The sequence below is a fragment of the Gadus chalcogrammus genome, chromosome 11 (assembly GCF_026213295.1).
Source record: "Gadus chalcogrammus isolate NIFS_2021 chromosome 11, NIFS_Gcha_1.0, whole genome shotgun sequence".
Lineage (NCBI taxonomy): Eukaryota > Metazoa > Chordata > Actinopteri > Gadiformes > Gadidae > Gadus > Gadus chalcogrammus.
Window position 1 is genome coordinate 16,910,111 of NC_079422.1, and position 65,283 is coordinate 16,975,393.

Sequence of the window (65,283 nt, forward strand, 5' to 3'; positions counted from 1 at the left end):
GATAATTGGCTTCAGTATTAACCTTTCCGTCTCCTGATTCTTAGGATAAATCCATATAGCCAGATTATAGATAAAATGATTATCATTTATATCTGCCATCTGCATTTTTTTGCATCAGGTCTCCACTTTTTTGCATTTTCAGCTACTGTTGAGGTAATGGAAGTATGAACAGGAAACACCACTCTGCTGAACAGGAAGTACCACTCAGCTGAACAGGAAGAAGGGTTCAGTTGGAGAAGAGGGTTGGAGATTGAACGATGAGGTAAGCCGGGCAGTGGCGGTTCTAGGATTTTTCTGAAACAGGGGCCACATGCTACATTCAGGGGCTTGCGCTGAGTTCTTGACGGGGGGGGGGGGGGGGGGGGGGACCTCTGCAGGTCTGCTTCTTCTCCTAAGTTGCATTGACACATTACTGCCGCCAATAGTTTGGGTGTGGGAGTGCACCTGTGATCGTTGAATTCTCCGGTAGTTCAGCCCGTCAATTGTTTGACGGAACAGGGGCACGTCAGGGGCCAATCAGATTTCAGCAGGGGCCAGGGCCCCTGTGGCCCCACCCCTTGAACCACCACTGAAGCCGGGGCAAACACACCCACGCACACGCACACAAACACACACACACACACACACACACACACACACACACACACACACACACACACACACACACATGCAAACACACACAGGAGGCAAGGTCTGGATTATTCCTATCTGCCTTTGATGAGGTCGTGCAGCAGGAGAAATCAAACCTATGCACATAACCTCGAGGCCTGCCAATGTGTGTGTGTGTGTGTGTGTGTGTGTGTGTGTGTGTGTGTGTGTGTGTGTGTGTGTGTGTGTGTGTGTGTGTGTGTGTGTGTGTGTGTGTGTGTGTGTGTGTGTGGGTGGGTGGGTGGGTGGGTGTGTGTATGGGTGTGTGTGTGTGTGTTTGTGTTTGTTTATGAGACTTCGTACACAAGTTCACACCAGCTGGCATCTCCCCAGACAGTTATAAACCAGCCGAATGGAATAGAACCACATTACAGGCAGCCGAAAGAAACGCACTCTCTCATAAAAACACACACAAATCAATTATAAAGATGGCTCTCGGATTTGGGTCTTGTAGATGGTATGGTTAGGCCGGGTAAGGCGTCCATGTGCGTTGTGCACTTGCATGTCAGGGCCTCACCATACCACAGTGCAGTGGATTCAGATGATGTACCACCACACACACAGACACACTGGGTGTGTTATCATAGCTTGAGAAAATATGACACAAAAAGTTTGATTGCATGCGACGCGCCATGGGTAATGACGGAGAGATGTCTCTGCTTTTATGGCCTACCATTTCCTTTGCTAACCTGAGGTTTAACTTCATGTTGAAATCATGAGGTCTAGCTTCATGTTGCTCACCTGAGACTTAGCTTCATATTGCTAACCTGAGGCCTAGCTTCATGTTGCTAACCTGAGGTCTAGCCTCATGTTGCTTATTTGAGGTTTAGCTTCATGTTGATAACCTGAGGTTTAGCTTCATGTTGCTAACCTGAGGTTTAGCTTCATGTTGCTAAACCGATCATTAGCTACATGTTGCTAGCCTGAGTTTCATGTCAGTTGGGTGGGAAGATGGCAGAATGATGCTACTAGGGGTTAGGAGACTAGGGGTGAGGAGAGGTTAGGAGACCGTAGGGGTGAGGAGACTACAGCTCCCCATAAACATCCTGTTCACAGCTGCATGACCATATAAAATGATTGATATAACATACACAGCTGTAACTTTAACATAAGTTTCTAAATACAACTCTAAAATAAAATTCAGACAGGCAGGCACAAACACACACACACACACACACACACACACACACACACACACACACACGCACACGCGCAGACACACGCACACACAAAGATGCAATAGTTTGTTTTTTCTGCCACTCCATATCTGGCTGCAGGCCACACATTATTTTGTTGCGACTCAGTGATGATTTTTGTACGTGTCCGTGTGTGTCTGTGTGTGTACGTGTCTGCCTGTCTGAGTTTTTTTAAAAGCGAGTGTTAAAGTTACAGCTGTGTCGGTTATATAAATCCTGGTATATTTTGTTCAGGTTTTTTTTTTTTTTTTGTGGTGAGCTATACAGGGGATCCACCCCCTGCTGCAGAGGAAGAGGAGAGAGTAGGAGGAAGAAAGAGAGGAGGAGGAGAGGAGGAAAAGAGGAGGAATGGGAGAGGAGATGAGGAAGAAGGAGAGGGAGTAGGAAGAAGTAGATGGAGGAGGGAGAGGAGGAGGAGGAGGAGGAGGAGCAGGAGGGGAGGAGGAGAAGTGGTGGGGGGCCGGAGATCTCTGATATCTCCCTCATTTGAAGTGTTGATAGGCTAACAGTCAGGGGGAAAAAAGCTGAGCTAATAAGCAATTTAGGGCTTTAAACCCAGGCCTGCGATGAAAGTTTAATGATATCAGCAACGAATTTGCCTTGCATAATCTCTTCATTTAATCATGTTCTACTGTCAGCGCCTGGCTAACAAAATAACAAGACTAATCCCGTGATTGGCATCTCCCAGCCAATCGGCATGCATGCCTTCACTGGGATGGAGCCATGCAGACCAGACGCAGTGGGGACATTTCATCCAGAGGTCATGTTAAGGTCATGTGTGCTATCGGAGGGGGATGGTGATGACAACGATGAATAATTACAGATTTTCACAACACTGGAATCAACATCGTGATATTCCAAACTTTGTTCAACATTGACAGTGTATTTGAAATAACCCTGCTGTTTCTAATCTTATGTCGCCTCCTAGTGGCTCTTAAAGGTTGATTCCACCACTGTAAATCAGACATTACTATCATACACACACATATATATATATATATGAATAATAAACAAACGTAACAAAACTGGTTAAAGAAGGCAGCCAGAAACAGTGTTATTCAAGCAAAAATTACAAAAGATTATACCACTTAGTTTCAGCCTAATGTGTGTCTCGTTTGCAGTTAAATACTTATCTCATAGAAACACAAAGCATATTGTTGTGTCTCGAATTTTTTTGTATTATTATTTCTATGTATGTTATTGTTCACAACAAGTGTCCCGTTTGGGATCCCCTATTTTATCTAATCTCATAGAGCTGTTATACGTGCATAAAACACTTGGGGGAAGCAGGATTCTTTAGCAAGATTGCGAGCCGTTGAAAATGTCCACTTTTGGCGTTTAAATCCATGTAAAGGCCATGAAAACCTGAAAATATAGCCTATATGTTGACATATTCCAGACAATGACACAACAATGAAATTATTTGTACATCAATGATTGCTCTTGCTGGAGATTTTCATGATATTTGGCTCACAGAATAAGTATGCCAATTTGAATGGACCTTTTTTTATTGCCAGATGAATTGTGTCGGCCGATGTCTCTCACAATGACAGTGCAGCAAATTGCATCCATCAAATACAAAAATTGGTACAAACTACATAGTATTTTAATCAAATCGATCAATGTAGCACTTTATTGTTTCTCAGATGCAAAAAAAATCTCCCAGTTGAGCATACCCCCCAAAACGTCGAAAAGGTAGGCCCAGTGTAGAGGTCTATATAGCCTATCTCCCAAAAATCTGGTTAACTCTGAAGATATATCATTCCATATGCCGTATTTATGCATAATCCATACAAAGAAAAGGCGATCATAATCTTCTGAATTAATTCACACAAATCACTATTGCCAACCCCAGAAAATGGCTACGCCCCTATTGATGTTCTTTTAGTTATTTTGTTTTAGTTTAGCTCATGTACTAAACATAAATTGTGTGTGTGTGTGTGTGTGTGTGTGTGTGTGTGTGTGTGTGTGTGTGTGTGTGTGTGTGTGTGTGTGTGTGTGTGTGTGTGTGTGTGAAGGACGGTGAGGAAATTGATGTTATGTTTTATATATTTTGAAAGTTCACATAAATAAAATAAAAACGCTTTTTTTATTAACAGTATTTTTTACTTGTACTTTTACTTTCAATACTTAAGTACATATAATATCAGAAAATTACCTTTAATAGTTAAGTACAATTAATATCAGGCAAGACTTTTATTAAAGTCGTATTCTACTGGGTGACTTTTAACTTTACCGGGGTCATTTTCTGGGAAGATACCTACTTTTACTCAGGTATGGCTTTCAGGTTCTTCTTCCACCACCTGCTGTTGTTTGTGTGTGCGCACGCTCACACATGTGTGTGTCTGCCACCAAGTATAAAAATACGTATACAGACACAAGAGGACGAAGATTTGGGCAAACATATTTTTATTTGATTTTATATACATGAATTGTCAGTTGGGCCCAGGTGAATAGAAACAAAGTGTGTACGTCCGGATGGACCCGACCAAGTCCACATCGATGTGACATCACACTGGAGGGAAACCGCAGCTTGGTCCAAGCGCAGATGAATTTAAACAAGGCATTACACACCTCAGTGTGATGTAACACCGATGAGGACTTGGTTGAGTCCCATCAGATGTTTCACTACTTTGTTTAAATTCTCCCGGGCTAAGACAAGTTTTGGGTTTCACTCCTGTGTGATGTCACCTGGACGACGACGGCGGTAACGTCGACGACGACGCCTCCCTGGACGACGTCTTCGGTGACTCGGCGTCCGGTTTTTCCCGCTCCCGGGTTACAACCGCCACCGTCGTCCAACGCGAGAAACCGCGCCGGATGGCCGATCTCTTCGGGGAGATCATGGGTGAGGCGGCGGCGGCCATCAAGGGGATTCCCATGCCTGCCCCGCCTTCCAATGCGGTCAAGCCAGCCGACCCATCGAGAACGACAGTCAAGCCAGCCGACCCAGCCTTTTGCTGTACCTGTATACTAGCCATTACGGTAATGGCGCCTCAGAACTCGCCCCCGTATCTGACGATATGCAGGGCGAGTGCTTTCAGACTTTGGCTGTAGCAGTCATTCCACAGGTAAGTTATTACAGTTCTGTTTTAAATGTGATAATGTACAAGTCTGCATGTATTTTGACGCAAGATATGTTACTGTTCATAAGTTAATTTAATGTTAGAATTAAGCCACATGGGTCCGTGCTGGGCTGTAAGTGGGCGGAGGGCTGCAGTTTTCCCCCGATTAAAATAACTAAAGTTAGGATACTAAAAAAAATAACCATGTTTTTGTTCTCTGTAAATCTTTTGGTGGCGACACTGAAGAAAGTTAGCGTGGCTGTAGGTGCAGTACGCTATAACTAATTTTATCAGTCACATGCGGTCTAGCCGATTTTGTGTCCAGTGTTGAAGGACAATTCCGGTATTTCGAACATTAAGCCCCCTTTCTGGGTGTTTAGGATGAAATAGAGTATTTAACACCGACATTTTGAATATTGGTCCTGTCGCGAGTAGGCTAATTTCGAATCGCCCCTGGCTGCTTCACAATGGTTGTCTATCTGGGCGTACAAAATACCCCTAAACGTTCGTTTTTCAGCTGTGAAACTCATCGAGTGGTTAGTGGTGTTCGTTGATGCTCCTTATCAAGTATTGTAGCGAAATACGGTTTCTGTCGTGTTTTATTTGGCATTTTGTAAATGAAACGGAAACTGGACCGAAACCGGAAGCCTTGTAGTCTTTTCGCTCGGTTCTAGCCCTAATTTTGATACGGAGAACCGAGCGACAAGGCTGTGTCCCAATTCAGGGGACGCATCCTACGAAGGTGTGGCCTACCTAGACCGTGTAGGCCGAATCGAAGGCCGAACGAGCGTTATTAAAATGACGTGCCGTGTTCCAATACCCGTACTTCCATGAGTATAGTTAAAGGAAGTATACTATCCGTACTATCTACTACGTTAATTTTTCAGATGCGAGGAGTTGGGTCTGTAGTACAAGCCTCCTAGTACAAGTTACGCCTCCTCCTACAAGTTACGCCTCCGTCTTGCAGGACGCAGACAGATACTATTGGATGCGAGTGCTGTTCCAAATCGAGTACTCCGTGGTGCACTAACCGGAAATTACGATCACGACTGCCGCCGTGGCTCCTCCCCCGCAATAAACATCCCGCTTTGAACCGTGAACTCTTTACGCCTAGCAGCTAAAAAAAGCTATAAAAACTACAAAATGACTCTATTAATGCAGGCTATGTGGAAAATGCGCCGACTTTGGCTCAGCCTGGCTCCGCCTCTTCCGCTACGTAGCTAAGATGGCTGCCGTTGAGTACGGAAAGTGTCCTTCGATCCACACTTCACGATTAGCCTGTTTTGAGTATGACATCCGGGTCCTTGAAGTATACTTCTTTTCGCCAGATCTGAATTGGAAACATGATTTTGTGTTTTATTTTATCTTCTTCATCATTTTCACCAACACATTTTCAAAGTATTTTTTTTTTCACAAACATGTTTTCAAAGTTCAAACAATTTCACCAGCGCATTTGCAGAGTTTCAAATCTGGCACTGTTCTAACAGTGTATTTCATTGTTTCCCGGTTTTGAAACCTTGCAAATGGGATTCTGCAAACAGGTATTCATACATTGAGAAATAAGTTTTGAAAGGTTGAATATGTACTTACAATGTTTAGTCAGTTAATCATTTACATATTTATGTTACACAATTATTACTATTTACATTTTTACATATTTAACACAGTCAGGATATTCTGTTGAATCTGCATCTGATTCCCTCACGTTTACCTCAGTCTAAATTCTAGCTTCTGATTGGTTAGTTCAGTCACGTGATGGGTCCGAACAAGGAAGTGTTACAAAATAGATTTTTAAAAACTTGTAAAGGTGTACGTTTACGCCATCGCAATGTATTTTTTCAGAACTGACTTTTCAGCACTGACTTTTCAGAGATTTGACCACACAGGCTCAAGCTTTGAGTCGCGTGAATATTGGCAGTGTTCTGTCGCGCATTCGTTTTGAAGCTCCTGACAGTCAAAGTCTGAAGAAAAAAAAAAACGTTCCTGGGGGCGGGACCATTTAGCTCTAAACCTAATGGTTGCTCTCGGCTGACGTACATTCCAATCACATTCTTGTCATCAGCAGAGCACTGTGATTGGAATGTACGTCAGCCGAGAGCAACCAATAGGTTTAGAGCTAAATGGTCCCGCCCCCAGGAACGCAGCCGTTAACGCCGATAACGGCCCACCCCTAATAAATATATATATATATTACCATTTCAGGTCATAACAGCATGTGCTCCCCAATGTACCTGGTGAGCTGGCTGCATTGTTGTGTTTACCTGCTTGTTTGTGTGTCTACCTGCTTTTGTGTGTGTTTAGCTGCTTGAGTGTGTGTGTGTTTACCTGCTTGTGTGTGTGTTTACCAGACGGTCCCCCCACAAAGGAGCTAGCCCAGGTCATGGGGAACCTGAAATTCCAGGTGAAGGGACTCAAAAAGCTGAAGGTTGAACCAGCAACCACCTCCCGGCTTGAAGAGCAGAAGCCTTTGGGCCGCCCTTCAGGCTGGAACCCCTTCCCTGGCCAGACCGCCCCGGACCGAGGCCAGACCGCCCCGGACCGAGGCCAGACCGCCCCGGACCGGGGCCAGACCGCCCCGGACCGAGGCCAGACCGCCCCGGACCGAGGCCAGACCGCCCCGGACCAAGGCCAGACCCCCGATGAGCCTGGTGTGTGTGTGTGTGTGTGAGAGATAGTGTGCTTCTGGTTTGCATTTATCTTTTGAGTTTTATACGTCAGCATAATCCGGAAACATTGACTGACCGACTCTCACATTAACCGTCACTAAAATAGAACCCATAGCAGCAACAAACACACAACAGCCATATGGTCATGACTGAATACAGTTTTTTAAATTTCTGACAGAACCCCAACACCAGGGAGAAGACTCAGGCTCCTTAGTGGCCTGGCTGCCTCCGACAGCAGACCAGCCCCCCAGGAAGGACCTGGCCCAGGTCATTGGGAACGTGAGGGTCCGGGTGAAGGGACTCAAAAAGTAGAGGGTGGAACCAGCAACCACCTCCCGGCTTGAAGAGGAGAAGCCTTCGGGCCGCCCTTAAGGCCGGAGCCCCTTCCCTGCCCCGGACCCAAGCCAGATCCCTGATGGTGTGTGTGTGTGTGTGTGTGTGTGTGTGTGTGTGTGTGTGTGTGTGTGTGTGTGTGTGTGTGTGTGTGTGTGTGTGTGTGTGTGTGTGTGTGTGTGTGTGTGTGTGTGTGTGTGTGTGTTCTTTTCAGTTTTTGGTGTCACCATATTCACGAAACATTGACTGAGCGGCTCTCTCACCGTCTCTGACAGCAGACAGGCCCCCCAAGAAAGGGCCGGGTCCGGTTGAGGGGACTCAGAAAACAGAGGGTTGAACACTTACCACCGCCCTGCCGGATCTGGAGGAGGTGAAGCCTTTGGACCGCCTTTCACGCCGGAACCCCTTCAGACGAATTAAGATGGCCTGGGCAGAAACCAAGACTGGCATCGCCACGACGCCCCTCCAAACACCCCTGAACAGCAAGATCTCAGCATTGAGGCTGAGGAGGAAGGGGAAGCCACACAGCATGCTGAGGGGAAGGGCGTCAGGCCTCGGTTCAACCAGTGGCTGAACCTCAGGATGAAGGACCTGTCAACGTTTGCTGCCCGATTCCAGTGAGGGGTGTTTGTCCTGTAAAAAGAAAAATAATTTAAAAAAAATAACAGCACCATAAAATGTATTACGGCACCATTGTACAGACAACGTATGTACGTCAAACATCTGATGGCACCCGACCAAGTCCAAATCGATGTGACATCACACAGGAGTGAAACCCCAGCTTTGTCTGAGCCCGGGTGAATTTAAACAAAGTAGGCAAACATCTGATGGGACTCAACCAAGTCCTCATCGGTGTTACATCACACTGAGTTGTGTAATGCTTTGTTTGAATTCACCTGACCAAGCTGTGGTGTCACTCCAGTGTGATGTCACATCGATGTGGACTTGCTCGGGTCCCATCCAATGTTGGACCTACATACTTTGTCTCAATACACCTGGGCCCAACTGACAATTCATGTAAATAACATAAAATAAAAATGTTTGCCGAAATCTTCGTCCTCTTACGTCTGTTTATAGATGTGTCAGTATCTATACTTAATGGCAGACATAGACTCTATGACACACCTGTTTGTGTGCGTGCGCACACACAAACAATACCAGGTGGTGGAAGAAGAACCTGAATGCCATACTTGAGTAAAAGTAGAAAAGGGCCCTGGTAAAAGGCTAGAATAGAATACGACTTGAGTAAAAGTCTTCCACTATCTGATATTAATTTGGGATTTTTCTGATATTATATGTACTTGTATTGCAAGTAAAGTACATGTAAATAATAAAAGCAAATCAAAAATTGTATTCCAATTTTAGATTTATTTGAACTTTCAAAATATATAAACCATAACATCAATTTCCTTACCTTCCTTCACACACACGCACACAAACACAATGTATGTTTAGTACATGAACTAAAATAAAACAACCCTCAAAATTATCATGCATGAAATTATCTTACATTTATGGAGAATTTACTCAAAAGAACATAGTGTGATATTGTGGGGGGGCGTGCCTTGTCTGGCCAGTAGGGGGAGTATGGGCATGTTGGGAGTGCACTGGATCGGGTCTGATTGCGAGCACCTGCTCGCAATCGGACCAATCAGGAATGTGTATTTACATGCCTGCTTTGTCTCGTAGAGAGAAAGGGGGGAGCGGAGATAGAGAGGCGATCTCTACCCGATGTCGCCAGAAACGCACCCTGTGATCGCTGGGAGCGGAGTAGCATGTACGTTGACGACCTGTGGTTTGCTGGACGGCCGGGTGATCGCACCAGAGATCGCCCGGCTGTCCAGCAGTGACTCTTCTTACAGTGGCTTCAAACGTGGGGCTGAGCGCAGAAAATGGATCAGTTACCACTTGTGAGCGTGCTCGGGCATCTGGCCCAGATGTCCGAGCGACAGAGCCAGGTGCAACACGCACAGAACGAGGTGCTCAAGGAGCTGGCCCAGTCCTTGACGGCAGATCGGGCTGTTCTCCGTGAGCTCCTCGCCTCCGGAGGAAGTGTTTGTGAACCCAGAGGGGCAGGAGCCGTGGCCCACATCCATGTCCTGAAGATTGGGGAGGCGGACGATGCTGAGGCCTTCCTCGAGACCTTCCAGGGAGTGGCCGAGGTCTCGAGATGGTCTCGTTGGGAGTGGGCTCACCGTCTCCTGCCACTCCTGACGGGGGAGGCCCAGCTCGCAGCCCACAGTCTGCCAGCCGGGGCCCAACGGGACTTCGACACCGTCGCCAAGGCCATCCGGGACCGGCTTGGCCTAAACCCCGAAGAACATCGACGCCGGTTCCGCGCGTTGACGTTCACCGAGGGGGACAGACTCTTCGCCTATGCCCAGCAGCTGCGGGACCAAGCGAGGAGTTGGCTGGTCCCATACCAGAACACGCCGGAGGAGGTTGTGGAACAGGTGACCCTAGAGAGGTTTATCGAGGGGCTTCCCGCCAGAACCTCTGCCTGGGTCCGGTACCACCGGCCCGAGGGCCTTGTTGCGGCGGTTGACCTAGCGGAGAGCCACCTGGCCCCCCCTTCGACGGCCTAGCGACTACCAACACCGGTGCAGCCGCCCTGCAGCGGGACAACTAACCCCGGCGCCGAGGGCAAAATGGGGGGCCTCCGGTTCAGAGCAGGAACGTGAATCGCCATCACCCGCCTCTCTGCAAATGGGCGCTCAGACGGCAGGGGAGGGGTGTTGGCGGTACGGACGGCCTGGCCACTTTCGGCGGGAGTGCCCTATGATGGAGGTGGGTCAGGTCGTCCGCGTCACCGGTGCCCCGTCTCCTCCCCACGGTCCTGGCGAGGCATACAGTATCCCGGTGAGGATATAACGGAGTACGTACCAGGCGCTGTCTTATTCGGGCTGCATGCAGACCATGATCAATCAGTGCCTGGTGCGATCCGAGGCATTGGTGGAGGCATAGAGCGTTCTAGTGAGGTGTATACACGGGGATGTTCACGAGTATCCCTTGGTCCCCATCGAAATTTGTTATGGGGGGAAAAAGCATCGAGTCAAGGCGGCGGTTAGTTCAAGCCTCACGCATCCCCTGATTCTAGGGTTGGATTGGACTGGGTTTCCACAGGCTGTTAGGGGGACTACGGGGGTGCGGACACGACAGGTAGGGACATGTAAGTCGGGTGCTGGGTTCTGTGCCGATGCAGGGGCGTCCGACGCTGTTCAGGGACCGGGGGCGGCGGGGGATCCTCAACCTGAAGTCCCAGCGCCGAGAATTTCCCCCTCGAGCAGTCTCGTGACGCTCCCCTATGCTCAGCCTACGACCAGGTGATAGCCGTTAATGGTACTCGGGTACAGCCAGACGCAGTGCTGACTTACCCATACTTTGTGGTAGTTAGGGATACGCTTTATCGGGAGGGTCGTGACTCGTGACACCCAGAGTGAGGAGATTGTCACCCGATTGCTGGTACCGAGGAGCCGCCGGGAAATGGTTTTACAGGCGGCGCATTATAACCCAATGGCGGACCATTTGGGGTACGATAAAACACTCAACCGGATATTGGCTCGGTTCTATTGGCTAGGGATACGGGCGGAGGTGCGCAGGTGGTGCACCTCCTGTCCCGAGTGTCAGTTGGTGAATCCCCCTGCCGTCCCCAGGGCTCACTTGCGGCCCCTCCCACTGTTGGAAGCCCCCTTCGACAGCATTGGCATGGACATTATTGGGCCATTCGAACGTTCCGCACAGGGGTATCGATTTGTGTTAGTCCTGATCGACTACGCAACCCGATACCCCGAAGCAATTCCGTTGCACGACATCTCCGCGAAGAGTGTTGCGCAGGCGTTGTTTCATGTCATATCGCGGGTGGGAATCCCGAAAGAGATTCTCACTAACCAAGGAACCAATTTCATGTCACGCACGATTAGGGAGCTCTACGGGTTATTGAAGGTCAAGGCCATCCGCACGAGCGTCTATCACCCAGTCATGGAAGGCTTGTGTGAGAGGTTTAACCAGACGTTAAGGTCCATGATCCGTAAATTCGTACATGAGGATGCTCGAAATTGGCATCAATGGCTAGACCCTCTGTTGTTTGCAGTGCGGGAAGTGCCTCAGGCTTCCACAGGGTTCTCCCCATTTGAGTTGCTCTATGGGCGCAAGCCCAGGGGCGTCCTGGACCTCATTAAAGATAACTGGGAGGAGGGGTCCAGTGACAGCAAAAACGAAGTACAGTACGTCATGGACTTGAGAGCAAAGCTTCACTCACTAGGGGTATTGTCACGTGAGCACTTGTACCGAGCCCAGGAAAGTCAGAGACGCCTGTACGACAGAGGGACTAGATTACGCAATCTCACACCGGGGGACAAGGTCCGGCTTGTACAGCTGCCCACCTCTAGCATCAAATTACTCGCGAAGTGGCAAGGACCCTGTGTGGTCATACGGCGAGTCGGGGACGTGGATTACGAGGTAGCGCGGTCAGACAGGGGCGAAAACAAACAGATATACCACATCAATCTCCTTAAGAGTTGGAACGATGCGGTCCCTGACGCGTTCACGACGACGCTACCGGAGAGAGAGGAGCTCGGTCCGGAAGTCCCTGCTCCAGGCCCCACCACTCCGGCCGGTCGATGGGAGGATCTCTCGGTGAGTCAGGTGGAGGACGTTGCCAGGCTGCAACGCCAGTTCGCCGACGGGTTTTCGCCTCTGCCCGGTCGCACCCCGTTAATCACTCATGACATCGGGACGCAACCCGGGTTAACGATGCGTACACCCCCCTACAGGTTGCCCGTCCTCAAGCAAGACGTGGTGCGCCGCGAATTGGCCACAATGTTAGAGTTGGGCGTTGTCGAGGAGTCCCACAGTGACTGGTGCAGCCCAGCCGTACTTGTGGGGAAGCCGGACGGGTCTGTCCGGTTCTGTGTGGATTACCATAGGGTGAACGCGGTGTCGAAGTTTGATGCCTACCCAATGCCTCGGATCGACAAGCTGGTGGACCGGCTTGGCATGGCCACCTACTATACGACTCTGGACTGCACAAAGGGCTACTGGCAAATTCCGTTATCTCCAGCAGCCCGGGAAAAAACGGCCTTCTCCACTCCGCTCGGTCTGTATCAGTTCAAGGTGCTTCCGTTGTTGTTCGGGGCCCCGGCCACGTTGTTCGGGGCCCCGGCCACGTTGTTCGGGGCCCCGGCAGCGTTTCAGCGGCTGATGGACCGGGTGTTACGGCCCCACGCTGCGTACGCTGCCGCCTACATCGATGACATCGTCATATGTGGGGGCAGCATATGCAGCGGTTGGCGGCCGTCCTTCAGTCGCTGAGACGGGCGGGGTTCACGGCCAACCCGAGGAAATGCGTGATCGGGCGGAGGGAGATTCAGTATCTGGGGTACCACCTGGGGGGGGGGGAAGGTCCAGCAGCAGGTCGGTAAGACCGCGGCGGTCACCGCCTCCCCTCGGCCCAGGACCAAGAAGGAGGTGAGGCGGTAGGTCGCATTGGTCGCTGTGTTGGTCGCTTGTCTTGCTGCTTTCAGTCGCTGTGGTCGCTGGCTGGCTTGGTTGCTCAAAGTCTATGGGCGGTCGTTAATCAGTTAATCTGCATGTTGTTAACGTTTTTTTTGCGACGGTTGAAGTACCAAAAAGCCATGCTCTCTGGCGAAAGCTACCTACAGCTCTTTATTGCTAATATTATTTTTATATTGAAGTGCAGTTTAAAATGATGAAATCGTTGGTCTATCAGTATCAATAAAATATATTATTTGTAATTTGGGGCGTTTTCAGATAATGTATTTGTTAGGGTTAGGGTTTTTTGTTTTTGTTTTGTTAAATGTCATTAAGCCTAATAAGGTATATTATGTACATAGTTCTTCGTTATAGAGTGATATATTAGTTGTAATTTGGGGCGTATTCAAATAATGTATTTTAGATATTATATATAGCCTATTTGTTTTGTTAAATGTCTATAAGACTCGTCCTAGATGCGCAATAATGACGCACTTCCTGTAAACGCTGTCTTTTTCATTCATTCCCATGTTATTCCCAAATATTAACGATATCCTTTTGTTTTCTAATCTATGAATAATAATCTAATGTACAAAGGTTGATCAGATAATATTTGTGGCTTTAGATTGATGGCTAACGTGAGCTAATAAACCTTAGGGGTGGGGGTGGGGGCTTTCATCAATCTAGGATTTGTTTTGTAGGTGATAATTACTTTAACATATGTGAAAATAAAAATATATGTGTAACCGAGCGTTTTATTGTTACCTATACTTAATAATATATAAAAGAAGAATCGGTTAACTCCATTCACTGAACGGGGCGATCCACTTTAAATCCAGCGCTCACAACACAGAGTAAAAACAGCTACCCACACGCAGACACTTCCGTTCTGCTCCTTCAGAACAAGAGTCGCTAACAGGAACTGGGTTGCATATGCATTCATCAGTGCTTTTAGACGTGTTTCCAATGGCTTTGTTTGTGCGAAAGAACGGGCTGCGTTCAGAACAAAAACGGATTGAGCCTTCTTTTTATGTCCATGATTGAGCCCCGTTGATAAACAACACTTCCGGGTTTTGTCCGTTGGCCTGTGTCCCATATAACTCCAGCCAGCCTACAAATGATGTAACGGATTTTCCGAAGTATATCTGATAGAAACGCGTGTCTTTCTATACTTCATACTTGTGGCTTGATGTACACGTGAGTTTCCTCTTTTTCTTTATCGTTTTCACTGATAATTAATTACTCATAAGTACTCTCTTGAATACTTTTAACTACTTGTGGATCAAAGATCAAATTAACTACGCCTGTGCGGAACGTGTCGGACGCTGCATCTATCCTGGACTTCGTCCTACATTTATTTCCAAAGGACTATTTTGAACGCATAGACTCCTGACTCCTGTTGTGACTGCTGAATTGGTAAGATGCCCTTTACAGATATATCCATCCCATGTGAATTATGCTATAGGTATTAGTTTGGAAGTTGCGTACTGTAGGGGCACACAGCAGGTGGAAATGACACCGGCTTGCTAGAAAAAAGCACTAACGTTACTTTTAGTGTATGACACTTTAGTTATTAGTAATAACGTTAAACTTTTGATTTTCCTCTTTATTTTAACATTTCGGTCTCATGCGAAGTTTTGAAATGTATACTGTGTGTGTCCAACTTCCCTTTTCCTTGAGTAGATCAACGTTACTCCTCTCAAAAACATGTTGAAGTATTATTTCGTTATAAACCTTTTTTTGCATGGCTTTTGCATTTTATGTATTTTTTTTGTGTCTTATTAGATTAAAGTCAACTGGTTATTGAAAAGCTGCACTCGCACACACAGGAAACAAATCTTCAAGAAAACATGAAATATAATTCTGAACTTACTGCTTTACATATACCAGAGAAGTAACAGGAGAAAACAAAGGAGTGAGATGATTTGTCCATTTTAACCAATGGAGGCTAGGTTCCCATTGAATCTCTCAGTCCTTGTCTGGCTATTACAACGTGGATGCATTGAGTTGCATGTTCAGTGTGGCAATAATGCATTGCCTTAGCTATCTGACCGGAGACCCAATACAATCATTAATTACAAGCTGCTGAGTAATGTGGTTACTATACTGAAGTCTTCACCCCCTTCCATCCCTGAGGACGAATTTGGTCCACAATATTGTGTTCTGTGTTGTTTATCCAGAATTTCTACAAACATGCTCTTGGATGTACTCTGTATTGGGATATTGACTCATAGCTTTTGGATAGAGTACCCCCTTTGGCATGGTGAACGATTTAGGAGTGCATATGTCAACCTATTATTTGGTGCCAGCAGACCAATCCACTCTAGGATTCATTGTGTGGGGGAAAAATGACTTGACACTAACTTAATCTGTCAAATTGGCAATCTCTCATGTTTAAATGTCTTTAAGCAATCCAACGATTCATTGGCAATCATCTGTTTTTTAGGCCTTTAGAGGGGAGGACTCGTAGTCTAAATTATGTCAAGATTACGTTACTACTATTATGTTATGGCTGAACTTCTGGGCCGAGTGCCTGCATCTAACCTGGGTCGGAAACCAACAATTGCAAACTAATTAGGATTAGATAAACAACATTGTTCAAAATAGATATGAATCTAAAGAAAGTGAAACACCCAGTTCACCCAGATTTGAGCTTGTCTGCCATTAGACTAAATATATGAATGTAAAGTCTGACTTGTGAGATTAATGAAGCATTTACTTGTCAATAGAGAATCCATAGTTCAAAGGGCACTCCATCCCTTGAGATCACACAAAGGCTTTTAACCCATCACGGCTGCCTCCTATCCTTGACCTCTCCTATCCGGTTACCACTCTCTATCCCATCATCGTCACATCCTCTTCAGCCTATCTTTTACTCTGAAATTGTATTCATGTTTTTCATTCAAAAATGCTAGAGTATGTTAATAAGCCGTCAATTAGTCAATGCATTTCAAACTGTAATTCGATTACTACAAATATATGTAATCTATCCTTTGACAAATCAAAATGAGGAGTCCTCTCTGAATCCTAAACTAAAGTATTTAGGATACCTAGGCTAATTCTGATAGATGATTTGAGTCAGTAGTTCCCTCTTCAATGTTTTTACCTAGCCTACTTAGGCCATGTTTCTGCTGAGTGCACGGCACGTTATTGATCCTATATTGATCGCATACGTACTTGAAATTAACAGGATATTGAGAGACTCATTAGATCAATTGTACATTAATAAATTTTGTCTGACCTTCCTCTACTTGGTACTAATATAAAAGCATGATAATGGGAAGATACAGGCAGCGATTTAACAAGCATATAGCCAATGTTACAATGGGTGTACATGACTCTTAGCGGAAACTTTCACATCATCGGCAGTATAAACAAAGGAACCAAATTGAGGGGAAGTGACCATCGTGGAGATTTTAGGATTGGCCATGGCTGAAGTCAGCCATGGCAAGAGACACCAAATTAATTTGTTATACCTTACGGGTGAAGTTGTCATGTCTGCAAGGCTGCAAGCAAGGCTGCAAGGCAGTTATAGGTATCTACACAACAAGGAATTCAGTACGATTACTATTTCCACGAAACTAGGGTAAGGAAAGGTACAACACACTGATTCATCTAAACCAATTATCTGTGTTCAAAGTTCAGATTCCTGAAAGTGAAAGACTATTCGAGATAATGTTAACCTCATAAAACCTCATAGAACCTGCCAAAGTTAGATTTTGGGCTAGATTGTTCTTGGTGTGAAGGAAATGCTGGTAATGAATGCCTTTGCGTTTTGTTCTTAATTGTTTCTGTTATTCCCAGTAACAACAACTGTTTTAGACATACTTTACAGTGTGCTAACTCCTATGGTCGTGAGAGACTGTCTTGGATAACACTGGTTTTAAAACATTCTTGGTTTTGTCTCTATATACAATATGACAACATGTTGTGGTCATATTCAGTCACTCTGAAATAACTCACTCAACGTACCAACAAATACTCCATTAGCCTCTCTCACTCGCACGCACACACACACACACACACACACACACACACACACACACACACACACACACACACACACACACACACACACACACACACACACACACACACACACACACACACACACAGAATGCCAGGAAGCCCTTCCTTGACATTGAATGCACTTATTTTTTGATAAACACAATGGATCGTTGGATCAGGGTTTTTCAACTTGCATGAGGGTACTGTAGGTGGTACCTGGGATTTTATTCTGCCTTGTGGTTTCCGTCCTAAATTTTCCACTGGTATGTTTTTGATTTCTGTTTTGTGTTGCTTTGTGTTTGCTAAATAAACACACTTGGACCATAAACAGCATTTTCCACTAATTCTGTCTTCTAGCAAGTCTTGGGGACTGTCACTCTTTGCTCAGTCACTGTATGTGTATTTATCTATTTTTACTGTTTGAGGTGGTCCATTAAAGGTCTAGATGACAATATAATGGTCCACCTCATGTCAAAGGTTCAAAACCAGTGAGTTAGATAATAGCAAACTCTATAATGACCAACGTTCCAGGAAGCATATTCATATTCATTTTTCAAAAAGTCCTCTGTAAATTATCAAAACACATTTGCTCACCTATCCCATCCTGTACTTGTGAGAGCATTGTAATAATTGTGTTTGTTGGCGATGGTGGTGGTGTTGTAAAATGGTGTAGTAAACCCTAGTCTACATGGCACTGGTGTATAATGTCTCAAGAATGATTTGGTACCGGCTGCTATAATGCAATGGTAAAGGTAAAGGTTATACTGTTTCATCAAATCATAAGCTTTGGGGGGCTGACACTACTTTTGGCCCACGACCAACTAAATATTTGATGCCCAATAAGCATTACATCTCCTTACAATGTCAAAAAATATTATTGTTTTTCTAGGGGTGCTGTTCATGGTTACAGTATTCCCCTTTTCAGCCTTCAAATATGCAATTGAAGTGTATTGTGGCCATGATCCCGTGAGTGACCCACTGTGTCCCCCTACGACCCGCAGTTTGTAGTTTGTTGACCACAGCTTGTCATGTGGGCATGGATCAAACCATACAGTAGGACATGACACGTGTTAGTGTTTAACAAGTGACTGATCATTCACTAGACTTCTTTTCCTCTTTTCAGATGTGTGACTTCTGGACGAGTGACTTCTGGAACAGCTTCTTGTTCCAAGAAGGATATAACGGTAAACACTCACTGACCCTCTGACTTTCATAAATGGCTAGTCCTGCTGTCGATCAGTGACCAATCGGTGCCAAGCTGGACCTGCACGCTCCGCCTCAACCCACCTGGTCTGGCTCATCGACCCCGCCCCCTGAGCGGTTCTGCAAACACAGGCTCTGGCTCTCTAGTCCAGGGCTCAGCACGGCCAGCTGCGAAGAGCAGTATGTCGCTGAGGCCACGCCCCCGGAGTGCACAGCCCAGTACAGAGACGCTGAAACGATTACAGGTAAGGTCAAACACTGTCTCCTTGTTCACCGACACCCAGCTTGTGTATTACGGTTCTGATATTCGGGCGAGGTTGTCAGTGAATCAATTAATTAATTGCGTTAAGTTGATTGGTGCGTTGAACAACATTAAAATTAGGGGGGTGTTATTCCTAATGTTATTGCATGGAATGTGCCGAGACATATTCCTTTCCCAGACACAGTATACGACTGTTGTGTGGACAGTAGACACACACCCCCAAACCACACACGCATGTGTGTGTGTTTGTGTGTGTGTGTGTGTGTGTGTGTTGTGAGAAACTGACCTTTCCCTGTGACCCCATTTATATTTACTTCCTCTCCCGAGAGTTCTTGGCAGAACTCTTGGGAACATCCCACATCATCCACATTGGATACAAATGTACATTTTGTTTTCAATGCACATAGGATACAAGTCTTCCTAGGGTTCTCTTTTTTCTCCTTTTTTCTCAAATGTAATTCCCTCTACCTCAAGATTTGGCTGGAGATGGCCTTCAATTATTGTTTTGTTTATTGTTATTTTTATTATAAGGGTGCCTTTAAACTCTCAATTGTGGTTTAGTATATTATAATTCGTAAATTTACAACACTTTTAGATGGTCAGCGTATATTCTGGGCATTCCTGTAATGAAGGCTTATTTGACAAGACATGGATAGCGTAACATAAGTTACTGATATGTTATTAAGTAATTAGTGCCATCTGCTGGTATCTATTTTGTTCCTACAACAGTAAAATTTAATTTATACTGTGGAGATAATTTCCCTTACCGCTCGCTACAATACTATATTCGTCAGACTCTCTCATCTTTGTCTTTGCGAGTGCATATGTGTTTGTGCGTTCTGAAAAGTTGAATGGATCAATTCTGATATGAATGATGATAGGGGGTTGGGGGGAAATTTGCTGTGGTTCTACCATTCAGTGGTAAAATAAAGAATTGGGTCAGTAGTACAGTTGGGAAAGAAGAGTTCTAATAAATGCAACACAGTGTGTGTGTGTGTGTGTGTGTGTGTGTGTGTGTGTGTGTGTGTGTGTGTGTGTGTGTGTGTGTGTGTGTGTGTGTGTGTGTGTGTGTGTGTGTGTGTGTGTGTGTGTGTGTGTGTGTGCGTGTGTGCTTGGGGAAGACTTTCTTTGTTTTTTTGCAGAGAATTTCATGCAATTGTTTTGACATTATTTTGTCCTAGATCAGTATAGTACAGGTACAGGCCTTCAGTGTTATTGGCAGAAATTCAGATTGAGTCAGAGTTTGAATTACCTAATCAGCCTTTCTGTCTTTTACTCATTCCCTAATGTCTCATGCAACTTGCATTATACATTAACATAACCCGCGAAACAGGGAACCCTAGCCCTCAGCCTAACCTGACTGAATGGCCTAATGTTACCCTGTAGTGGACATATGGCACAATAAATGCATAAGTGTGCTGCATTGCCGCCGCATAATCTTGTATCTCTGCTGAACTCAGGATGAGCATAGGTAATATTGACAAAAGGAGTGAATCTCACTCCATGGCCACTTAAATGGGTACACCTGCCTGCTGTGTTGTGGCTTCAACTCAGTACATAAAGCATGCAGACCTGGTGAAGACATCGTTCAACCAAACTGACTCTTCCACAGTGGAATGATTATTTGTCAAGATGGTTTCAGCGTCTAAGAAAATAATGATGTCTCTTTGGATTTCCGCACAGCAAAGTCTCGAGAGTTTCCAAAGAAGCGCATGAATACGGGGCAAGGATAGTCTAGTGTTTGACTTCCCATCTGAAATCCTTTGGAGGGTACTTGTGCACATCCTTGTGATCCTACCTGTCGTATTCAATGCTTTTTTTTTTTTAAAAGCGTCTACTAAATTATTAAACAACACAAATTGTGTAGTTTAAATGCTGATGTAAGGGATGGCATATTTGTGGATCGACTCAGCCATCCAGGCTGATCGCCATAGTGTTTATTCAAGGCTCCTCATACCAAGTCACAGTCATTAGAATGCCAAAGAGCAGCAGAGTATGATTGAAGTCTCTATGTGTGCATACATTTATGGCCATGGTCTTTCCGTTTCCCAATGTCTACTGGAAAATTCCATGCATCATCGCCTCGATATGGCATTTGTTGCACCAGTGTACCTTGAAGGCCGTTAAAGCCACCATATATCATCACCTGTTGCTCTTGCAGTCGCCAACAGGCATTTCTACATGTAGAACTGGATCTAAAATTGAACTTGGCATAACCTGAGGTATGAATATCCAAGATGCCACACCTGATATTGTTTAATGTGCTGATTGAGGGTTTCCTTTTGTGGCAGTTTCCTTTAAAACACATATGGCACTTTACAATGTCCAAACAGTTGGGTATCATTGTGTTGCGTGGCACAAGTTATCTTAAATCACTTGTTTTTGGGAGAATGCAACAGGAAGTTTAAGTGGCTGGATCGGAGGCTCTTTTTCAAGTACTTCCAGTTCTTGAAAGGCGGATTATGAAACAGTTAACTGTGCCTTCGGGCCAGCCGTTACTTGTGTTTAGACAACCGTAGAGAACAGGGAGATGGCTGGAAGAAGAGGGAGGGAGAGAGAGGGGGAGAGAGGGAGAGAGAACAGTAAAGTTTGTGTAGCTGTGTTGGGAGAGTTCCAGCTGTGAGTATGTGTGTATATGTGTGTGTGTCTGTGTGGATGTAAGAAAGGGAGAGAGAAAGAGAGAGGGGGGTTGGGGGGGGGGTGGCCAAACTGGGCGGCCCATGTGAGTATCGTCATCGGCATGTCAGGCATGGCCAACTAGTTTGGCCTGGGTCTCTTCTCCTACTCTTTCTCTCGCTGTGTCAGTGTCTCAGCCGCTCTAAGGCTCCAGCTGCCTTGTATGTTAACCGATACATTTAGCTGTATGCCTCTTTCTACATTTTCCTGCCATGTTATGAGCAACTTTGCTTCTTCTCTGGAGCAAATGAAAATGTAACTGGAAGACTGGCGAGGCTGTTGCTTTGTCTGGGCAGAAGCCACAATGAGTGAGTATGGAACTTAGCATGGAGGTTTGTTAGCTTGGCGCTAGTATACACATGGGATTATAAATGCTCTGCATGTGCCTCTTTTGTGTCTCTCTGTCTCAGCTATGACCTTTTAACAAACTATCGTGGGTGGTTGATGAGGTCATTCTGTAGTTCAAATAAGCTCTTGGAAAGGTTGAAAACTGTTCTCCAGAGACTACAGTGTCACGGTTGGCAAACGTTAAATTAGTCTCATGATCTATTGCTGAAGTTGATCAATGTTACTCTTAGTCTACTTGTATGATTATTATTATTAGTTATATTGGGTCTTTAATGGTTCTGATGGAGGTTCCAATAAGAGGGCGTATACTTAGGTATAAACCCAGGTCATGACCTCTGCTCTGTCTATGTATTCCTTTTCGACTCAATCTAGCACAAAAACATGTTTTTGGGAGAATGTGGTCTTTGAGCCCACGTGGATGATCACGATAAACCGTATGCATAACAAACTACCTCGAAGGCACACAGACTTGGCCTAGTGGACCACCGGTCTAGCTAGGTCTTGTACCAAACGTTTGTTCCAGTCTATAATTACACTTGATCTTGAACTTGTCCTACTCATAAGGTTTACTGCTTTAAAAGCTGATCAGCGTCGTGCATCTGTCTTTATACCTCTCAGTTATTTAATTGGTGCTTAACTTTAACTTTCATGAGACGGTCTGAGTTTGTAGTTGTTTTTTGTTTGGGAAAAGATTGAGGTCATTTGAGGATTGTTTGGTTAAGTCCAAAACAGCTGACATTGTACATGTGTTCTGTTTGTTTATCCTTATTCAGATTGTCTTGATCTTCTAGTTTTGTTCAAATCCAGATACACATACACACAGTGCAAAGTAACCTACTCAGGATTGAGTCATTTCCCATTTTGCTAGAATGTTTTTATCTGCTGCTGGAAATATCTTTTCTTACTTGCCTTCCCTTGTCATGTAGATACAATAGAAGGGAAGTGAAGGAAGCATGTATTGCCTTGGGAACTTTAATTTCTTGAGTGACTGCACCCTTATGTATAAGCAACAACACAGTTACTATTAGCAACTAATGCTTCTTTTAAGATCTAGAGTAGGACAGTGTTTCTCCATGCCTTAGCGTTTCTCCATGCCTTAACCCATCTGATTGGAAGAATCAATAATTATTTACCGTATTTGCGATCCAACCTCGTAGACGAAATGTGCTCCAACCTGGATTGAAGTGTAATCAAAATACTCTTCGGGGAAAGACCACATATTACCCACCCGCGTTCTTGCTCTCATTTTTTCTAAGAAGCCTTTACCTAGAATAAGGGTTAGCTCCATTAGACTTTTAACATTTGGGTGTGCCAATGGGCATGTGCTGTTCTCGGTCAGTAGAAACGAAACTCACAATTATGTAAACATACATGCACTTAACAATCGTAGTGCTATGCAAAATCTGGACGGGTTCACCCAGTTTCCCCCACTGCCTTTTCCAAACACCGGCCTCTAACCAAAATCTGGACTCAGCTACCTAATCACCCTGTTGTTACAGTGGCGTTTAAAAAGACGCTGTTGAAAAGTAATCTTCCTGAGTATTTGCTGTCGTAGACATTATATTCTTCTCCTCGAATACTTAGTAGTCTGTGTGTGTGTGTGTGTGTGTGTGTGTGTGTGTGTGTGTGTGTGTGTGTGTGTGTGTGTGTGTGTGTGTGTGTGTGTGTGTGTGTGTGTGTGTGTGTGTGTACATTCGCATGTCTTTGTGTGTGCATGCATTTCCCTATCTCAGCACAGTCAGTCATTGGGTCCGGATTTAGATCAGTATGAGAGACAGCATTGTTAGAGACAGATAGACGGAACAGATGGACCAACAGAGGGAAAGGGGCAGGGATAGAGACGGGGGCAGAGAGAGACACATACAAGTATAATCTCGCTTTGTGTGTCTGCTAACGCCGCCCAACTAAGGAAGTGGCATGTGTAGCCTAGCGTGCTAGCTAACAACTTTAAAAACAACGCTTTTTTTTAAAAGAACTTCATTGAAACCAAGCTTGAGTATGTGATTGATGAGGGGGTTTGCGAAGAAAGAACATTTTTGTCTCGCAATCTTGCATGCAGTGCGGCAACAAGTGGTGAACATCTACCGGCAGACGGTGTTATGAACTAGATAAGGGACTTTTATTCATCGAGTAAAGGCTATATGGGAGCAGGGAGCATCGCTTTTGAAGGTACTACACAGATGAGTGTCACAGGGAGGTTCTCATGGCTGAAGAGTTGGGTAAGAGGATGACTTCATTTTCCACCACACTGCTTGAGTCACGGCACTCCTAGCTTTTATCCCAACTCCACAGTTTTAGTGGAACCCTTTTAAAGAGTTCCCAGGAGAAACAGCGGTTTAGGTCGGAAAGGTGGTTTCCATAGAAACCTTTTTTTATTTGTTGTAGCTTGTAGCTGGTTTTGTTTCGCATGGTAAGGATTGTACTAACCTTGTGCTTCACACAGTGGGTCTGGTATGATTTATATTACAAAAGATTTGAAGGAATACATATTCTACTATATATATATATAGTTTAGTTATGACTACAGCATGATTATATTGTACATAATACAATGGTGTTAATTATAAGCTTTAAAAGGAAAATACATGTGTAGTTCTCCCATGCTCCACCTGGGGGTGTCTTGTACCATAGTCTGCCCCAAAGCAACACGCCTTCTGGCTCTCCAATAGGAGACGATTCAGGTCTTCCCAGTGAAATGTGTTTGATTGACGTGTTGTACAATGTGGGATGACTATGATGAAGCTGATGAGTAGAGCCAAAAAATTATGGAACATTTTGTTCAAGCTTACAAGGGGAAAGAGAATGATCACAGACAATATTAACAGAACAATTAATTATAGAGCAACGTCAATTACTTCTTCAGTTGGCACAACAAAGTAAAAACTGAAACTGTTTTACGCCTAATTGGTGTTTTAATGCAAGCAGTTAAAGACTATTTCACTGACCCACCCGATTTTTCTTCTTTTCTTTTTTTCAGATGTGTGTAACAATACTGACTTGCCCGAGCTCGAGATCATCAGCCTATTGGAGGAGCAGCTGCCAGTCTACCGGCTGAGGGCGGACACCATCTTCGGCTATGAACAAGATGATTGGCTGCACACGCCGCTCACCACCCCTGACACCGCCCTGCCACTCACTACCGAACAGATAGAGGAAACCCTCAAGTACTTCTGTAAGTGACTTTACGTTTTAAACACCTGTGCTCCGTACAAAGCCATACTGCTGGGTTTAAACCGATGCTACATACTGATTCTGCCCTCGGAAGACCTGAAAATCCAAACCGGCTCTAGATGCTTGATTGATTGAGAACTATATCACGGACTGGCCACTCACATAGCGGAGCGGTCAGGGTTTTAAAAGGGGACTGGGTTCAATCTCTAATGTCCTTTGCACCCAAGTGTCTGCTTGATGACTAAAAAGTTTGGTAAATGACCGAACAGTGAACATTATTGTTTCTGTCATACAAGCATGGACTTTAACTAGGTGAAATAGTTGAGGATTAAAGGTGAGTGGGCTACAATTACAAGAATGACACTCACCTTGAGACGGTGAAGGTGTAGGGTAACGGTGAGAGGGAGAGATAGTCCACATCACGTGGCAGCCGCCCACAGTTGCCACAGCAAACACTGCTGTGAGTGAGCGAGAGACCTTCTAGGTCCCTCTCTGTCTCTCTCTGTCTCACTCTCTCTCACTCACATCTCACTCTGTATCACATTCTTTATCACATTAACTTGTGTTCTATGCCAGTTGGCAAGATGAAGCTTCTGTGTGGTATATTGGTTTATGTAGGTGAGCGAGTGTCTGTCTGTTTGTGCTTGCAATTCAAATGCATGTGTGTTCTTGTCCTCAACCTCATGAGCTGTCCGCTCACTTGTCCTTACATGAGGTGATGGTATATAAACATGCTGTAAAACAGATGCACACACACAAGAATGTGAAAAAACTGTTTGTCCGAGTAATTATTCAGCTCTGAGTGCATTCCAAGATCTGCTTGCACAGGGTAAGGAAAAAAGGTGAGAAAACAGTTTCTGCTATAACTAAGTCTAAATATAGCTTTTAGTTGGGGGAAGTATGTTGACCTCAACGACCCTATTGTCAACATCACACATGCCTTCAGCAAATGCAAAGGCCACGACACAAAACTAGACAATGTGTACTGTACAGTGAGTTGTTCAGTCAACAATAACAATGAATCTCTCAGCTTCCTTTTGGGCCAGTACATGTACTCACGCAGAATTTTTTTTCCACTCTGTGGTAATTTGTACTCTTGGTACAATTCACATTTTGTGTAACTGTTATGATTTTTTTGATTTGATAAATGACACTTTAATTTACACTGGGAGCTGGCCTACGATATGAAACTTAGGTCGAGAATCACTCAGTATCTTGCGTTGATGCTTTGTTCTGATGAGGTCCTATTTGAGAGCTATGGTGGTGTCACATGCAAGAAAGGTTAGATGTCCTCATTTTGAGGTATAAGTCTCAACATTTGTGTAAACTACCATATTTATTTTAACCCATACACATGTGTCCCACTAAACACAAAATCCCTTGGGTCAACTAGGGCAGTGTGAATAGTGCCTAATGGACACGGGTTGATTTATGTTGAGGAAGAGTGGTCGGACATCTCGAGGTCAGGTGACAACGTGAGCCTCACTGTAAAGCGAACTACTGGAAAAACCCATGTGACTGGTCTCTGATATTAGATACGACGAAAGCTACGTGTGAACCGTGAAGTGAACAAGCACCTTGACTCTTTAAATATCTCCACATTTGGCAGTGTCCCCTAAGGTTTCTTGAAAGAGACAAGGGTATCATATAGGCTACACACATGCATGAACGCACGTACGCTCACACACTGTACGTATGACACACACGTACAGTATATAAATCATTCACAACGTACACACACCCAATATCAATGGCATCAGGGAACAGATAGAAGGGAGAGGGAGACAAGAGGAGAGTCAAGCAAACCAATCAGAGAGCAGCATTTTATCCATGTAGCGTGTTGTGATGATGTCACGGCCACATGGCAGGGCGTGTCAGCATACGGAACAGAAGAGTATAGTACTAATATTACAAAATGTATATATATATATTTTTGTTTTTTGTGTATTGTAATCATGTTGAATACCAATACTGCTTACCGCTCCCTAAATCTATTTTTGAATGTGATGTTGAAATTGTGGTTAATGCAGTCAAGGAGTTGCACAAGCTGTTTCCAAACCCAGGCTTTACTGCTTCTGTTGTAAGTGGCGGAAAACTTAAATGGGCAGTGTATCCTTAGTTAGTATCAGCCATTATCGCTTCATGGCTTATAAAACAACATATGTATAAAATATGCATTTCAATTTGTTAAATACATTTTCAATCATATAGGCCTGCCGGACATCTTTAAAGTATGCACAACCCAGGGCTTGGCTGCAGCTAGATTATTAGCTTTTGCTGGCTAGTGGTAGCCATAGTTCTCCTTTAATGGGCTATTCAGCACATTTTACCTTTTCAAGCCAATAACATACATAACTGCAATTAACAAATTCTCTTATGAACTAAAGACATTTTCCAGCCATATAGGATGCACTGCATGCATGCCTTTGATCATGTGCCTGTTAGGGAAGTGAACGTGAGTGCAATCCTGTGTTGCATCACTTCTGCCAACGCAACCTTTTGTGTGCTGGCAACGGCTTTCAGCCATGCTGGAGTCAGAGCCTATCGCCATAGCAACCATGCACAAGGACGAGGTAGGGGAGTTAAAAGGGGGAGGGGTTTGTGAAGCAAACATGCGAAAGGAAGGCAGAGCCAGACTGTCACCGGTCAGACCCACAGCCAACTCCTATTGGCTGTGTGTGCTTTCTAAACCCGCCCACCCCTCTTAGTCATGAACAGCATCATTTCTACTGCAAAACCCGTGACTGCTGAACCCACCCACCCCCCTCTCTCTCTCTCTCTCTCTCTCTCTCTGACTCTCTACAGTTATTGAGTCACTGTTAGGGATGCGACGGTCCATGTGTGAGGCACTGTGCAGGGTGTTATGAAAGAGCTCACAGCCCTTGATAGCTCAACTGATGTACCGATTGCAACCTCAGAGGAGAGGATTCACTGCTGGGGAAAAAGAAAAGCTGGACCACAATATGAATCACAGACGGATGTAAGGACTGATGAGTTGGACCAACACATTCTTCTGAAGAGCAGAGAAAACACTGGAATGGTTAATGTAACAGCGGCTGATGTTGTCTGAGGCCAGCTTGCGTCTGAAGAGGGGAAGGCAAGTGGACAGGTGAACCGACTGTGAGGTTATCGAGGATATCTGCGCCCTGTGACAGCCCATAATGACCTCAATTACCGCGCCGAGTGTGGACGTAGCAGCATTCGTATGTTACCGGGATTAATATGCAGCGTTCACTGCCGTCCAAAGGGTGCCTCGCAAAAGAAGGGCATACGCTATGATGGCACCGTTGCACAGTGATGCATGTGGGACGGACCCCGCGTCTACCAGCTGGTAGCTGCAAAGCATGTTGGGATTGGTGAGGTTCCCACGAAGGATCAGCTGGCTAATTGGCGCCACCAGAAGGACGGAGCCCCAGAGACGTCCGGTGGAAGGGGAGGGGGATGTTCCGACTGCAGCAGGCAGGGATACTGCTGAGTGCCATGTTGGAGCTGGAACCAGCATAGTGCCCATCCAAACCAGTGACCATGAACAGGCGGGGTCAGGCGCATGGGCAGCGGTTCGCCAAGGCGGATTACTACGAGTGTGACTGGTACTATGAGGAGTCCACTGATGGTAAGGGCAAAGAAAATGGTTCTTCTTCAGGAGGTGAAACTCCAACCAGGTGTTTGCCTGGTGGAAACGAACTGCAAGGTGTTTAGAGTCTAACTGGAATGATGTGACTCTGCCGGGGTAGTTGATTGTCATGTAGCTCTGTAGGAATGATACTTGCATGTATATGCTGGCGATTACGACCTCATCAAGTCATCGATGGGACATATACTGACATTGGCATTCCTGTTGTCAATATGTTCACAAGACCTGAGCTTATTGTTCTTGTGACATTGCTATTTTCAAACTTTTTGTACTCTCAGTTGTACTCTTAATTTACCAGAGCAAGATATACCAAACTTTGCTTCAACACTGGTGTATGAATGTGTCTGATAGATCTATGAAATCAAATGAATACAGCATGCATACGAAACATTGCACATTGCAAACATACAGCAGATCAGACTCGCGTATTGTGTATGTGATGCTGGATCTTCCAAAACATGGTCGTTACCACACTAAGTTACAACACAGTTATACACCTTGCTATAGGATTTCCCTGCAAGCATAATTGGTTCCGATCAAACCTTTCTAGGAATGGGGCGTCCGACACTTCAGTTGTTTGGTTATAGTGTTTGTTCTGCGCATCAGGGACCTTTGTAGTTGGATAGATGAGGCTTCATGACCAGTAGTATGTTAAATCATAGTGGGCGCTTTATAAGGTTTGTGGTTAATCATCACGTCATTGGCCCAGGAGCTGGAGGGGAATGTCTGGAGAACGGTTGCTTGTTAAAAGCTTTGAGGTGTCCCTGAGTAATACACCTTTCCCAAACTGCTCCAGAGGACCTGGCTATCGCCCTGTGTGTTTGACACCACTTGTTTTAGTCCTAGAGTTCACTCAACATCATATTGCTATGTAGTTGTTTGCTTGGTCTTCATTATAGTCAGTCATAACTTTTTATTAATGACTAACACAGAGTATTTTTTGAGTTTTTACGTAAATTAATGTCATGTCAACATCACCCCCCGGCTGGCCAACTTCTTAACTCTATTGGTGCTGTTCATCTTCCCTGTCCCCCATCTCTCTTCTGCTCAGTGAGTAGGATAAAGGTTTTAGGCGCTGCAACTTTCCCTAATTTGCTCTTAATTTCTTTAATTTTTTCAAATTTATATCATCAGGTGTGTATTGTTTTATATCATAGTCATCATCAAATAAATTTGGCCATTTATTAAATTGATTGTCGGATGGATGGAAATAAGTTTCGGGAATTATTTTTAAAGTTATCAATAATATATAATATAATGTTCTCCATTATGTATTGGAAGTGTTCAACGGATGAATGATGGATGACTCGGTTACCGGCATGTTGCTTTGACTTTACCAATGATGACGTTACACAATTTTCACTGAGCTATAGAGGAGAGCTCTGGAAGAGGAGAGGTGCATTCCTGACCACAGGAGGGAGTTTCATTGGTTGGCTTAATGTTGACATAATCCAACATCTGTCCTGGCCGGGGGCTGCGTTTCCTCTGGGCATCACGTGGATGCCCTCGTGGAGGACAGAGAGGGGAATAGCAGGCAGCTGCTGGCTGCTGTTATTTTGGGATGATAGGAGATGTGGGAGGGGCAGGGGGGCGTTGGAACTAGGTTGTCATATATTTAGCCCATTGATTTGCATGCTCCTCTAACCCTGCTCTTGTCCATAGCGTGTCCACTATTTGTGTATGTGTTTTAACTTGTCTACTAAGGAATGTATAACGATGGTACTAAGAATGATATTGTTTGCTGTTCTTATGGTGTTATTTTCAAGGAGAGGGGGAGGGGCTTTCCAGTGTCCACATGGCCGCTATCAGGAAGCTTAGCTTTCGGCTTAAAAGTAATCCAGAGAAGCCAAAGTAAAGGCACTGACGGGCACTATGGCAATGTTTTAATGGGTCTTTAATTACTCCCTTCACTGGGCAGCGTAGGAAGTCAAAGGGACTGATGTGTAAAGCAATGGCTGAGGGGTTGGGTCACTGTGTCTTGCTTTGTTTGAAGTGTAACCACAACACCATGGCAGGAAAGTCCCTAGTTGGCATCAGTTTTTTTCCAACCAATTACATGAATTGTGTATCGGCTATTGTTGAGGTGTATTATTAGCCCTGCCTGATCCCATGTGACTGGGTCCTACATAAACAGTAAAGATGTACAGCATACCATATCGCCTTTGCAAACAGGCATTTCTGTTTCAATCAAACTTTTTGGTGACTTACTAACATCATTAAGAGTAACTTCAAGCTAGCCCACTTCTGGACCACCTAAAGACATTACAGTATCTCTCTGCCATAAGGAGTTTTGAACTTTTACCTTTAGCTAGCAACACATGCTCACTGGTCAAACGTTACCGTTATGCTTCATATGCACAGCTTTGAGCTTAAACACACATGGCTACATTGAATCTGTGGTTTTATTGACACAGTAATGTGATGTTGAACAATAAAGAGAACCACGAATAGGAAATATAATCACTGTAGCAAGACACAGCACACATCGCTCACCGAACGACAACAGACTAAGAACCATACACCACAATACTCCATTGTCCCGGGCTATGCTTCACCTTTGTCCCCCTCCATGCAGTGCATGCTCCTTCCTTCTCTTTGAATACAACAGGCGTATCACCTATCCTACCGTCCTCAACGGGCAGTGGTGACGCTGGCCCGAGCCCCGCCCTGAAGGGAGCAGGTGTACACTGTGTACGCTGCCTATCGTGTTTTGACTCATGCTTGTTTTCCGCTCACCTTGTTGCCATAGAGGATTCATCGGACTGTGCCTTTGCCAATACAAATGGGAGGAAAGTGCCTGTGCCTTAGACTCCGCCCCCTAGGCACAGGTGTCTGTATAGGTTGGCTCTGCTAACAACTGTTAAAGTTCCTCCCTGGGCTGTACCATGTCGACTTCATTCAGAGGGTGGTGTGAGGGGAATGGACATGGAGTTTTACACACTTTAAGTTAGATCTATAGATATTTCATTCAAGGGTGTGAATCTTTAATACATCTGTGAATTTCTCCTTCAGAGTGGCCTTATTTAAAACTAGTTATTAAATACTTCTCACAAGACTGGAGCCTCATTAACAGTTTCCCCCTGTTACCCGCATTAGAGTTCATTAGACTGATGTGTGGCCAATCAGCAAAGAGAGTGGGAGGAGCAAAGTGAGTCTGTAGTCTGACCACCACCACATAAGACGACAAACTCAACTTAGCAGAGCTGCTTGACCATTTGGATATACTTGAAAGGAGTCACAGGGTGAGGCACAGTATTTGTAAAGGTTGTAGAATGACCTACAAGCCACCTCTTGATGGCTCAAACATACTTGAAACAGACATACACCCTTGTAAACACACAAACAGCCACAATGACTGGGACTGGAGTCCTTATGTTGTACCGGCATGCAGTATGGATTAGCTGTTTTGCCAATTAGTTTGCATGACAATGCCCACTTCTCCTGGCACTGAAGACCGCCTGGAGTGCTCGTATAAGGGGGATGAGCTGGAAGAAGAGGAGGCAGATGAAGGAGAAGAAGAAGGCGGAGATGAGGAGTATGTTTGTCTGCCCCAAAATGGAAAGACAGAAGAGGAGGAGGAGGAAGAGGAACAAGTTTTGTGCGAAGGTAGCCTGCATGTAAAAAAACAAACTTGAGAAATTGCTTCTCATATTCCAGGGATAAGTTGTCTTGCCCTGTTCATTCTGGTCGCATTGCTGCTCTTAAAATAGGATTCTGTGTACGGCACTGTACTGTTATCATCGCTTCTTATTTTGCTGCTGTATGCAGGTCGGTGCTGGCCAGAACATGTAGTTCAAGTGTACACACTTGGAAGATACGGTACACTTACCTGCTTGTTTCACGTGTTCAAACATGGGCTAGGCCTTCTCTCACAAGCAATGAGGCCAATTGTGTTGCACATGTAAAGTTTAAGGCGGATGTGTTAAAACAGTACAGGGCTGATAACAGTTACTGGGAGTCCATTTCATTGACATAGGACCGTCAGTGGCACTATTTGCAAGGAGAAGTACCCTCTCGGTATTATGCGACCCTATATGTCTGAGCACGGTCCTTGAACTTGTTTCTTGTCGCTGTTGCTTAGGAGCCAACAGAGACACCGAGCAGCCTGTAACTCTAAACCTCAGGTTTTATTGGGCATCTTTCAGCTAATGAAAAGCGTGTAAAAAATAAGTTACTTTTCCACGATAAGCGGCCTCAGAGGGGCTTGTTGGAAGTTTACATGTTCATCGCAGCATCGGGTGGCAACAGGGAGACGTGCAGATTGAGGAATTTGGTGCTGCACCTCCCTCTATTCTTTATCACCTTCGGGCTGATCAAGAGATTGGCAAGGAAGAAAACGGCTTCCTCCTTCCTTCAAAAGATTTAACGTGAGAATTTCCAATAATTTCCAATATAATCAACAGTTTCAAACAAAGCAAACCCTTATTCAATTGTTAGAAATTGAATTGACCTTGATTTGAGAGCAAATAAACACTTGACGCCTAAAATATCGTCAATTACGAGTTTGGTGAGAATGGAACAAACTCGGTAGCTAGAAAACAGTGTATTAAGCCAGTATAGCTCGCCCATTCTCCAACATCCACATGGCCATTACCTTCTTGTGCATTCTTCAACACACATGGATTTACGCTCAATTTGACACAGAATAGTCTATGCAACTCCCAGGCTTCCACTTACTCTTGTTGTTTACCTTGAACAGTATTCCAGACTCAATCAAGAGCTGGTATTCCAATTCACTTTTTGAAAGACGATTATAGTTCTGTCCAAACGGGTGTGGGCCGACGTCCTTATGTCTGTTTATCTTTTATTATCATATTAGTGAAACGATGCATTCATGTGTGTGGATGCACTTCATGCAAAATATGTTGTTCAAGGGTAGCGACAAAGAGGCGGGTATGCTTGTGTGTTTCCTGTTAATGATCCCTCCATTTAGTTTGCATGTAAATATATGTCACCCCTTAACACACCCAGGAGAGATAAGTGCTGGCGTACATGTGTGTGCGTGGGTGTGTGTGTGCGTGTGTGTGTAGGTTGCAAGGCGATAAACTGTTTTATTTGCATCTGCATCATCATCACAACTTTCATGGACACTTTAATAATAACAAACCTTACTCCAAATTGTATTCAGTGTATTTGTCACAAGTAGTCAACACATGTAAATGTTGCTTTCAGCAAAGAACTTAACCAAAAAGATCCAGCGATTTTTTTTATGTTTTCTATTCTGTTGCAACATGCTGGTATCCCTGAAGGTTCCCAACTCTTCCCCTTGGGTTTTTTGAATGACCTACCTTCTCGTCTGAGAATAAGGGATTGGGTTAAGTGAGGCTGTCAAATCGAATTTGAATGTGGGCTTATGGTCACGATAATGAATATGTCGTGACTGAAGGGTTGGCCAATAATTCAAAATAATTAATCCTCTGGTTAGTTTTGTAAAAAGATTATATTAGCCCATTGCAATACCTTGTTCCAATGAATTATGATTGAAAATATGCCCTTCCAATTATGGTTTCTCATCTTGGCGCTTAATGTGACACCTATTTTTCCCTATCGCCCCACTAGACTGTGTTGGGCCCTTGGAGCTCATTTGTGTTTTGAAGTAGTTAGCATGAAGCTATTGGAGGCACATGGAGCATACTCTGCAAGGACCTGGAAAATAATAATGATCCAGTTGCTAAAGATTTTTAAATTATTCAAAGCAGAAACATTTTGGGTTATCAAAAGTTACAAATCGCCTGTTTAATCTATCTACTATCATCTCTTTGATAGATAACATTGAAATGATTTGCATGGTACAGCTCTGCTTTACATTCTCTCCACCATGTGTGCTATATATGCCATTTTTTAATAATGTGGGAGAAATAGGGATTCGCAATATGTGTGATTACTTTTTATTTTACTAGGATATAGCCAGATAGACTGCCTGCCCTTCAACATGCTTTGTTTCAAGAAACTTCAAGTCAATTGCTGGCCTATGATGAACATAGACGGATATTACATAACAGGCAATCTCATGTGGGGCATTATATTTGCTCTAATAGGCTTATAGGTGTGGATAAAATCACTGTTGGGCCCCTATGGCTTGGTTTGTGCCACATGTTGACACATGAAAACAACTTTATGCATTAAAGATTTGATCGCAAAATGCATTTACTGACCACCAAAATAGTGACGAATATGAAATACTACCTGTTTCTATGCAGTTTGGATTTTTTTTTTTCTTGGATTTACCTCCTAGCATTGTCAAATGTCAGTCTGTGACCGCTTTTACCTACCCGTTTTCCTTTATTTTGCCATTGTACATACATCTAGCAAGAGGGGTGTGTCTGTGTGGGTGTGTCACTCGCCTCAGTTCAACTTTACCAGCCTGTCTTACTAGCAAAGAGAAAGAAAACCTCCAAATCATACATTACCTGGGTATGAATGGTATATGACTTAATGCACATAAATGTTTTTTGATGGTTTGTGTTTTAAAAAAAAATATTAATAACATCCTGCATGGTCTCTCTCTCTCTCTCTCTCTCTCTCTCTCTCTCTCTCTCTCTCTCTCTCTCTCTCTCTCTCTCTCTCTCTCTCTCTCTCTCTCTCTCTCTCTCTCTCTCTCTCTCTCTCTCTCTCTCTCTCTCTCTCTCTCTCTCTCTCTCTCTCTCTCTCTCTCTCTCTCTCTCTCTCTCTCTCTCTCTCTCTCTCTCTCTCTCTCTCTCTCTCTCTCTCTCTCTCTCTCTCTCTCTCTAGTGTTGTGTGCTGATAGAGTGGGCCAGATGACCAAGACGTATAGCGACATAGACGCCGTCACTAGGCTACTGGAAGAGGTACGTTGGCAAGAAACACACGCACGCACGCAACAAACAAACAAAACATGGAGCACAATGTGTTACCATGAGCATAACACTAAAAACGACAGATCTGTTTTCTTTACCTTGTCATTCATTCCTGGTTAAGAGGATATGGTGAGAGGCCATACCCAGCAGACTGTGTTTCACTATGGTATTTTACGCTGTATGCTGCTCATGGTAGGGTGGAGGGCCCAGTGGTGGGGCTACCTGGAGATATGGAGTCTGTTTGCGATGCCTAGGAATTACTTTCAATGGTGAGAAATGTTGCTAATTGGATCAGTGAAGGTGATGTTGATTTGGTTCTTGGACAGATTTGCCAGGGTGGAGGGGCAGACTGTCCTCCCATTAAGACGTACAGAACAGGTATATATATAAACCTAAAGCTCACAGATGAAAGCCTTTGCATTATTTCAGTATTATGAATGTTAATAAACTGGGTGTCGGTGGCCGCACTATTTGGATTTCATCATTTGGAGTTCATCGCCAAAGGGCTCGCCAAAAAAAGAAACTTTGAGATTGCCACTCTAAGCATTTGGACACAGGCTGCTCTGTTCAGCTACAATGCTGACCATTCAAAACGACATGGTCGATAAAACCATATCATAAAACTGAATTTGACATGCAAATGTGTCCCGCGTGATGGCCAGCTACTCCATCTAGACATCCTGATGCATGGTGTCCTTTTAAGGTCAGCTTCCTGGATAACCAACCTCATATTTACTCTGACTTTATCCCGCTTCTTTGATCTGTTGATCTTTAATTTAACTGCATGGATGTTGCGGTCCTGCTGTATTCTGTTGTATTCATTGAATAACAGAAACACAGACACACATGCAAATGAAACTAGGACACATGAAACATGATCTGCATCATATCCTGGTACAGCAGTCTCCTTCAGTGGCACTGGGGACTGTGGTGTACGTGACATATCGCTCGTTCCTATTTGTGTGGGAATTAAAGAACTCCTCACAAGACTCGAATTTTGATTCTATATATGTTATGCAGTCATGAGTGGTTAACAAACTAATTAGATAACAATGGTTCAAATGCTTCTGGGTATTGTAGTTCCTGAACACATTGCTTCTGAATTATAATTATCGTGGAAGTATTTATATAAAAACAATACAGCACACAATTATAGTGATTCTCAGCTGGTGGGCTAAATCTTAAACCCATGAATTAACTAATATGTCGATGTTATGTTTCAATGACTTACTATTTCATTGAGTTGACCAATATTGAAAATATAAATAAATATCATAAAGTTCAAAAATACTATATGATGCAGGAAAACCCTATAGTAATTTTGTACTGCATTGTTAATGTACAGTACAGTACAATTGGACGTACCTGGAGCCTTCCTGAGTGTGCTTAGCATACCTGTAATTCGAGCAGAACGCCTCTACTTTTGTCCCAGGATGACAGAAATATTTCCGCAGTCCTTTGTGAGCCCACTGTGAGCTTTAATTACATATCAGTGGGTGTCTTTGTGTTACATATTGTGCTCACATTCAGCCTTGTTTGCTTTAGTGTTGACCAAGCAAAAACGTTGTTTGATAGAGTGATTCCATTATTTTGTCCCTCTTTCTTCAATCTTGGATCCTTGGAGTTTTTCATATACGTTCTGGTCCCACTATTACAAGCTTATAAAATAAGATACACAGAATGTAAACTGCAATAATGTGTTTCACCAGAGGTGGCGCTGTCGCTGAGGTTTAATTTCAATGGCAACAATTCACGAACTCCGTTTTGAAGGGAATTCTCCTCATGCTTGTAACTTGCTGTTCCCTTAACGCTGACCGGTGTGTTATTTCCCTCTGCCTGTGCAGAAAGAACGAGACCTTGAGCTGGCCGCTCGCATCGGCCAATCGCTGCTGAAGAAGAACAAGACGCTGAGCGACCGGAACGGCGTGTTGGAGGAGCAGGTGGAGCACATCCGAGAGGAGGTAAGCCTGGAACAGCAGCTCTCCACAGGCTCTTATGTAACGCCAGAGCTGTTGCGCTGACGGCAGTGACGCTTGGGGAAGTGACGCCGTTGGCAGGGCTCACCGCTGGTTTAATGATACTCCACCTCGTGCGAAGGGGACACGTTGTTGTTGTAGTGTACTGTTCATGACGAGGAGCTGTCGTTAAAACACAACACAATGATGAGTAGCAAATGCCACATCATTTTCAATCGTTGACACTAATTGTGAGGAGGGTTATTATTATGATTTCCCTCCTGATTTAATGACGTACCCTGATCAGAAGTGAAATACCTATGTGAAGTTGTTTTATTTCTCTCTCTCTCTGTCTGTCTGTCTGTCTGTCTGTCTGTCTGTCTGTCTGTCTGTCTGTCTGTCTGTCTGTCTGTCTGTCTGTCTGTCTGTCTGTCTGTCTGTCTGTCTGTCTGTCTGTGTGTCTCTCTCTCTCTCTCTCTCTCTCTCTCCCTGCCCTCTCTCTGTCTCTCTCTCTCTCCCCCTCTCTCTGACATGCGTAGGTCTCCCAGCTGCGTCACGACCTCTCCATGAAGGATGAGCTGCTGCAGTTCTACACCAGCGTGGCCGAGGAGAGCGAGGGCGAGTCCACCACCTCCACACCGTAAGACCCACCCTCCCCTCCCTCACCCCCTCATCACCTCTCTCCCCCTCTGGCTCTCCCCCCACTCTCTGCCCGACAGCTCCACACAGAGGGAGGAATATATGATCTAAGAGCATGCCAATGTCCCCTATAGTGTCATTCTAAGAGTACGACCGGGACATGGGAACAGGGTGAAGTGGGGGTGCGTTGCCCTACATACTGGCACAAATCAAAATTGGATAGTTAGGATTTCACATCAATTTGATTTGTAGACACAATTTGTAGATTGATTAATCTCTGTAATGTCGAGTTGATAGGTATAAGATCCCATGTGAATGATCGGATTTATGTTTTTAATACATTTTGTTATAATTGTTATAGTATTTTAATTATAGATTAGCATTAATACAGCAAGTAGCCGAGTTGTCTTTGTGTTCCTTCATTGTGTCCCATTGACCTATCTACAAAACATCCAAATGACATAATCAAAAAGGTCTCTGGTTAGTTTTCTCTGACTGGATGTTAAACGTATCGAGCTATAGGGGAATAGGAGTGTATATCATTAGGATATTGATCGATCTGTTTCTCCTGCTCTATATCTTCTTCCTCTTTTGGGCTGTTTCCAGGATACGGCAGAGCGATCCAAATGTCACCGTTCCCACTTACTTACCTCTGGACTCCCTGCAGAAGAAACTCAAAGACCTGGAGGCAGAGAACATATCTCTGCGATCCGAGGTAGAACACACACACACACACACACACACACACACACACACACACACACACACACACACACACACACATATATATATATATATATATATATATATATATATATATATATATATATATATATGCGCATACACACATGCACACACACAGATCACAGGCTAAACATTTAGATCAGTGAAAATCAGGATAGAAAAAGAAATACTTTCTTCATTCTGGTATATTACTATTATTATTGTTATTCCTAAAAAAAACATTTTCAGTCAAAGGTCTTTACAATGGAGCCCTATTCACACTCACACAAATACACACCCACACACAACTATATATCTAAGACTTCTACAAGTTCATTGGGAACAGCTAGCCGGGGGTTAGGTGTGTTGCTAAAGGGTACCCTGGCATGAAAGCTGCAACCCTGCGGAGCTAAATGCGTGGTTGCTCAAGGGCAGCAGCCCTCCTGGGCTAAAGTGATGAGTAAGGAGGCTCGTAGGTGAATGGTCTCCATAATGTGAATGATGTCCATTCAGGCCACTCATCTGGAGACGGAGACCATTTCCTACGAAGAGAAGGAACAGCAGCTGGTCAATGACTGTGTTAAAGAACTACGTGAGTATTGGACCAGGAAGGACTTGTTATTTCGTATTGGATTACTAATTCATAAGTCATTCATTCACCATTCAATCGCTGTTGTTATTCCTTTACTGTCTGTAAAATATTTGCATAGTTTATCGACCGCAGATGTTTGCAAACATTCTTGATGGGGAAGTGGGATTTGGGCTTTAGGAGTTTTTAATGTGTGTGTGTGTGTGTGTGTGCGTGTGTGTGTGTGTGCGTGCGTGTGTGTGTGTGTGTGTGTGTGTGTGTGTGTGTGTGTGTGTGTGTGTGTGTGTGTGTGTGTGTGTGTGTGTGTGTGTGTGTGTGTGTGTGTGTGTGTGTGTGTGTGTGTGTGTGTGTTCGCGCATGTGTGTGTGCGCAGGATGTGCCAACATGCAGATGTCAAGCCTGGCCGAGGAGCTGGGGAGGAAATCGGACGACGCCTCCCGCCAGCAGGAGGAGATCACACACCTCCTGTCCCAGATCGTGGACCTCCAGAAGAAGGCCAAGTCGGTGCGTACACACCGGTTATTTTAAAATATTTGTCAATATTTTTAAACATTTTGTATTTTTTTTCTCAACATCTCGAGGTTGAGAATGTCCTTGAACTACTGTAAAGAGGAAGGGGTATGGTATAATAATGATGTTTATTTTGTGTTGTGTGTGTGTGTGTTGTGTGTGTGTTGTGTATGTTTGTTGTGTGTGTGTGCGCTGTGTTTAGTATGCTGTGGAGAACGAGGAGCTGACGCAGCACCTAGGAGCTGCCAAAGACGCCCAGAGGCAACTCACTGCTGAGGTACTAATAAAGAATGTAGTGTGTCGTTGGCCGACTCTGAGAGTACATGATGCTAAAGGTAGCGCCATGGCTATAGCAGTTGGGGTGTCAGATTTGCCAAAATATGGACACATTCATACCTAGTCTAAGTGCAATATCCAGCCAATTTAGCGTGAATATAGTTACATACATGTATGTTACTTTGTATATGTACATGTATATGTACATGTTTACACATGTACATGTTTGTGTATGAATATGAATGCATAGATATATATATATTTTTAATAATATTTGTAACGATATGATTACAAAAATAGGAAAAATTCCCATTTTGCATCTATTTTTGATAGTTTTTTTCTTAAAAGGAACAATCGTGATTTGGAATTAATTATTAACTCTGTCTGTCTGCGTCTGCCTTTGTGTGTGTGTGTGTGTGTGTGTGTCTGTGTGTGTGCGTGTGTGCGTGTGTGTGGGTGTGTGTGTGTGCGTGCCTCTCAGCTGCGGGAGCTGGAGGATAAGTACGCAGAGTGCATGGAGATGCTCCACGAGGCCCAGGAGGAGCTGAAGAACCTGAGGAACAAAACGCTGCCGCTCACCACGCCGCGACGCTTCCACTCCCTGGGCCTGTTTCCCATGGTACTGACCGGTTTAGCTTAGCCAAGGGCCCTACCGTATGGAAGGCCTTGTGGAGGTTTAAAGGTCCCATGACATGCCACCAGGTGTGAGTGTGATTAGCCGTTACAAGCCGTGGGCGTGTCGACCTAGATGTGTGACGGATAGATGAGCAACGTTTGCCACAGTCCACTGGGTAGGCTGGTAGACTGATAAATCCAGCCCACATCTAGGTGTACACGCCCACTTGTGGGGGCAGATCTTCCAAACGGCGTGTAGGGCTAATCACACTCACACCTGGTGTCATGTGATGGGACCTTCAACTAACTATGGCCACTCGAGTGCCTCCTGTAGCAACTTTGGATCAAATGCATGACACACGCAAAGAATGTCCTTTGTCGGTTTACATTTTTATTTATTCTTTTTTTTTTATGTATTCAGGACTCCTTGGCAGCGGAAATAGAGGGAAATATGAGGAAGGAACTTCAAATGGATGATCCAGATGTTGAAGAACAAAAGTATGTCCATCGTGCGTTATATAAAAGTTTGGCAAATTTTCAGCGTGGATGGGCTTAGTTTTCCAGTGATATGATGCTACGAAATGATTGTTTACATTTGAGGTCAACTGAAAATGTAATGAATGAAATTAATTAATGAATTAATTACAAGTTCATAAATTTGTGTATTCATCTTTTACTATATAAATAAGTTAATTAAAGAGTTAATTTAAGAGACACGGTTAAGTTCATGAATGTGTCTAGTGTCTCGAAGGTCAAAGTAAGGACCTGGCCAGCCTTGTTAACCCAGCATGTGCGTGTCACAGCACACAGCCTGAAAGAAACAACCACCCTGATGCCTATCTCCCATACCATTTAATTTGCATGCCGCGTGTGTGTGTGTGTGTGTCCGTTTGCGTGTGTGTTAAGGGCTGATTATGGTTCCACGTCGTTCACGTAACGCAATGACCACGCAGACGCTCCGACGCAGTCTGAACCTTTGATGGTTCTGCGTCGGGTTTTAATAAGCGGCGCGCCTTGACTGAAGGTGAACATTTTTGGGAGGCGCATGTCAGGCCCTTGCGGTGGACGCAAGGAGGGTCCGCAAGGACGTAAGGGGTCCGTAACCCCCTTTGCGTTGTGTGAACGTGGGACCACAATCAGCCCTTTAGCGTCTACATACATCCGCCTGTCCATAACGTCCCACCGTGCTCCTCCTCCCCCCTCGCCCGTCCCAGGCTGCACCCCAAGCGGGTGTTCCAGACGGTGAAGAACCTGAACCTGATGCGGCAGCAGCGCTCGTCGCTGGCCCCCTCGCCGCTCAACATCCCGGGCTCCAACCAGACGTCCTCTCTGACGTCGGGCCGCTCCAGCCGGGTGGGCACGCCGCACTCCTACTCCACGTACGGCGGCAGTGAGTCGGGCAGCGGGCCGTACTGCCCCGACAACAAGGCCGGCGGTATCCTGGAGGCGCACGACGACGGGTGAGCAGTATGGCCGGGCGATTCATCAAAGTCTGATCGCGATTCCAAAATAATCGTGATTATGATACGACAAAACGGCTTGTAACGGCTAATCACACACCTGGTGGTATAATATGTCACCTTTAAATAGACCATGATTGACGCACACAGAACACGTCTGCAACACGTGAAACATCAGGCAGTGGGGTTGTTTAGGGCAGGGCATTGTCAAGAACCATTATACTTTCATCCGTACTTACACTATGTTATCTGCATTTTTTAGTGTTGATAGATCATAATAAAGATAACCAGTTGGCGAATCAAAGTGTGACTCACCCAGCACGTAATTAATTAACTTGGTCTTTCTCTATTGTTTCATGAAGCGGAGAGGTCAGGTTTAACCTTTGTTTGTAGGCTGGGTGTTCAGACCTCTGCTAAGCTGGTATTACCAGGCATCTTGCATGACAACAAGGCAGACAATGGCCTTGCTGGGTTTCACTGTTGTTAGCTAACACAGCAGAAACCAACTTTATCATTTGTTGATGACAGTACAGCGTGAGAAAGAGGTACTCAGTCTTTGTTGCTGAAGGAGACACCTGTCTTCACTGAGGGTGTTTTGAACTATTAATTTATATTATATTATATTATTTATTTATTATTTAATTAGAGTGAAACCAATGCTCTTTGCAATGGTGTACAATAAGTATCATCTCCAGATGAACACAATTTTGTGACTGAACCTAATTTGAGACTCTCTCTCTCTCCCCCACCCTCCCTCTTCCTCCCTCCCTCCCTCCCTCCCCACCCACAGGTCAGACGACTCCAACCGGCGTCCCGTCGGCACCCCGGGGACCCCGGGGGGGCGGGACCTGGAGGCGGCCCTCCGTCGCCTCTCGCTGCGCCGCGACAACTACGTCTCCGAGCGGCGCTTCTTCGAGGAGGAGCGGGAGCGCAAGCTGGCCTACCTGGCCAAGGAGGAGCAGGGGGAGGACGGGGAGGAGAAGGGCGGCAGCGGCGGAGACCCCGGGACCCCCACGGAGAGCCTGCTGTCGCTGTACACGCACCCGTCCCTGGGCAGCATGTGGTCGGGCTACTCCTTCACCTCGAGGTCCTACCTGCCCGAGAAGCTGCAGATCGTCAAGCCCCTCGAAGGTGAATATCCGCCCGGGAATCAAAGCGCTCAGAGCGGCCGTGGCCCGACAGCCACGCCCAACACTCCCGGTCAGACCCCTCCGCGGGACGACGGCGCTAAAGTCCAACAGAGAGCGCAGCAGCCCGATCAAGACCCGTCCCTTCAGATAGCCCTGGGAGGCCTCGGCCCCACGCTGCCCTCGACCCGGCAGATCTCTAACCCGAGCTCCCCTCCGGCTCGCAGTGGTAGTCCCCACCGGGGCTTCCAGGGGGCCAAGGAACTCCGAATCTGTGAGCAGCGCGCGCAAAGGGCCGGCCCGTCCCGGGGCAGCTCCAGGCTGCTGGTGTTGAGTAGCGGTGCCACCCAGCCCGCCCCCCTGTCCCCTCAGCCCAGGCTCAGAGCCCCCCTGCTCCCCCTGGTCACTGGGTTGCTGGAGATGCTGGAGCAGCACGAGGAAGGGTTAGCGCTGCAGCACTCCTTCTACTTCAGACACACACAGCCTCGCTGCTGGTTTGAGATCTGAAGTAGTCTTATACTGGCGTCCAAGCCCCTTCCAAGTAGACTACTCACATCCTATCTCCTCACGAGAACAATATCCACAACCTATCACCTCCAAAGTGCACTACTCAATTCCTAGCTTCTCCCGAGAACAATACCTACATCCTAGCCCCTCCAAAGGACAGTACTAACATCATAGCCCCTCCCGAGATCAATACTCACACCCTAGCGCCTCCCAAGTACCATAATCAGATCCTAGCTCCCACCAAGTGTCATAATCACATCCTAGCTCCTACCAAGCACAATACTCACATCCTAATCCCTCCCATGGGCAATTCTCACATCCTAGCCCCACACTATAAGGCTTTAAGCCAGGAGATGTCAGTAGGTGTCTGTGGCACCCCCTACTGGTGGGATTTGAAACCAAATAATAAAAATGGCCTGTCACAATATTTACAGAGGACACGGTGACCTACCAATTTGTACAGATAACCAATTGGTGTTTCTTAACATGTTATTTTCCCTGCTGTTGCGTGTCATTATCCTGCAGCACTAAAGGATTGTAGCCTTTTCAGAAGATCCTGGAATAGTTTTAATAGTTTGTGACACTTGAATCATAATGGAACTCAAATTTATCTATATTCTAGTCGTCTTGTTTTGCCTAATTCGGGCAGTTAGTTTGCATTAACATAGCAAACATTTCTACCTACCCTATCCCATTGCCATTTTGTTGTCTCCTTTTCACTTCACTCTTTTCCTGTGTGTGTTGTCGTCTTTTGTTAGATAAAGCTATGTGAATAAAAGGGTTCACTAACTTTTCCTATTTCCTTTTTCTTTCCTTACTCTTCCTTTTTTATTATTATCTGCCATCCAATTTACATTAACAAGCGCACAAAATCGTTCAAATCTATAACCCACTTTGTATGATGTTAACATACTGAACGATTGACAAACTGATTTATCATAAGGTGCCAACAGCATCAATTCAGATAGATTTAATTTGAACAATTTAATATTTTAAACAATTGAACATGATTTTAATTATTGTGACAAAAAAAAGATTGTTGATTAGAAACCGTGGCTGATTGATATTTCCAACTAATAGAGTAGAGTAAATAACTTCCTCAACTATACTCCCACTAGTTAATTCAATGCATGTTTAATAGTTTTATACTGATTATTTCAAGTATATGTACAAAATAAGCTGCATTGCATCATGGGTGATATCAAGGTTTCACCATGCATTGAATCACAATCTCTTGAAAGACATCGGCACTGTGCTCCGAGAATCCAGTTGGATTCCTACAGCAATGGCCCACATCCTTTAACCTTTGACCTCCGATCATATGCCCCTCCCACCAGGCTCGGCCACCCTCCACGCGTGGCAGCTGCTGGCCCAGCCCCACCTGGGGGGCCTGCTGGACCACCGGCCGGGCGTGGTCACCAAGGGCTTCCGCACCCTGGACCAGGACCAGGACCCTTCGGAGGCCGGGGACTGGCAGCTGGACCAACCCGAGGAGGACGACGATTCCCTCCGCTCGTTCCCGGGCCTCTCCAGTGAGGACGACCTCCCCGTCTCCCGCCTGCCCTGGGCGTCCACGCCCGACCTCCGCCACTCCACGAACAACGGCGGCGTCGGCGTCCACCGGAGCGGTCGCGACAACAACAACGACAACGAGGACAATAGCCTGTTGGAGTCGCTGAGGGGCGCGCGACCGGGGGAGGCGTTCGGAGGGAAAGACGGACCCGCCCTCGACGGCCTGCCTTGCACTCCCTGCTCCATCCGCTCCTCTCCTGTCTCCGTCGCCGTGACGACGCCGTGCGCCGACGAGAAGGCCGGCGGCGAGCCCTTAGACTTCCCGGCCCTACCAGCCGGAGCGCCGGACGGCTTGCCCGGTGAGGGGGTCTCACATGCGGATCTCGGGCCTTCGTGACACCTCGCGCCCCCCGCCCGCCTCCCTTTCCCCCCCAACGACGCATGCACGCACGTCGGGGAGGGGGAGAGGGGGAGGCGTAGGCAGGGGGGGGGGGACATGTCGCTAATCCCGTCCCTGCTGAGTTCTTTGTTTAATCCCGTCCCACCCAGCTGTCGTGCACACCTCCATGCTCATCACGTGCACGTACCTTCATGTCCAGGTGCACGTCTACCTCCACGCCCCACCCCTTGTCCGGCCCTGTTTGCCACCGTCATCGTGCCATAAGTCAAAGTAATACAACGTTTGGATTACTCCTCTCCACCTCTGAATGACAGCTCTCCAGCTGTCATTCATTCATTCCCTTCGGGATCCTTTTGAGGTGCATGTGCTTCTCGTGATGCGACACTAGAATCAGCCCTTAGGATCTGCACCACCTCTGATAAATCACGTGTTCAAGCCTCCCTCCACCCAGTGGAAACACTGTGACCAGCGGGTGGTGCCGGCCCCGCGGTGTGATTCTAGTTTTCCGTCCAAACACTTCTCTCACTCATTCACTCTGGCCTTCCTCCAACTCGGCACCATACTGCTAGCATGCGGCCTCCAGTGTTGGGTTGGTTTAGAAACCTCGTTTTCCATTCGCATTTCCCTTGCAAATCATTTCCCTTGCAAATCATTTCCGTTTCAAATCGATTCCCTCTTGCGCCGTCCCTATGCTTTGCGTCCTCCCCTTCCTCTCCACATCCTCCCAAATCTGCTTCACCAGCGAGTTTAGCATATAAATCTCTTAAAGGGATCCAAATTTATTTTATTAAAAAATGATTTTTTTGCTTGATCCAAGGAAGAGATAATCTGGAAGAGTCAGAAAATCTCCAACAGTTATGCAGTTAAACGAAAATAATAAGTGCTTGCTCTGGGGCAAGGCACCAGCCATACAGGCAGATATCTGGGCTAAACACCTTTTGTGTAGCTCGGGTGACACCATCACAGCTGCCAGGATCACATGGTCACATGACATCACATGCCTGGTTAATATTAGAGAGGACCCAGGGTGGCTAAAGTATAGAGTCACCTTCACACTCTCACGCACACACAGTCACACACACACACACACACACACACACACACACACACACACACATACACATACACAAGCACAGGGCTTTGTTGTTTAATTTAATCAATTCTTAAATGTAATTCATCTGATTAATGTTGCAGCCTCTACTTGGTTATAACACATCACTTTCTTAAGTTTCCTATCCCTCCTCTGGCTGAATGCACAATGTATCCCCTATATCTGTCTACTCTCTGCTTTTGGTTTCTAAATATTGGGGGTATTGTATGGTATAATTCCAGGATCTTGCTCCACCCCTGCACCGGTTTAATGGATCATGTTAATGCGCTAATTCAGATGGCTGATTCAATATACTGTATGTGGTCGGTGGTTTACCTTCTAAAACAAGAACTATTACCTTTCGCGAACCCTCACCGCAATCTCTTGCTATCTGGGCTCTGGGAAATTACTTGAAACACAGACCATGCACAAGCACAACCACACAAACAGGGGTGCTTCTCTGACTTGCCTAATGCTCTTTGTCCTAATGGTGTTTTAAGGCTGTGGTCAGGCCAAAAATGATAACTGGGTAAGCAATTGATCATATATATAAAGACAGTAAATTAATTAAACCCTGGGTATAGATCCTGGCTTACTGCAAACAATCCTGCATTTGTTGTTTGACTGACACAGCATGGGTAACCCATGTTTTGGAAGACATAAGTTGGCTAGATCATCACTTGCTGATCCAGCAAGTGATAGCAAATTATAATGATGAGTTGAACTTGGTGACGTATTGCAGTCATCAGCCCCAGTGTGACCACGGCCTGAGTGTGTTCTCACAGTGCTGCCTGTGGTCTCCATACTAACCTCTAACCCTTTGGCCCTCCCTCTAACGGTACCCCAGCCATCTTCCCAGGGAAGTGCATGTCCCAAACCAGCTCCACCTACACCTTCACCACCTGCAGGATCCTCCACCCCTCAGACCAGCTCACCTCCGTCTCCTCCAGGTAAGAACGGCACTAAGTGCATCCGCCTGCTTGTAGTGGATCACAGGTTGTTCATCAATGGAGGGTATGGTCATGTGGAGTGCATAATAAAATACATATAGTGATACCTGATGTCTGATCTGTTGCTAATTTAAATGATTCAGAAGACTCGGGCAAATTAAAATCTGAGTGGCAGAATCAGTGACACCACTCACTGATTTAATAATGAGAGCAAATTAAGCATAACGATGATTTTTTTCATTCAAGACTGGTATATTTGGTAGAAAGTCACGTCCAAATACCGCATAGATTAATGTCTCCTAGATTTTGGTTCCAATAATGCTTAAGAGAGGGGATGAATCTATTTTTTAGATTGAAACCTTTTAAAAAATGTGATAATAATTAGATATGATGTTGTATCTTATGCCAACCAAATACCGCTGATTCTGTTCCTCACGCTACTCGCTGTTGACGCTGCCGTCTGATTGGCTTTGGCAGGTCATATGATGAGGAAGACGAGGGAGGCCTCTATCACATGGTAGTGATGGCTGGCGTAGAGCAGGCCCACTGAGCGTGCTCACAGGAGTGCGCAGTGTGGGTGAGACTGCATGAGAGTGTGCTTTGTGTGTGAGGGTGCTTAGAGCACGTTAACCAGAGCTAGCTTAACCTGCCTGAACTCACTCCCTCACTGGCCCTTCATCTTAAGGACACTTTTACGCACAGACACCCTATTAAACGTAATGACACATTATGTTAACAAGTGAGGAGGATGCAGGTATGCAATTTGTCTAACCTACTAAATGTATTATTATTTTAGTGTTGTTATTATTACTATTAATTATTATGGTTCGCTGTTCCTCTAATTGCTGCTTGAAGGGCTGTTATATTTGTAAACTAGGGAGGAGAAATATTTAAATCTAAACTGCTATTTACTTGCACTTACAATTAAATATCAGATTATGTGTCAAGATAAGCATTTATGAAATATACTTTGTGAACAATATTTTTTATCAAAAGAATACAAATGCGCTCCCTATTATAGTCAACAGTGCATGTTCTACAAAGACAACGGTGCTCTAACATCTCTTATCAAACCTGGCTATGGACGAAATAACAAACGTTGAACTATAGTGTGATAGACACACTAGGCATGGATTTGAGTTTGCCCGCCCTCTAAAGGAAGTTGTGAAAATCACAGCTGTACTTGCATCATGGAGGACAAATCCATCGGAAAAATATGCAAGTGATGATGTACAAAACCATGAAGGAGGCAAAATGAACTGTTCTTCTTATCATGAGCTGAACAGCAGCAATTGATTTTTTACTTTGCACTGCCATCTATCGTGCCTCATGTTATACAACAGTAAACTCACCAATGCGGTCGGTTTGATAAACACTAATTTCCTTTTCCCTTCATTCATTGGGCCGTCGTTCTTTCGCTACGTACCTAACGTTTACATCATTCTCCTACTTACATTCCCTCTTCTCCATTTCCCCTCACTTCCCCCTGCCTCCCAATCCCCCAAACCCACCCTCATCCCTACCTTATCCCCTCCCTCTCCCTCCCCCCAGCCCCAGGTCGGCCTATCAGAGCAGCCCTGGCGTGGGCGGGGCCGCGTCGCCCGTCCCTTCGCCGCTACCCCAGTTCTCCGACCCGGCCACGCCCTCCAACACCACGCCCTGCTGCACCCCCCGCCGCCTCTCCCTGTCCCAGGCCGAGTCCTCCACCAACCACCGGGACAACACCCGCACCACCAGCACCTCCCTGGGGCTGGTGCGCCTCCTGGTGGAGCACGGCATCTCCGCCTCCGTCTACGACCCGCGCAGCTGGGACCGCGGGGGTCCTGCCGCCGGGGGGGCGCTGGAGGCGGAGCCTGAGGAGGCGGAGCCTGAGGAGGAAGGGGAGGAGCTCTGGGAGGACGAGGACAGGGGAGAGGTGGGGCGCCCCAGCTCCCTCCTCTTCCTCCCCTCCACGCCGCCCAACTCCCCGACCCGCCGCTGCCGCTCCAGGTCCATGTCGTCTTCCCACCCCCGGGGGGCACCACCACCGGCACCGACGCCGCCGCCGCCCCCCGGGGCCGGCTTCCAGTTCAGCCCGACGGACGAGCCGCTGTTCTACGAGACGTTCCTGGCGTCGCGGCCGGCCCAGACCATCCTGAAGGAGGTGCTGGCCGAGTTCGAGAGGGAGCCCGCCCTGCCCGGCTCGTACCAGAGCCGGCTGGAGGCCACCAACCTGCGGCTCGTCGACAAACTCAAGCGCTTCCGCACCCTGGGGCCTCCGCGGGGGGGGGCCAGCGCCGCCATGGGCGGGGGCCTGGGGCCCGTGTTGAACGCGGGGCTCCGGAGGAACCGCAGCTACCCCGCCATGGTGGGGGCCAGCATGGCCATGAAGGACCCCGGAGGGCCCCCCAGCAGCGCGGAGCTGTTCCTGGGCCACGCCCTGTCCACGCAGCACGCGGACGCGGCGCACGTAGCTCCCACGCGGCCTCCGGAGGAACGGACGCACGCGGCGGCGGCGGCCGTCGTACCAAATATAGTCTCCTACAGACAGCCCTGGCCGGACGACTGAGTGGAGGGCATTCGAGAACCGTACGGATTAAAACCACGCCATGTTCCCCATTTCAAGATCAGCGATTCGGATTGCCCAGCACAACCGCTTGGATGTCCTCACAGCCCCCAGCTAGACGTGCGTCACACACAAAGAGAGTTCTCCTCCAATCAACACCGCTCCACCGCACAATAAGCAGAGGAGTGCCCGCCCCCGATTGATCTGGGATCGACAGCGTTACCTCTGCACCGACCGGAGCCCGAACAGGGCCGGCATTGTGACCCACAAACCAAGTCCGACTGTGGAGCTGGCCCAGGGCCCATCGAGCAGTCGTCACTTTAAATTCTGCGGTTCATGCTGTACCTCCATGACATAGGGGGAAGGAACAACGAAATGCTGTCTTACCGGCACCTATTTTTTAAATCTGTATTTTAATTTAAAACCATGGATTAAATAGGGCGTACACATGACACTGTTAACCATCCGCTGTTCTAGATGGTCTGTATAAAAGTGTGTGGATAGAGAAAAAAAAGAGTATATTATTTTTCGAAAAACAAAGTTGTGTTATTGTGGTTTTAATCCCGCAATCCCGCAATCCTGTCCTCTGGCCGATGACTGAATGTTGTGCAGTCCTGTGTCTGGACACGGCCAACCTACTGTAGCTTCCGGGGACACGGGCCGCGTGCTCCTCACAAAGCTCTATTGAATTCTCTATTGAATGCCTTATCGGACGGTGGGAGCGAGCCAGAGTATGTGGTGCCAACTAACCTTCCGAGATCTCCTCTTGTATCATTTTACCTCCCGTCTGTGTGTGTGTTTTTTGTCATTATTTTTCATGCAAACTCCCCGAGTTCTGATTTGAGGGGGCTATTTTGTAGTCGTTCGAAAAGGAAAAAAAATCTGCATTTGAATTTGACAACAAGGCCGTTTTTAGGAAATTAAAAAGTCATCCCCCTGGTGCTTTTAAGTGAGCTTAGGTTTAGTCGTGGAATGAGGCCCAGTCCGCCTGACACTCCGTTTTAGCACTTTAGCCGCGGACTACTGAAGGACCTGTCCCTCGTTCTCTCTGTCGCTGGATGTCTCCTCGCCCCATCCTGTCTTGCCCGCCTGATGCTTTTTGTTGTTACTTTTTGTTCACTTCCGACCAAATCGGGCCATGGGTAAAAAGTACAACCTCAGAATCCTGCTTTGCCTGTCCCTTTGTGTTGTCCTTTAAGAGACTTGACCATTTTTGTGAGTTTCCTGCTCTTTAGACATTTACATTCTGTCAGTGTTATGGTCATAACTAACACTAAATGCATTTTTATGCAAGCAAACAATTTATTTGGGATAACACACCCACCCCCCCTAAAAAAAAACACATACACAGAAAAAGAACCACAGAAATGTGTGTGTTTTTTTTGTCAGTGTAACTAACTATTCAATCGACCAGTAGAGGGCAGCAAACTCACAAATGGGGTCGAGTTACACTTCAAGAGAACAGAACACCGATCAGAGAGAACGCAGAACTGAATGAGGGTGGATAGAATTAGCGGTTGCACAGTATCTCAGCTGATCAGATTGGTCATTGAGGAGAGAGAGAGAGAGAGAGAGAGAGAGAGAGAGAGAGAGAGAGAGAGAGAGAGAGAGAGAGAGAGAGAGAGAGAGAGAGAGAGAGAGAGAGAGAGAGAGAGAGAGAGAGAGAGAGAGAGAGAGAGAGAGAGAGAGAGAGAGAGAGAGAGAGAGAGAGAGAGAGAGAGAGCATGAGGCCAATACAATAATGAAGGAGCCTTTTTGTGTTTGACCTGATGCTTTGGTAAGGCCCATATTTCCAGACCATATTTTTAACAAAATTGTCATTTTTCGGACTGATTTTTATGATTGAGACTAGAGAGTGTGCAAAGCAAAATGAATCAATGTGTAGCCAATGTTGTGCCAGGTGTTCCTGTTATATAAGGGCATTGAAAGGAAATGCAATTATGCAACAGTACTGTAACAGCCAGAGTATGCCCTACACACAGGTAATACCTTTATTTTTGTACGATAAGAAAGGGATTTCACCGGTTTCTTTTTTCTGTTCCTTGAATTATTATTTTTGCTTCATGCGAACTACACACAGTGCTGATTTGAGACTAAAAGTCGCAGGATCGAATGCAGTTTAAATCAATGATCACTCACTACTATACTTTTATACCTAGTTTAATCAGAGAAGCACAGAGACAGTTAATCATGCACTACATTTGTTTCGATGAAGGAGTCTCTTTTGGGTTGTTGTTTTTGTTTGGAGCTGTAATCGTTCATCATCCAGTTCAAGTGTCATTATGAACTCCATTATGTCTGGGACAATGGGTGAAGCGAACTACAAGCTAACAAATTGTCTAGCAGCCACTAACTGTTGCTATGCAATAATGAAAAAGTATTAGGATTTGTTAGCTTTAGTGGGATGGGGGGGGGGGTTCTGATGCAGACACTGGCTAATGTACAACATGAGGATTTTTGTTATAGCTGTGTATGTTTCTGTGCGTGTGTGTGTGTGTTGCACTACCTGGATCAGCTGAATGTATGCTCTTTCAGTTTGCTGTAGGTCCATGCGTGTGTATGTTGGTTGCCCTTGTGCGATGTGTGTGTTGAATCTGAACAGAGCTTGTTATTATTATTATTATTATTATTACTGCTCTATATGCCAGACATGGTCTGTATGCAACAAATCTAGAGACAACCTAACTTTTTGTTTGAAAATAAATAAAAACGGGATAATGAAGAGTGGTATTAGGATGGGTTGTTCAGCCTGAATCTGGAATATAAGAGAACTTGTTGTTCAAGGGAGAATGTGCCTGTAAATAAAATATTAATATTGATCTATAGACTCATTTGTTTGTCAGAATAAAAGGATCAAGATTATATCAGAATTGTGTCCAGATTGCGGGCAGAGGAGTTCTTCATGCAGCAGATCAGCACGCACGCCAGGAGAGAATGATCGATAGATTTGCTTTCCTGTGACAATAAACTTCAATATCAAATCGTAGGTTGCTAATTTCCAACAGTGGTCAAGAAAATATTACTGAATCTTAATAACACAAACCTTTGTCATGTGTATCATGTATTCAATGACTCAGCACTAAACAGGACTCTGTTTATGTCTGAAATGACTCAGCACTAAACAGGACTCTGCGTGTGTCTGAAATGACTCAGCACTATGCAGGACTCTATTTATGTCCCTCACATTATTTATAGCCAGTGCAAAATAGATGACCCCTAATAATAAGTGACTAATATGTTACACCTACCCTGGTGGCCAGATCATGATTAGTTCACTCACATTTAAGAGTCTAGTCTAATACAAGGAAAGGCTTGCGTGCCTGAATATATGACCTAAAATCATAAAAAATATGTAAAAAACATGCTGTCGTTACTGCGTTCTCCACAAGATGTCAGTGTGTCATAGATGAACAGCATACAACATGAACATGGTTGGCCTCTTTGAAAAGATACTCAGAAAAAGTCAAAAACATCCAAAGAACAATTTAAACTGAAGTCACTATATGGATGGACTAGGCTGCCTCACTAGTTTCTGTCAGGATCTATGAAGGCAGGCCACAATGTGTTTAAAATAGTACTGAAATAGAAGGTGTACTTAGCTTGGTTTGTAGGTTCCTTTAGCTTCCCTCAAGGCAAAGCTCTCTGAACACAAATCTGCTTTACCCCTAGCCATAAAGTCGAAGCTGAGTTGCAGACTGCATAAGGACTGTTTAATGTAATTTACCGGTTGCCTGTGTGTTGAGAGGGTACTCTTCATGTCTGAGCACTCTCGTTTACATTGCAGACCTCTTTCAATTCACTTCATGTCTGATGCAATCTTGTTTTCATTGCAGACCTCATAATCGCATGGTACAAATTCCTTTTTTATGTATCCATTTTATCCACGACAAATCTTGTGGAAGTGCCCTTAACTCAACGTATGAGTTGAAAATCTAATTTTGAATGCTTTTGTCTTTAGTGGTGAAATTATGCAGCAATCCATCCGTTTCACTTAGAATAGGGGCAAGATTGAGGAGAAGGAGAGAGTGGAGCAAAAAGGATTTCAGGGACGAGGTATAATGAGCTGAGTGGTCCCCGATGTTGGCAAGATCCAGCAAAGGATCCATATTCAAACAAATTGGCTCCACTCCCACTACCGGTCCTCTAAAGAAGATGCCATGCCTGATAGAGAGAGAGAGAGAGAGAGAGGGAGGGAGAGAGAGAGAGAGAGAGAGAGAGAGAGAGAGAGAGAGAGAGAGAGAGAGAGAGAGAGAGAGAGAGAGAGAGAGAGAGAGAGAGAGATCACTTTAATGCTCCTATAGCCTACACTGTTTTTTGACAGATAAAGACATATGAAGGAAGGCATATTGGATGAGAGAAAGAGGTTGTTTCTATACGTGCCTGTGCTAGGTCCTCCCTTCTTGGAATATGTTTTGCTGGTCGAACCACAAGGGAAAAAGCATATGGTAGAAGTACAAGTGAAAAGATGACACACGATAAAATAGATGCAAAGAGCCAGTGGGGGAGAGAGTTAGGGAATGGTCAGAGAGTGAGACGTATCAGGAAGGGTAGGCAGCATCGGCTGGTTTTACAGAACTAGCTTTCATAATTGTTATTATATTTTGTGTTTTTGCTAAATGATGTCTGGTATAGAGGGGAAATTAAAACATTCTGATGGGCTCAGTCACTAGCAGTGGAAATGGATAAAGTGTGGTATGCGTGTCTTTGTGTATGTATGTGTGCGTGTGCGTGCGTGCGTACATGCGTGCGTGTGTGTGTGTGTGTGTGTCTGTGTGTGTGTGTGTGTGTGTGTGTGTGTGTGTGTGTGTGTGTGTGTGTGTGTGTGTGTGTGTGTGTGTGTGTGTGTGTGTGTGTGTGTGTGTGTGTGTGTGAACCTGATAGACAGCTGGTCCTGTCTGGGTATTTCGCTCAAGTTTCTCAGTGATCTACGTAGGTACTACGTAGGCAGGAATTCAAGTAAGAGATAATACATTTGACCATTTATCGTTTAATTTATAAAAAAGTTATTATGTTTTATTGGTGGGCAGAATCCAAACTACAGACATTTCCTATTTGATGATCGGTATCCGGAACAGAAGGGGAAATTGTCTTAGTGTCTTAACATGTTAACTGTGCTATTATAGATAAGATACTAATGTATTAATTTTTCAATGCAAAAAATTTAAGAGATACATTGACATTAGCCTACTACTTCTACCCATCGAGGAGATCTCCGTTTTTCTCCCATTTTGTATGCATCCATTCAATATCTAAACATGTACTATCTAATCATAATTCAACGACATAACACTGCACTGGGGACTAACGGCCTACTATTTCATTTATTTAGGCCTATTTGGACAGTGCACATTAATCTACATTTCTGTAAACGTGCCAGTGTTAGACAGCAGGATAATTTTCCACTTAGTCCTTTGGCAAGATATTAAGCTATGGACACAGGATGGCTGAAAAGATATTAAAGAAAAAACATATCAAATATTACACACAGGAACAGATAACAACAATAACATGTTGCAAATAGACTCCATTAATATATATAAAAATACAATAATTCAACCAAACCACCATGACATGAGAGCTAAAAAAATACATGGCAACAGACAAACATGCGATGCACTCCACTACTATTATAGCGTAGGGCTAATGAAGGACAACGTATTCTTCCCTTTGCCCTCCCTTTTAGTCTGCTCTGTCATGTCTTCCTCTCACTAAGTCAGGCCTAATGAGGTATCTTAAATAACCCTCCAAATGAGGGGACGGAGGGCGGATAGGAAAGGAACAAGGACAACGATTATTTTTCGATGATTAGTGAAGTATTTCCTTCATCCCGGGAATGCATGACGTTGTTAGAGTATGAAAAATAAATGATATGATTAACAGGAGGATTGTTGTTTGTATTGGAAGAATAAGGGGGAATGAGTGCAGTTAATATTCAGTGCACTTTTCCTCGAGAGCTGGTTATGGCTGTGATAGCAGCCAATATTAGCCGCACCCGCAAGGAGAAAATGATGGACTATAAACTGCGGTAGGCAAGGAGAGACCATCTTCTCAACTCTCTTCCACAAATATCTGCGCCCTCATTTTATTCTCTTTCCTCATCGTCATTCGAATCGTGTGCTCTTGCTTTCACTGTCACGTGGGGAACTTCAAGTCTTTGGTGTGTAGGAAAGCCCTACCAGTTGGCACGGCAACATGAGCCGATGCTAGGAGGCCAACAGAATTCAGAGGATCGTAATGATCATGCTAGAGTGCTTCTTCCCCAGTGGTCCTTGGCAGGGTAACACAGTGGATCGGGTGTTCGATTCCCAGCAGAAAGGTTCGGAGGTCGGTCCCAAAAGTCTTGCACCATACCTGTTTAGCGTCCTTGTAATATACAGTATTATCATTTACTTTAAGTTATTCTGGATAAAAGTCTCCCGAAAGAACATATCCATTAAGCAGAGAGTTTATCCCATCTGTTTGAACGCTATTTGTTGTTAAGAGCCATGTTTAAGAGACTGCCGGCCCGGATCCCAGATGACCATACAGGTGACTGAAAGAGTAGAGAATGTTGTGTTTATAGCTATCAGAGGTACACTAAACCTGTCCACTAAACAATTGTACCAACTGCACTTGACTTTGTCTTTAAAGCACCGTTGATCAGTAAGAAAGAACTTCCCGAGAAAGTTAACGAGAAAGTTGTGCAGCAGCATGAGTTGGTAAGGGGCGGGGCCAACAGCAGCAGGAGAAGGGGGCGGGTCCAACAGCAGCAGTTGTGGAGGGGGGCGGGCCCAGGAGCAGCAGCGACCATGAAGACATTCCTGCTGAGACCTACTGGCCCCCACTATAAACAGGAGCCTGTCTGCGTCAACGACATCGTGACGCCAAGACACCCATCAGGTCGGCCTGACATAGGGAGGGGGGGCTCCTCAACGTGTGTGTGAGTGTTAGTGTGTGTGTGTGTGTGTGTGTGTGTGTGTGTGTGTGTGTGTGTGTGTGTGTGTGTGTGTGTGTGTGTGTGTGTGTGTGTGTGTGTGTGTGTGTGTGTTCATGGACCTGTGTGGTGTGTATGTGTGTGTGTGTATGCATACACCTGTATGGTGTTGGATGTGCATGTGTGCGTACATTATTGTGCCACTTGTGTGTGCCCGCGCCCATGTCTGTTTGTGTGTGTATGTGTGTGTGTCTGTGTGTCTGTGCTCTCTGTTTCTGTTTCTGTCTCCGTACACAACGTGTTAACAAGCCCTAAAATAACACCATTTGAACTCAAGTGTGGATGAATCCTCACACCACCGACTGAATCAATAGCTAACCACGAGGGGCACTGCAAGGGTCCTTCTAGTCCCCTGTTCTGGGCACACACAGAGGTGGCAGTCTGTGGTCAAGGTGCTGCGTGACAACTCAAGATAGAAATACACAGCCCGGACGAAAGCTCACATGCATAACATACCCAACATGTGTTCCATGGTGTGTTATTGGTGTAGGTGCTGTAGCTGGTAACCAGTCTCTCAGAGCGAAGGCAACCAGTTTACTAAAAAGGCCCGTCATAACCCGGTTAAAGTAAGGCAGTAATGGTACACTGAAATCCACTTTTCCCTAGAAGTGCGAGGCAGCCCCTCTCCTGATCCAATTTGCCGTCTTTCTCTTGGAACGTCGGCTGGACCCTGGTGCTATTCCATGATTGCGACCCTACTGAGTCTGTGTCTGAAGATGGTGTGTGTGTGTGTTTGGGGGTGAGCCAGTGTGTGTCCCTGTTTGCTGTTTGTCTAATGGCATATATAACCCCGAGGCAATGTTTGTACTGGTTTGATGGTTATTTGAAGCAGAGATTGGGAAAAGGTGAAGAAAATAATTCCGACCACACCTGTGTGTTTCAAGACGGTGGTAGTGTTTGTGTATGTTTGTGTGTGTGTTTTGGTGGCGTCTGTGTCTGTGTGTGTGTGTGTGTGTGTGTGTGTGTGTGTGTGTGTGTGTGTGTGTGTGTGTGTGTGTGTGTGTGTGTGTGTGTGTGTGTGTGTGTGTGTGTGTGTGTGTTTGTAATTGTGTATGTTTATGTGTGTTTCAGCTTAGAGGACCCTGCGTTTTACACTGCAATCATATACAAGGGATTGTGAAATCAGCTCTCTACCGACGCAATGTTGCGTTTTCTTTTTATTAAAGTTGATCATCTTCAAATTGCTGAATTCATATGAAATGATGTAAAATTCTGATTATATTGTGTGTGTGCGAGTGTGTTTGTGTGTGTGTGTGTGTGATTGTGTGTGCGCGCGTGTGTGTGTGTTTGTGTGTGTGTGTGTGTGTGTGTGTGTGTGTGTGTGTGTGTGCACTTGTGTTTCTGTATGTGTGTGTGTTTCTGTGTGTGTGTGTGAAATTATTTAAAACAAGGACATTCTTCTGCTCATAGTTATTATTCAATCAAGTGAAGTCTCTCAAGCTGGAACCTAATTGTATAATAAAACGGTAAGCAGCATGATGTCAGACAAAAATGTTTTTCTTCTAAATGCAATAGGCCAGTAATAACACAGTTATAACCCCAGATTCTACCTCAATACCTTATCTTCAGCTTGCGGTGTGTGTCTGTGTCTGTGCTGGTGAATCTCTCAAGGGTGAACTGCTATGATTGAGAGATACCTGCATGCCCAATCCTGTATTCATAACCAGCCAATACCACAAGACCGCCGCTGGAAGAACGGTGTTAACCTAATATTGTGTTAGTGTGATGTTGTCTGTGTGTATATATATATGTATATATATATATATATGGGTATGTGTGTTTCTTTCTAGAAATTATTTGTGCAGATCGATATGTTTGTGTTTGTGTGTGTGTGTGTGTGTGTGTGTGTGTGTGTGTGTGTGTGTGTGTGTGTGTGTGTGTGTGTGTGTGTGTGTGTGTGTGTGTTTGTGTGTGTGTGTGTGTGTGTGTGTGTGTGTGTGTGTGTGTGTGTGTGTGTGTGTGTGTGTGTGTGTGTGTGTGTGTGTGTGTTTATAAAAAAAGAAAAACAGGAGTTTTGCATATTCGTCTGGCTCACTGCAGAAGCCTATGGAATTCACTCACCCCCCCCATTCATCCTTACATCTATGTTAAAGTACCACAAACCTTTTTCCCCACTACTACAGGAAGTACTGACTGTTGAACCTGCTCTTTGAGAAGCTGATATTTCCCAAATGACAGTTGGTTTCGATTTCCTCCTGGTTGTGAGAAAGGAGCTAATTTAGAACTAATGAAGGAATTGGGGGTATGTCTCCAGTCTTTGAATTGATCTTAGCTCCCTAGAAGAGTAATAACCACAAAAGTGACGTCACACACACACACTCGCACACACACAATGTAATCAGAATTTTACATCATTTTTATATGAGATTGCAGAAATCGGAGTTTCAAGAGTTTAAAATAATCCAAATTTCTGCAGTTACTCAAGCTACCTCCTCGCTCCTTTTTCAGATTTCCTCCCTACTGCCCCTCAAACAGAACTGAACCCAAATCTTTATTGGACCTTTGGCAAGTCAACCCAGGTTTATCCAAACAGGGGTTATATTTGAGTCGGCATGAGACCTCTTGTTTGTGTTCAAGGCTGCGTTGTGAGTCGTTCATTAGGACCAATGAGAAGGCAGGGGGGGCCGGAGAGCTGTAGAGTTGTATCAATCAATCAAGTTGATCACAAGGGACACTTCAGTCATCCAGGGATGACTGAATTGGGAAGGGACTCGTCGCTGACGTCCCTCGCTCAAATGATTCTTCGGTGGACATTCGACCAAATATGTCGGGACTCGGTGGAAACGAATTCTCAAACAAACGATTATTTCATTTATCGAATGCCCCTGCCTACAGGTATTAAAGCCCCATGTCTATTCTTCATCCTGCCATTCCCAGTTATTCCTGAGAGGATTAGCTTCAGGCGTATTGCTGTGATACACAAAGTGCAGTTTTTTTCTGCCTAATAAACCATGTCAGGGTTAAAGATGATTTATGGCATCACTCACCTGTAGCCAGCTAATGGCCATTACCCAGAGTCCCCTCTGTGCTCCAACAGGAAGTCATTAAGGCACTAATCAGCAGGGCAGGTAATATCATGCGCCGTTTGTGCGAGTATGAATGTGTGTGTGTTTGTGTGTATTTCTGTGTACGTGTGGGAGTGTGTGTATTTATACTATGTATGTGTGTATTTATATTAGAGTTTGTATCTCTGTGACAGCATGGACATTAATATGAATATTATACGTGTGTGTATTTATATTCGATATGTGATCATTTAAATTACGGGTGACAGTAATAATATTGATGTTTATATGATGTGTGTGAGTGTGTGTGTGTGTGTGTGTGTGTGTGTGTGCATGAGGTTGCAGCATGCATGTGCACGTTTTTGTGTGTACGTGTGTGATTTCCACATTAGCTAGTGCAATCAATGTGCGTGCCCTGGGTGCATGCTTGTGTGTGTGTGTGTGTGTGTGTGTGTGTGTGTGTGTGTGTGTGTGTGTGTGTGTGTGTGTGTGTGTGTGGTGTGTGTGTGTGTGTGTGTGTATGTGTGTGTGTGTGTGTGTGTGTGTGTGTGTGTGTGTGTGTGTGTGTGTGTGTGTGTGTGTGTGTGTGTGTGTGTGTGTTTGTGTGTGTGTTTGTGTGTGAATTTGTGTATGTGTGTGCGTGTGTGTGCACGTGTGTGTGTGTGTGTGTGTGTGTGTGTGTGTGTGTGTGTGTGTGTGTGTGTGTGTGTGTGTGTGTGTGTGTGTGTGTGTGTGTGTGTGTGTGTGTGTGTGTGTTTGTCACAGGTCGGCTGCTCATATTATGAATGGATGTCATTATTGAAACCGACTGGAGACATGGACAGTACAGAGACAAAAAGACACAACAACAGACGCTGTGGTTCACGTTATTGTATTCGACTCATCTAGTTGAGCAATGTATTGATTCATTGATTCATTTGGTATTTATTTGTTTTGTATGGCCTCATTTGAGGTTAATAACATGTTCTATAATCCTATCTTATAGCATGTAATGAAATCATCAACACTAAAAATATATCGATTTATTACATACATATTTAGCCTACAGCATCCACAAATACATTAAACCTGTCAGAATCAATTTCTAATAGGAACCATTATAAAAAGTTAATAATTAAAATATTTCTGCCATTTATTGATCCATGTATACTAGCTGTAAATGCGAGCGATTACAAAACACTGAGCTCATCCATTTATAAATCTTACAAGTCATCCAGGGAGGGTTTTACGGTCTGTAAAAACAACAGATCACGCACTTTTAAGTGTTCTCCCCTCAGGGGACTGCTGACAGGTCACTCCTTTCCGTGTTTGCTGAGCATGGCGACAAATATTAATTATTATTTGATGGCCAATTTAGTGTCTGATTGAGCACGATTCCCCCGCCGCATGCGGAGACAAGGTGGCGCTGCGCTGTTTGGAAATGTCAGGCACTTGTTTGTCCCCGCGTCACCGAGGTAGGAAACGGATAAGAAAATGCCCCGTGGAATATATAAATCAATTTTAGTGTGTGTGTGTGTGTGTGTGTGTGTGTGTGTGTGTGTGTGTGTGTGTGTGTGTGTGTGTGTGTGTGTGTGTGTGTACGTGTGTATCTGTGTGTGTGTGTGTGTGTGTGTGTGTGTGTGTGTGTGTGTGTGTGTGTGTGTGTGTGTGTGTGTGTGTGTGTGTGTGTGTGTGTGTGTGTGTGTGTGTGTGTGTGTGTGTGTGCGCCCTTGTATCCGTGTGTGTGGTTGTGGATCGAGCGTATGCGCGTGTCCTTGTGTTTGTGTACTACAAAATTCTTTCAGTTGGATATAGAGCTAATCTTTTGGCATAACATTTTCAAGTTGCATTACATTCAAAGGGGGGCTAATACACTTTATCCGATAAAATACCTAAAAGGGATTTGTAGTGGCGCAAATATTTTGATATTGAGAATGAGATACACGAGTATTATACATTTGGAAACTTCAACAAACCAACAAAATCAAATCTTCCCATTCAGATGAAATATTCTTTGAAACACCCAAAAACATAATGTAAAAGAAACGTGACTTGCACCTTGACTCCAAGCACAATGTGAAGCAAAGTATATGACGGAGAATATACTTCTCCTGTCTGGAAGGTTTTATGAATATCATCCATAATACATGTATATTATATTATATAAATACATATATTTCCCTGAGGAAATTTGTATGACCCTTAAAGCGTGTTCTTCCCGAGCTGCTCGTCCCAGCCAGCGATCAATGAAGGCGACTGCAAACCCAGCACCAGCAATGTTTTATTCACTCTCTTCCTAGCTTTAGGAACCGGATCTCAGCTGCAGGCGAGTTGCTTCCAATGCAAAGTCTGAGAAGGATTTTTAGCACTGTGTGAAAATCAATCACTTCAAAGATGCACTCCTAATTCCCCCAACTGTTCCCCCCGAGGCTGGCGGACCAGCGTCCAAACCCAGGCCTGTGGTTGGAGATAGGGCTGGCACTCGCCTCTTGCTTGGTGCATATATTTGCTGCTGACTAACGCTGTTGTATCTCACCCATTCAATCGCTCGCTCACTCACGATTTTACGTAAGATTAATGATTTTTATCCTGTTTCCGGTTCTGTGCGATGTCAAGTGCTTTGTTTTTGACAAATGCTCGATAAGAGACTTGAAACTGAAGTATGTGTATGTACCGATGCAATGAGATGATCCAATGCGATATATTCTCGGACCCTTATTTCCACCAGGGCAATTTATTAAAGAGCATTTCGATTTTGTTGGTTGTTCCACTTGAGTTGCCGGACTGTATTTAAACCAGTAAACGTTCGTGTAGCCCTTTGAAGAGATGACCTCAGTGCATGTATCCACACTAAGAGGTAGCAAAATAAAAATCGTTTAAAGGGAATAACAGGATAGCTGCAACATCTCATCTTTTACTGAAGGTGCAAGGACGAGACAGGGCTAGATTTTGATTGGTCAGTAATTTTTGGTGTAAAAGTATTACCCATTTTACCTTGGATGCCTGCAGAAACATCATTCTATAGGGTTCAAATACAAGTTCCAGCATAACTTGTGGTTGCATACAAATGCTGTGTATGTGTGGCAAATTAGCTGTTTTAACTGGGCTCCGGTGAGGATAAATTAAGATCAGGCAACAACGGGTAATTGTACCCTTGGCACAACAATACAGAGTCCATATAATATATTCAAATTTTATGTATAAATATATATTTTTTACGCAACAAACATTAGAAATATGGGGGAGTACAACAAAAACAAAGGCAACAGATAAATAAACAATAATACAAAAAAGATATTCTAGGTGATGAAAATGTTGGAAGATGCCTCATTCTTGCCGAGATACACGATTACCCTGAACAAATGATCTGTGTTCACAAATCCAAGACCCTACCTTGGGTAACATCTGCGAGCCATAGGTTCTCACTGGTTGCCACGTAAAGACTGCCCCTGTGAGATTCGTCTGTACATTCTCCACTGTAAAGTGTTCACTGGTGTGGGTTATTTGCTGTGAAGGATTTATGCCTCCTCACATTGGACAAGGGATTTGGGCTTTCTCGTAGTGCACCTTCTGCATATTTGTAGAATGCTCATCTTGCTTTTGTATTCAGTTTCAATGAATACATGGATTTTCGTATTTTCCAACAGTAGTAGCTGTCCGATTTGGTTATTTTGAGCCATGCCCTAAATCGGGCAGTTTTGAAGGATGCAGGGAAATGCACATAAAATAAAAGCTGTGGTTCTAAGAAAGATTGTCGTTTTTGTTCGGATGTTATAATGTGAATGTCAGGTTGAAACTAGCCTGTTGTTGTAGCCCATAATAAAAACCAGTGGTGAAATTACAACTGGCCCTGATGTTGTCTTCTTGTAGCTTCTATTGATATTCAATCCAGGGTCAATACAGACAACCATCAATGAGAAGCGGTCGATATCTGGCAAGAAGGATGGCCGATTTACCCTCTTCACAGCACTGATTATGGCTCTGCTCCTTTTGATGCACTACCAGGGCACAGGAAGTGGACCAGACAGGTGATGGATGGCCTACTACCAGCAGCGCCCTGCTTTATAAAACAAGCAGCCCCCTAATTAGTGCTATGAGCGACGCCTGTGCTGGTCCTGATGACCCCTCTGTGATGAGGGGCTATTGTGGCGCCATGGCCCTGCAAGCCAGGCCACTGTGTGCCAGGCAGGTGTCCTTCTGAAGCCCTGTTCTGGACGGTCAGAGGGGGCATGGTGGCAGGCTGGTTGGGGGGAGGCTGATGGGCCTCTCAAAGAGGAACAGCCCCCCCCCCCCCCCCCCCCCCATCGTCAGCTTCAGCAGCTGCAGCCCGTGAGAGCTCGTCAGCGTGGCCAGCCGGTGGGGGTGGGTTTGAAGTTGGAGAATGGAAGCCCTGACATCTGCGGGACCCACAGGGTAGACTATGAGCCCCAGGATGCAGGCTCAGGCCTTCCACCCTCCTGCTAATCCAGACCGGGGAGTCCTGTGTGCAATATTTATTTTCGTATGATAAGTCTGGGATTCTCGCCTCTGATTGGTTAGAAGGGCTCTCCTTTAGATCGTTTTTCGATTAGCCCTAGCTGTTTGTGGGAGTTTTGGGTTGGGATTAGGGTTAGGGTTAGGGTTAGGGTTGGGTTCCTCGTGCTGCCCTTATCGATGTCAAACCAAGAAGAGCCGGCTCCGAAGAGCCGGCTCCAAAGAGCCTTTTTATGACTCGCTGGAGGATATGCTCTTAGTCGCCTTAATAATGCATTATTCCCAAGTCGTCGTATTTGTGGCGGATTTTCACTTAAACTAGACAAATGCCAAGTAATATAACCCTGTCCCTTTATAAAAGAGAAATAAAACACATAAAGGTTATAAAGGTGCGAACACATGATGAACACTAAACTATTATCTGAGATATTGGCAGA

The 65,283-nt window shown here is 45.2% G+C and overlaps 1 protein-coding gene across 8 annotated transcripts; it reads left to right on the top strand.

The window, feature by feature from the left end:
* Positions 1–18,655: 18,655 nt before the first annotated feature.
* trak1a (trafficking protein, kinesin binding 1a) lies at positions 18,656–52,054 on the top strand. Of its 8 annotated transcripts, XM_056601459.1 has the most exons (17): positions 23,566–24,114; positions 24,873–25,067; positions 35,433–35,509; positions 37,363–37,479; positions 38,013–38,113; positions 38,719–38,827; positions 39,349–39,427; positions 39,798–39,928; positions 40,137–40,211; positions 40,692–40,829; positions 41,247–41,323; positions 42,040–42,285; positions 43,076–43,416; positions 45,257–45,790; positions 47,769–47,871; positions 48,349–48,448; positions 49,423–49,504. In XM_056601459.1, the coding sequence occupies exons 1-16, from the start codon at positions 24,099–24,101 to the stop codon at positions 48,419–48,421; spliced, it is 2,412 nt and encodes an 803-aa protein (XP_056457434.1). In that variant the 5' UTR covers positions 23,566–24,098; the 3' UTR covers positions 48,422–48,448; positions 49,423–49,504. The 8 variants fall into 8 exon arrangements, with proteins under 8 accessions (XP_056457432.1, XP_056457429.1, XP_056457428.1 ...); XM_056601457.1 differs by lacking the exons at positions 23,566–24,114; positions 48,349–48,448 and adding an exon at positions 18,656–18,854 and having other exon boundaries at positions 49,423–52,054; XM_056601454.1 differs by lacking the exons at positions 23,566–24,114; positions 48,349–48,448 and adding an exon at positions 21,597–21,855 and having other exon boundaries at positions 49,423–52,054.
* Positions 52,055–65,283: the final 13,229 nt, after the last annotated feature.

Excerpts from the sequence above, each read along its gene's own strand:
- trak1a (XM_056601453.1), top strand. Across the intron at positions 39,428-39,797 it reads TGACTGTGTTAAAGAACTAC|GATGTGCCAACATGCAGATG; the intron begins GTGAGTATTGGA and ends GTGTGTGCGCAG. Across the intron at positions 40,830-41,246 it reads CCCTGGGCCTGTTTCCCATG|GACTCCTTGGCAGCGGAAAT; the intron begins GTACTGACCGGT and ends TTATGTATTCAG.